At 35.8% G+C, this 72,089-nt stretch overlaps 4 protein-coding genes across 4 annotated transcripts in view; 2 read left to right on the plus strand and 2 right to left on the minus strand.

The window, feature by feature from the left end:
* Positions 1 to 3,512: 3,512 nt before the first annotated feature.
* Positions 3,513 to 7,496, plus strand: LOC132278070 (cysteine-rich receptor-like protein kinase 19). Its single transcript, XM_059779898.1, has 7 exons — positions 3,513 to 4,596; positions 5,388 to 5,519; positions 5,606 to 5,763; positions 6,084 to 6,294; positions 6,456 to 6,693; positions 6,782 to 6,932; positions 7,030 to 7,496. Exons 1-7 carry the CDS (start codon positions 3,513 to 3,515, stop codon positions 7,336 to 7,338), a joined length of 2,283 nt encoding a protein of 760 aa, XP_059635881.1. The 3' UTR covers positions 7,339 to 7,496.
* A 6,920-nt stretch (positions 7,497 to 14,416) lies between these two features.
* LOC132278071 (uncharacterized) lies at positions 14,417 to 15,220 on the minus strand. Its single transcript, XM_059779899.1, has 2 exons — positions 14,857 to 15,220; positions 14,417 to 14,553 (listed from the first exon to the last, which is right to left on the minus strand). Exons 1-2 carry the CDS (start codon positions 15,218 to 15,220, stop codon positions 14,417 to 14,419), a joined length of 501 nt encoding a protein of 166 aa, XP_059635882.1.
* Positions 15,221 to 36,109: 20,889 nt separating this feature from the next.
* Positions 36,110 to 36,553, minus strand: LOC132278072 (uncharacterized). The gene has a single exon (XM_059779900.1). The coding sequence runs from the start codon at positions 36,551 to 36,553 to the stop codon at positions 36,110 to 36,112; it is 444 nt and encodes a 147-aa protein (XP_059635883.1).
* A 33,484-nt stretch (positions 36,554 to 70,037) lies between these two features.
* The window catches only part of LOC132279979 (cysteine-rich receptor-like protein kinase 25), an 8,895-nt gene continuing 6,843 nt past the window's right edge, over positions 70,038 to 72,089 (plus strand). Inside the window, exons 1-2 of the mRNA XM_059782066.1 lie at positions 70,038 to 71,121; positions 71,944 to 72,075. Coding sequence (XP_059638049.1) covers positions 70,038 to 71,121; positions 71,944 to 72,075 — 1,216 coding nt within the window. The remainder of the gene's footprint in view (positions 71,122 to 71,943; positions 72,076 to 72,089) is intronic.

Here is a 72,089-nt window from a genome sequence, read left to right on the forward strand (position 1 = left end):
TAAAAAATATATATATTTAAAAATATTCAGCTATAAATTCTAAATCAATGATTTCATTTATGATAATCATGTTAATAAAATGTTTAATTTATAATATATTATTTTATATAATACACTAATTTTTTATTTACAAATCCTTGCCTTATTTATTTTGTAATTTATTGCGAATTGTCATAACCCCAAATTATGTGTCAGTATCCTTACTCTTTTAGGTCACGAGGAAGTTGTCTAGACGCACGCCAATTGGATGTATCAATTCTTTTTTATTTTTTATTTTTTCCTTTTTACCAAAATTAAACTTTAGGTGTAAGTCCTCATTGAATTCTCTAAAGCATGAAATTAAAATCTTGAAATTAAAATTTGTAGAATTCAAAAAAAAACTAATTAAATTTTCTGAATTGCTTATCTTCAATTCCATCAAAGTTCCAATTTCATGTATGTTAAACGCAGCTTAAAAGAACTTTAAAAATATAAGCAATTATATTTTCAAAGAACAACAAAAGTTCTATAAAAATTGAAATGAATTTTCAAACATTTACTACTATTCAAAGTCATTTGAAACGAAAATTTAAAATTATATATGTATATTTATATACACTTTTCAAAGTTATTACAAAATTCTTAAAAAACTGAATCAAACATAAATTTCAAAGGTTTTAAATTGGAGTATAAAAAGTGGTTCAATGTTAGGTTTGGTCTTATGTTCATCCATGTACCTGTCACTCGAAAAGTCAGAAAGAGCCATTGCGTGGACTTTTTCACGCATATGAGCATATCCTTGGCTGATCAAATGTTTCAGGTGCAATCTCTACAAAGATTCAATGTTAGGTTTGGTATACATTGATTGTTTTTTAATGATAGAGATGCAATTAATGTATTCCAACTATGTATGTAACCCTGCCGGATTGCTCACCTGGTTAAGTCTTGAATTTATTCTCAATTATTATCGATTCGAGAATTTACAGCGTCACTGAAAATTTATCCGATCGTTAATTTCAAGATCTTGTGAAATTAGTTGAGATGCGTGCAAATTAGCCTCAACACTTACTATTGTAATATATATATATATATATATATATATATATATATATATATTATGTATGTCATGTAACGTAAAAATAATTATCAATTGACAGTAAATGTGAATGTCCATTTCTAACATAATTTTTTCTCTTTAAAAATACATGGCGAAGAGGAAAAGAACGCAGTTGCCTTTGCTCGGTCAATGCCAAACTTCGGTCCAAGGGGACAATCAATTAATATGAGACATTTTTTTTTCCATCAAAATTATCAGACTATGGTAATTTTATTAAAATATATTTTTATTCTTTTTTTTCCTGATACAGAAAAATATATTTTTATTCAATCTTCACAACTAACACTCACAATATTCATGCAGAAACTTGAACCTCGTAATTTTATAATTATTTTAACAATGGCTTGACTCATTAATTTGTGTTTTAAAGTCCATAGTTTGGTAATTTTGAGGTAAGAAAGTTTCAAATTTTATTTATTTATTTTACCATGGCAAGAAATATACATTTATACATTCACTTTTTTTTTACACGGAGTTGAACTTTTGACTTAATAATTTGAGAGGTGAGGATGGTACAACCTTTGGTGATAAAAAAAGTTCCAATTTGAATTTTTCTTTTTTTATTATAAATATATCTAGTATATTATGAGCACTCCTTTATAAGGCCACACACACACACACACACACACACACAGATTTAGATTATCAATGTTGAAATATTGGGGGCTTTCAGTTATTTTAAAAATGATTTATGAAAAATTTAAAAATAAAAGCAATGATAATATAAAATAAAAATTAATAATCATTTGGAGTCAAAAATAATATTTTATTTTTATTTTAAGATTTTATTTTATTTTTTTTTCAATAGCAGTATTGGACATCTTATAACATTCCATAATTCATCGTTAAAATATTAATTAAATTAATTTTATTAAAAAGTAATGTAAGCCAATGAAAATGATATTTTTGAAAAAAATCATATCATTACATATGTAATGATGGTCAACCAAACTATAGAATGATAATAATTATTCCATTCTATAACTATTCTCATTATAGATTAATTTTCGTTCTATAACTATTCTCATTATAGATTATATAACTTCGCATTATAGATTAATTTTCGTTTTTTTTTTAATGTATAAAAAATTACTCGGATAGCCCAGCTAAAAAAAAAAAAGGAGGTGGAAAAGGAAGGTACGTAGCATTAAGGGCAACCCAGCTGCCAAATGTACCCTAATTTAAGGGGACTCTTCCATAAAGTCAAAAATGTTGACTCCTAGACTCAATGGCCCACATAATAATGATATGATATTTTATCATATATAGAAAAGTAATCAATTTTATTTATTTTATCTGCATCATCATGAATTAAAACACTAATTTAGAGTTTATAATTAAATGTTTGTAATTTTAAATTGTACTATATTATTTTTAGTGTCTATAATATATTCTAAATTGTCTTAGAAGTCTTCAAAATGTGTCCTGACCGTGTTCATGCTGTGTTCAATCAGAAAATAAAATATTTATATTTCAAAACACTTTTAATCACACGTGTCCAAAACGTGTCCCGTATCTAAACTATGTCCAAATTTTCTATACCGTCCTAGATGAAATGTTCGTACTTCCTAGCTGATTATGGAGAGGGCCCAAATATAAATTTTAGTTTACCATAAGATAAGTATATTTATGAAATTAAGAATTCATCACAATGTCACGAGTCTCACGACCGTGTCCAAACTAAAAAATAAAATATTTAAATTTTAAGACACTTCTAGTCACACATGTCCAAAACGTGTCCCGTATCTAGACCATGTCCAAATTTTCTATACTGCCCTAGACGAAATGTTCGTACTTCCTAGCTGATAACGAAGAGGGCCCAAATATAAATTTTAGTTTACCAATTACCATAAGACAAGTGTCTTCCTGAAATTGAGAATTCATCCTCAGTCAACTGAATCCAGCTAACTTTCAAAGGTTTCGACTATCTTTGTCTTATATAGTAAGGAGAACAATCAATAAGTGCAGATGGATATATGTTTGAAAGAAACATCGTTTTATTACTCTAACATAAATATACTTCAAGACCAAACAGTACCTTCATTACATTCAAGATCAGCTGCTAATTAAAATATAGTTTCTCACCACATCAAATATATATTAAATATAAAAACAAGTTTACATGCTTATAATATTGAATAAATTTGTCATGTTAAGTACAGAGGGAGTATTATTTTTACTTTGAACACCATCACTTGTCACTTTTCAAACTCGAAGTCATAGAGTTGATGCTACAAATAATATGGTTGAAACACGATTTTTTACTCTCTTGAAAAGTTTTTACGGGTTACGTACTAGGTCAATTTCACAACAACGTACCCTAGTGGGCCCAAACCAACGTTCCTCTCTGTTTCCCTATTTTTTCATTTCACAGAGGTCATAAATTAACAGACATGCATCAGCTAAGCACTCTTAAATGGCATTGACTTTTCACATCCTCTTCTCCCTCCTATTTCTTCTTCCCCAACTTCCATACTCAGCTTCTGGAGCTCAAACATGGATCAAAGCCGGGTACTGGTTCTCCGGCAGCGAATTCCCGGCCGCTGATATAAATTCAGTTCTCTTCACTCACCTTATATGTGCCTTTGCAGGCCTCAACTCTTCCACATACCAACTCTCCATCACCTCTTCAGACAACAAGTTCTTCTCCACATTCACCGACGTTGTCAAGCAAAAGAATCCATCAGTTGCAACCCTTTTATCCATTGGTGGTGGACAAGCCAATGCTTCACACTATTCTTCAATGATCAGCCAATCTTCTTCTAGGAAGTCCTTCATTCAGTCCTCAATAAACACAGCTAGACTTTATGGCTTTCATGGCCTAGACTTCTGTTGGGTTTCACCGAGTACTGACTCTGACATGGCTAACATAGCGACACTTCTTGATGAGTGGCGAATCGCCATAGAATCCGAGTCAAGAAACTCCAGCAACTCGAAACTTGTTCTAACCATGGCTGTTCAGTTCTCACCATATCTTGATTCAACTAGTTTTCCAATTCAGGCTATAGGGAAAAACTTGGATTGGGTACATGTCATGGCATATGATTACTATATGCCTGAATGGGCTAACAATACAGGAGCACATGCAGCTTTGTATGATCCAGCAAGTGATCAAGATACTGATTATGGCATAAACGCGTGGATTAATAATGGATTAGCAGCCAACAAGCTGGTTTTGGGGTTGCCTTTCTATGGCTATGCATGGACACTGGTGAACGCGAATGACAGCGCAATTGGTGCACCTGCAAAAGGTCCAGCCATAACCGATGATGGGTCGATGACATACAAGGAGATCAAGAGTTACATTCAGAGAAATGGAGCTGTTTCAGTGTACAATGCAACTTATGTGGTAAATTACTGCGTTATAGGATCATCTTGGATCGGTTTTGATGACGTTGAGGTTGTCAAAATTAAGGTTGCTTATGCGAAAGAGAAGAATTTACTAGGCTACTTTGTGTGGCAAGTCCCTGATGATGACAATTGGGTGCTCTCTCAAGCTGGTAAGTTTTATATTATTTAATAATATATATATTGCGATTCTCAAACATACATGATGTGGGAATTGCCCAAGTCAATTTAGTGGCCTTCATACTGATTTTTCTGGCTAAATGTTCATAAAATGTAATTACCCAAGTCAATTAATTAATTAGCAGGACTGTTCTTCATAATTTGAACTTTCTTTCAAACAAAGAAAATGGCTTCTTTAATTGTTTAAATAAGAATTGGTGGTTAATAACAAAAACTCCAGTCTAAATCTCATGGAGAGTCCATGGTTCTCAGTGTGAACGACTTATTTTCAATTTTCTGGTAAGCAATAGAAACTTTTGCTAACTCTGCTTATTTCCATGGAAATTGTTTATGCATTGAATTTTTCTCGAGAAACAATGTTAATGTGTAGGCATAAAGGGAATCTTGAAGCAAATTCAAAAGCCACTATAAACTTTTCCTGCTTTGGCTATCTGTGAAACATTCATAGGAACTATTTCCATGAAAAAGGTTGGGCTTAACTTGCTTCTATGTAAGCATAAAACAAAGGGAATTGTACTGTTAAAGTTGTGAACACAAGAAAGTTTTTTATATTTTCTATGATATGAAGGAATTTTTTTTTACCTGGTAAGTGAAATTTTGAAATAAGAATAGCACCAGCCGGGAAACAAGGAATTTCATTAGGATAAAGATTTCCATTACTTTTCTGTATTTGTATAATTGCTCTGACCTATTTCTTTGGCTTGCTGAATTTTATAGATTAAACAAAAACTAAATGATCTTTATATAACACATTTCTTCACAGCTAAAGGGGACAATAAGGATCATGGAAACAAGCGGCGCTTATTAATAATCTTGCTTACAACTGGAGCATCAGTTATTCTCCTACTAGGTGCCATGATTTGGTACCTGCGGAAGAGAATGCTTAAATCAAGAGGTAACCTCTGCCAACCATGAAATTTAGACTAACAGTCAATTCTTTCGACCTTCTATGTTTTATTTTTCTTTTTGTTTCGCTTCCAGGAACGGGGGACAAATATAACGGAAGTAGTATGGCATCTGTTGGAAGTAATAATTCTCCTAATTTGCAAGTATTTAATTTTGCTGACATTGAAGCAGCAACAAACAAGTTTTCATTTGGAAACAAGCTGGGAGAGGGTGGATATGGCCCTGTTTACAAGGTAATATTTGATCTTCATTTTTAGGTAGATTGCCTGAAAGATACTCTACATTTTGTAGATCAATAGCATCCAACGTTTACAATGGTACAAGTTCACAATGTGTAGTTTGAGGAATAGGCAGAATTGAATTAAAAGGTGTAGTTTATATATTGTGTTGGAAAAGAATAGTGATCTCATAATGGAACAAATGATCAGTGTATAGTTTGAGGTATGCTCTGTTAAGTTTAGAGTTGTCATATGAACATTAGACCTACTAACAGAGCTAAATCTGGCTTATACTAGTGAAAATTACAAAAATGTGTGCATGTTTGTTTTGGCAGGGTACATTACAGAAGGGACAAGAAATAGCGGTGAAAAGGCTTTCAAAGACTTCTACACAAGGATTTGAAGAATTCAAAAATGAGGTTATGCTAACGGCAAAACTACAACATGTAAATCTGGTAAGAGTTTTGGGATTCTGCACTGAGAAAGAAGAACAGATGCTGGTCTATGAATACATGCCCAATAAAAGCTTGGATTACTACATCTATGGTTAGCAATATTTGATGCTTCAAATCAAAATTTTTGAACAAATAGAGCAATTCCACATGGGGGTTGCAATTTAAGTTGGTGTGTGTGTTTCTCTATTTATTGCGTCGTTAAACTTCAATTTTTTTTAATTAATCATAGCCCATAAATTTAATTTGATGCAGATCCAATTAGAAGATTATTCTTAGATTGGGAAAAACGAGTTCACATCATTGAAGGAATTACTCAGGGGCTGCTATATCTCCAAGAATACTCAAGACTCACAGTAATTCATAGAGACCTGAAAGGTAGCAACATTTTATTGGACAGTGAGATGAAGCCTAAGATATCAGATTTCGGTATGGCTAGAATTTTCAAAAAAGAAGAATTTGAAGCAAACACAGGCCGAATCGTTGGAACATAGTGAGTAAAATGTCACTTTGAAATTAACCTTCTCAAACACATGTTCTACTGTTAAATTCTTATTATTTTTGTTGGTTATGAAATGCAGTGGTTATATTCCTCCTGAATATGTAAAACACGGAATATACTCCACAAAATCCGATGTTTTTAGCTTTGGAGTTGTACTTTTACAAATCATAAGTGGCAAGAAGAATAATTGTTGGCATGGTCCAAATGAAAATCTTAACCTTTTAGAATATGTAAGTTGCTCTGAAACCTTTTCGCTTTGGTTATTAGACTATAATTTTTATCCCTCTTAAACCATAAAAATTCATAACATTGTATTAATTGTTTCAGGCCTATGAGCTGTGGAAAGAAGACAATGGCATGGAGTTTATGGATCCCTCACTGGATGATACAGCATCATCATGTAAATTGATGAGATGCATGGAAATAGCTCTGTTATGTGTCCAGGAACAACCGGCAGATAGACCATCCATGTTGGAAGTTTCATCCATGCTAAAAAATGAGGTGATGGTTATGAACACTCCAAAAAGGCCCGCTTTTTCTATAGGAAGAGATCAAGATAGGGAAAATGAATCTACATTGCGGAAAGAATCTTATTCGGTTGATGATGCAACAATTACCCAAACCGTAGCACGATAAGGTTTCATTTTTTGTAGTCTTTAGTTCATTAGAGAAATTAAACTTCAGATTTAGTTTTTTTATGTTTTCTTAGACTGAACAGTGTCATCATTCTTGTTTCTTAGTGTATATACTTAAAAATATAAATTTCCTCATTGGAAATATAGCAGATATGTATATAATTGCCCTTGAAATTCAGTAATATAGCATTATTGGTTCTGTCATCTCATCCAATCTAAAGGCCATTGACTGAAAATTCCTACTTGATAAGACCACTTCCCGAATCAGACATTGATCCTTATCCTATGCTGGCAGACTGCAACTGATTAAATCAGTGCTGGTCTCAATTCAAATTTACTGGTCTAGTATCTTTGTCTTGCCTAATGGAGTCATCACCGAGCTAAACAAGTAGTTGAGATCCTTTCTTTGGACTGGGGATGACCTAAAGAATGACTGAATGAGGGGTGTTTTAGGCTTGCCTAACCTTGAAGTCTCTAATAGAGCTTCCATCGTTAGACACATTTTGGGACATTCAGAGTGCAAGTTCAAACAGAATATGGGTTAAGTGGTGTCTGAGATTACCTGGACCAAGGGAGGTGCCTCTGGTTTCTGAAGATTCCACCAGCATCCAGCTAGAACTTTCATCAAGCATTGAGTTGGCAATGACTGTAGGGAAATGTGTAAGTTATAAAAGACTTTTCGAGTGATTTTGATTCATAGATCTTGATTCATCACATAGAGACAAGTTTTATGCAAAAATAAAAATATGATGTATCATTCAATTAATGGATTGAATACTTACATCAAAGGTTTGAGTAAACCTTTAAATCTTTCCTCTAAAGTGAATGTTTTCACTTATTGTAGATCCCTTAGCAATATGCCTTCTCCTTGGATTTCCATCTTCTTGATAATTGTTTTGCCATTAGGAATCACTCATAAGTCTCCATGAAAAACCTTGGAAAATTAGGTTTGTGGGAGCCTCCATTAGATGAGAAGATAAACCCTAATTTTCTAGAGAGAGAAAATAAATTCCTTTTTCATTCTTCTAAAAATCACCCCTAAAATATGCATAGGCCATGTATATTTATAGGCAACATAAAGGTAAAGAAAAGGAAACAACTAATCCTTCTCAATCTCTAATTCACATGTCTCAAATCTAATATGATTCCAATATCAAGTTGGGCTATGAGTGAGAATCCTTTAGGCTTATTATTTTATTGGCTGCAAAGAATTAATAATTGACCCGGTCCATGGACCCAATTCAATTAATTCATAAATTAATTTCTACTCCACTAAAAGAAATAAATTGAACTCCAATTAAATAATAAATAACCACTAAGTCAATATTACACTTTGACCCTTCTATGCATAATTAATTATCGGATAAATAAAGCCATCAATCCGACTACTTAATTAACACATTTTTTTTGGTACCATTGATTATTTCTGGCTTGATCACAATAAAACATTTGTTTGACAAAAAATAATAATTTAAATAAATAAATATATAATAAATCATTTTGTCTAAAAACATACGAAGGCCTTCGAATTTACTTTGTGATCAACCATAATCAATACAAAATAAATACGAGTAGTAATGATGCAAATATTGAAAATATAACCCTCTAACTATTAATTACATAACTACCCAAAGTGTCGGTCTAAGGATCCCGAAGAATCCGCCGAACAAATCAAAGTAATTATTAATTAACAAAAGAGTCTATACTTTTCTCATGCTTAAGAGTCAAATACTATGACGGTAATAGGGAGTAATTGCATACGACGGCTCTCGCAATATATCTCAACCTAAAGCGGATTCAGTTCAAGTCTTAATTAATTATGAGTCCATCCATAATAACCGACTATGAACAATTTATGATTACTATTTATATACCATGCATTGATCGCCATCACATACATATATATAAATATTTCTTGTAATCAAATGGACACTATCAATTCTATAATGAATCGAAACATAATACATTGAATTCACCAATTGTATAAAACATAAATATTTCAGAAACGTCAGGAATATATGTCACTATAATCCAGATAGGAATTTGCTATGCCAGGGCATATAAATCCCAACAATGACAACTTCATATTCTTCTGGCATGATAGCTAGCTAAGCAATTGCCCTCTGTCCCTATAGTCTTCAGGGATCCCAAATGACATTAAAGTTTGTGAATTTGTGAACTCGTGGAACTTTATTCTCTCAACCCTCCAATCCCTAACTCAAAAGACAAAGCTCATTTGGTCCGTCTCTCCCTCAGCCTCATACTCATACTCTTCTTTGAATGCTCCTTCGTTTCCCCAATTTAGAGGTTTATTCAAGGTCGATGCAAATTCTTCACACAAAGCGTTGATTGGCCTCTGTCTATCTGTACTGGAGCTCGAGAAGCACAAGGCATAAAGGTTTGCAAATTAGGTCTAGCAACTATGGTTTACCACATTTGGCTGGAATGGAATGCAACATGTTTCAAGAAAGTGAAGTCTTGGGCATAAGTCTCTTGAAATTCAACATAAAATATGAGAATTAAAAACTGTATTCAATCAATTCATTGATGGTGTTACACTCAATTTATATAATCGAATTTAGCTAAAATAGGTAACTAATTACCTACCAATTAGCCCTAAATCAAGGGGTAAATAATTCAATCCTACAGCTGTACTATAAAATAAAATCTCAACACTCTCCCTCAAGTTGGTGCATAGATGTCACACATGCCCAACTTGTCTAAAATTTTTGAAAACACTTGATTTGAGACTGCTTTGGTGAGAATGTCGGCTAGTTGATCCTCAGATCGAATCTTGGGCAATTCCACAATTTTTCCATCCAACTTTTCCTTAATGAAGAATCTGTCTATTTCGACATGCTTCGTACGATCATGTTGAACTGGATTATAGACAATATCACATGCTGCTTTATTGTCACAATATAGTCGAATCGGTTGCCTAGGTAGATAACCCAAATCCAGCAAGAGAAGTCTTAACCACAAAGTTTCACAAAGTCCAAGCGCCATACCTCTGAATTCAGCTTCTGCACTCGAGCGAGCAACAACATTTTGTTTCTTGCTTCTCCATGTAACAAGATTACCTCTTACAAAAGTGAAGTAACCAGAAGTAGATCGTCTATCATCTATAGCTCTAGCCCAGTCAGCATCAGTATATGCATCTATGTTTTGATAACTAGTATTTTTAGTGAACAAAATTCCTTTTCCAGGAGCAGATTTCAGATACCTCAAAATGCTCATAACTGCATTCATATGTTGTTCTCCAGGATCATGCATAAACTGGCTAACAATGCTCAATGCATAAGCTAGATCCGGTCTCGTGTGTGCTAAGTTCATCAATCTTCCTACAAGTCTTTGGTATCTTCCTTTATTAGCAAGTACTTGGTTGGACTCAACACATAACTTCAGTCCTTCTTCCACTGGTGTCTCAGCTGGTTGACATGCTGTCATGCCAGTCTCTTGTAATAGATCTAAGGCATATTTTCTTTGAGATAGAAAAATTCCTTTATTAGATCGAGATATTTCAATCCCAAGAAAATATCTCAAAGTACCTAGATCTTTTGTTTCGAATTCTCTGGACAAGTACTTCTCGAGAGCCTTCATTTCTTCAGGATCGTACATAGACAATGAGTGCAGTGATCTTATCTTGTTGTTTCTTCAGGAATAATGTGTGGTCTGAATTGCTCTGACGGTAGCCAAAGGCTAGCATCGACTTCGTGAATCTTCCAAACCATGCTCTCGGAGATTGTTTCAACCCATATAATGATTTCTTTAACCTGCAGACCTTCCGACTATACTTCTCAGATATCATGCATCCTGGTGGGAGATCCATGTTGTAATACCCCTAATTTTAAAAGGATAGTCTCGGTATTTATTTATTTGTTTTAATTGTATTTTTTAATTATTTAATTAATTGACTAATTGCTTATGTGTTTAATTGAATTAGGTATTACTTAATTATTTAATTATGTGTCTATGTATTATTTGTATTTGTTTATGTGTTAATTGTTTAATTAGATTATGTGCTTAAATGGTGTTTTGATAAATTGTAAATTAAATGTTTTCTTTCCTTTTATTATTTTAATTTATTTTTCTTTTATGGTTATGGTTAGTAGTAATGGGCCAACCAATTGGGTCCCATGGACTACTTGGATAGGAAGTTGGATGTGTATGGATTATTACCCATAGATAATGTATGTATATATATAGATATATATTATATACATATAAAAAGGAAAGTAATTTATTAATTATTTTTATGGTAACTTGGGTAGTAATATTTAATCTGATGTATATGTTTTATATTTAAATAATAAAAATATACATAGATTTGATACGTGTTATGTTTTAAGTTACTTTATAATATTATGGTAACTTAAGTATTATTGGATAATCCATTAATAAATAATGGAATGTGTATAATTTATTTATTTAATAAACATATACATAAATTATATACGTAACATATTTTACTTACCTTTTTAATATATATATAAAAGAGAAAGTAATTTATTAATTACTTTTATGGTAATTTGTGTAGTAATATTTAATTTGATGTATATGTTTATTTAAATAATAAAAATATACATAGATTTGATACGTGTTATTTTTTAGTTACTTTATAATATTATGGTAACTTAAAAATTATTGAATAATCCATTAATAAATAATGGAATGTGTATAATTTATTTATTTAATAAACATATACATAAATTATATACGTAACATATTTTGCTTACCTTTTTAATATTTTTATTTTCATTTTTTTTTTAGTTGACTTGGATTGGGAAAAAGGGTTAGGATTATTTTATTTAGCCTATAAATATATAGCTATAGGTTGTAAAAGGGGGTTAGAAATATTCACGTGATATATTCTAGAGGGAGAGAGTTAGAGAGGGAAAGAGGAAAAAAAAACCCTGTAGAGAGAAGATCAAGGAAGAAGAAGTTTAACTTTCGATCCGAAAGTTTAAGGCAAGTTCTTCTTTTATCTCTTTCCCTTTGGTTCGTGTTTCTATACATGACTAGGAAATTTCAGGATTTATTAAACACATAAAATTAAACAATTATGCATATTTAATAGGATTAGAACATAGGTTTTATGAATTTGGTTCATATCTGTTCTTGTGTTATGAATTGATAAATGCATGATTTTTATTTGATTTTCGGTGTGAATTTTTATTTGTTTAAATTATGTATTTTTCATATCTGTGGAATGATGGAACGTAGAAACATGCCTAGGATTCCTGAACATTAAATAGGAACTAGGTTTGGGTTTAAATAAATTTAAATAGACTCAATCGTAATGATGTTTGCTATTTGAATGTTTTAAACAAACGAATGGATTTAATCTTTTAATATGTTTTAGCAATTGAGATTAAATGTATAGGATGAAATGAATATGGAGAATCCTTATTTAACGGTATAATAAAATATCATCATGTATAAGATTCAGTTTGTGTAGGACATATGATATAGGAAGTTTAAAGAAATAATAAGTCATTCCTATTATGTGAAAACTTGATATCATATTTATCATAGTTATTTATGGAATGTTTGATGCATTTCCTTAATTGTTACATCAATTGTTGGATTGTGTGGTTTAATGCACCGGTATGGGACGGTGGCATTATAGGGATGGATTAACTTATCAGTTAAGTCCTACCTATTTTATATAAGGGAATGGATTAACAAATGCTTATTTGATGGTATAACAAAATATCATCATATGTATAACATTCAGTTTATGTAGGATATATGATATAGGAAGCTTAACTAAATAATAAGTCATTCCTATTTTGTGATAACTTGATATCATATTATCATAGTTATTTTTGGATTGTTTGATGTATTTCCTTAATCGTGACATCAATTGTTGGATTGTGTGATTTAATGCACCGGTATGGGACGGTGACATTCTAGGGACTGATTAATTTATCAGTTAAGTCCTACCTATTTTATATAAGGGAATGGATTAACTAAAATGTTAAATCCTACTTATATTCAAGTCAGGTCAGCTGAACAAGTTGAATGACTTATGGAGGATTAATTTATTATATAAGGGAATGAATTAACTAAAATGTTAAGTCATACTTATATTCAAGTCAGGTCAACTGAACAAGTTGAATGACTTATCGAGGATTAATTTATTATATAAGGGAATGGATTAACTAAAATGTTAAGTCCTACTTATATTCAAGTCAGGTCAGCTGAACAAGTTGAATGACTTATGGAGGATTAATTTATACTGGATAGGATGGTTAATAGATTTTTTATATATACGTATGGTGCCATGATATGAGCTTGAGTCTCAGGATCAGTGGTTAGGGTGCGTATATTGCCAGGGATGTGTAGCTAGATATAGTGTAGTTGTATACCCTGGTAGGTCTAGGTACTCATGCCCACTATATGTGCGTTTTGCATGTTGCCTTCTATTCAGGTTGAGACAACCCTATAGTCTAGTGAGGTTCCTTTAGTGTGTGTATATATATATATATAAGGACTACTAGTTACTGTTGGATTGACTAGGATGTATACGTGTATCGGATCTATGCTTGGACTGTAGTAGAGTAGAACTTGTTTGTGGGCCTGACCCACCATTATTTTTCAGTTGTTCGTCAGAAGTAGAGGTTGTTCGTGCTGAACAGGGATCTTCATTCTTCCGATGCTACATAGGAGTTCCTTTATGATTCAGTTTCCTGATTTAGACAGTTATTGTTGCCATTTGTTTAGTTTGGATTTTCTAGGGGTCCACACAGTATGAATTCCCGAGTTGTATTTTGGAGGATCAGTTGTATCAGAAGAGTTTATTAATTAATGGAAATTTATTATGAGGTTTATTATTAGATATATTATGAGGTTTATTATTAGATTATCATTTTAGTTTCTTGTCAGCATTTTATTTATTCTTCTTTATTCTTTTGTACTCTATGTTCGTTTATTATCAATTTGTTTTGATATCCTCGGGTATTTGGGCGTGGGCCTGGCCAACCCGCATTCGGGAATCCGGGGGTATCACACATGTTGACTTCTTCAGATAATTCACCATGCAGAAAGACATTCTTCACATCGAATTGTTGCAATGGCTAATCCAAATTCGCAGCTAAAGACAACAAGACTCGAACTGTGTTGATTTTGGCTACAGGTGCGAATGTCTCCGTGTAATCGATTCCATAGGTTTGGGTGTAACCTCTTGTTACCAATCTTGCTTTAAAGCGTTCAACTGTGCCATCAGCTTTATACTTCACAGTGTAAATCCATCGACATCCAATTGGTTTCTTTCCCGGTGGAGGATTAATGAGTTCCCAAGTTTCATTTTTCTACAATGATTTTATCTCTTCATTCATAGCTACTTTCCACCTAGGGTCAGCTAAGGCTTCCTACACACTGTTAGGAATAGATACAGTAGATAATTGATTTACAAATGACAAATTTGATTATGACAAACAATGGTTCGACACATAATGACTCATGGGATACTTAACTTTACTAGAAAGTTTGGGTTCATATGTGGGTTTAGGAATACCTCTAGTGTGACGCTGTGGTAATTGTTTTTTCAATGGCTCAGGCACTAAAGCAGGAACATCCTCAGCATGCGATTGGTTTGATATATCAGTTGTGAGGGACTCAAACTCGGATGATGATGGGGTTGGCGCCATACTTTCCATTTCTGGGCGTGCATCACCACTTTGATCCAAACTTATACCACTCGAATCCAATTCGCCCGATTCCTGATTAGCTGGTCCATCTTGTGAGTCATCAACACTAGAATCACCGTCCTCAACAGTGTGATAATCATAATCTAGAGTCTGAATTTCGTTCTGGTACTCCCCCTGATGTTCAGACGCAGAGGAAAAATACATTGAGTCTTCATAGAAGACAACATCCATTGTGATAAACATTCGTTTAGTTGGAGGGTGATAACAGCGATATCCCTTCTGATGAGTAGCATATTCGAGAAAAACACATCGTAATGCTCGAGGAGTTAGCTTGTTAAGTTGATGTTTATGGAGGTGTACAAATGCTACACAACCAAAGACATGAGGAGGTAGATTTGGGACGGTTGGGGCAATTACTGCATCAGTGGGAGCCTCTAATGGTGTCCGGAAGGCAATAGAGCTAAAAGGTACTCAATTGATTAGATATACTGCAGAGGTAAGTGCTTCTCCCCAATACGATAATGGCATATGCGCTTCTATCAATGAAGCACGAATAACCTCCAACAAGTGTCAATTTTTTCACTCTGCAACCCCGTTCTGCTGGGCTGTATTGGAACAAGTGGTTTGATGAATAATTCCATGTGCTTCTAAATATTGCTGAAGGTCAAAACTCTGATATTCTCCACCATTGTCACTACGGAGAACCTGAACATGTCCATTGTATTGAGTTTCAATCATTTTATGAAACTTCTGAAATAGTAAGTTCACTTCACCTTTGAACTTCATCAAGCACAACCAGGTCATCTTGGTACAGTCATCAATAAAAGTAACAAACCAACGAGATCCACCTACAATAGGGACTTTGGACGGACCCCAAACATCAGAATGTATAATCATAAAAGGAAGTGGAATTTTACGTAAACATAATGGATACGAAACACGGTGGCTCTTTACTAGTTCACAAACATCATAGCGGAAACTAGAAACATCAAATTTTGCAAACAAACTAGGAAATAATTTTTTCAGATAACCAAAGGAAGCATGCCCCAGACGTCGATGCCATAGCCAGATTTCAGATTTCTTTTTCTCCCCCTCAGAACTATCCATTGTTAATGCTTGTCGTAGCTTGTTAAAACTTTTGGACATCAAGTCCAAGTAATACAGTTTCTCTCGCCTAATACCACAACCAATCATCTGCTTTGTTTGGATATCCTTAAACACACAAAAATCAGGCCAAAAAATGACAATATAAAATAAAGCTGTGATTATTTGGGAAACTGACAAAAGATTAGAATCTAAAGATGGAATAACTAAAACAGAATCTAAATGTAGATTATCAGTGAGATCCTTCCCCAATAACTGGGGTTGAAGTCCCATTGGTAGTAGAAACAAATTTGTGTAAGGATGAATTAAGAGGTGAGACCTGTCTAGAATCAAATGTCAGATGATCTGTGGCACCAAAATCAATTATCCATGCACTATTAGCAACAGGTGTAGAAATATTGAAAAACTTACCACCATTATCTGTTGTCTTAACAACTGCTGCAGTAGAGATCTTAGTTGAATTTTTCTTCTAATGGCGATGATCCCATCATTCCGGATATCCCACAAGTTTGAAATAACGACTTTTGGTATGACCAGTCTGGTTGTAATGAGTGCATTTGTAAGTAGACTATGAATGCATTTGTAAGTAGACTTGTCGGCTCCGGATGATTCAAAATATTTTTCACTCATTTTTTTTTTAATAAATATATATATATATATATATATATATATATATTATTTTATATATTGTTATAAAAAATAAAAAAAAAAATCAAAGAACCACGTCTCTGTTAAGCAAGGAAAATGGGTGAGAGCAGCGGCTTGCGGTGATGATGAATCAGGAATTATCAAACAATCCACTAGCGACGATGGAGAAGAACCCACAGGCGACGATGAATCTGGTGCAGCGGTGCAGACGCGGCAGCGGAGAGGACGCTCGGTTCGGTTTGGTAGCGGAGAGGTGGCTGGTTCGGCTGTGATTACAGCGGCAGATGGCGGGCGATGGCTGAACCGGGGCTTCAGCCGTGATGGGCTGCTATAGACAGCTGATTGATGAACGACGACAGTGATATCAACTGCAGATCCGGCGACAGCAGCAACGAAGTTAGCGAACGTGATGGGTCATCCGCAGATTGGTGCCGCGAGTCCAAATCCAGTTCAGATCGGTGACTGGCGATGGACGGTGCAGCGGTTAGGCAGCGTCGTCGTCAATGGAAGATCACCGGAAGATTGCCTCAGCAGCGGTTCGACAGATCTGGGATAGCCGTAAGAGTCAATGGTTCGCGGGCACCGGTTCGACAGCGGGTATGGGTCTGTGAATCTGGTTTATGGTGATTGTATGTGTTTGGGTATGGGTTTGAATGTATGTGTATGTGTATGGGTACGTGAATGTATGGGTGTATGGGCGTGTGAATTTCACCGAAAAATTCAAAAAGATTCAAATAATACGGTTCAATGATAGCTCTGATACCATCTTAAAATTTAACCATAAAATATGAGAATTAAAAACTGTATTCAATCAATTTATGGATGGTGTTACACTCAATTTATAAAATCAATTTAGTTAAAATAGGTAATTAATTACTTAGTCTAAATAATTCAATCCTACTTTGAGATAAAATCTCAACAGAGTCGTCTCTTTTTCCTTCCATTTTTGGAGGTGAAATGTTCAAAGGCACAAACATGGATCAAAGCCGGCTACTGGCATTCCAGCAGCCAGTTCCCAGTTCCCAACATAGATTCGGCTATGTTTACACACATCATGTATGCTTTTGCACCCATCAACTATTCCAGACACGAGCTCTCTATCTTCTCATCCGAATTTCGCAGCAACATTCGACGTTACATTGCCCATTAACACCAACCCACCGTAGAAAATCTATCAATCTACACGATCGATTGAGGTTTTAGGCCATGAAAGAGCTTGGGGTATGAGATTTTCTGGGGATTTTCTCGGACTGTTTCTTCTGTTCTCTGAAACAAAACAAAATTTGAAGGAAAATGTGGGATTTTTTTAAAATTTTTATTTTTGAAAAAAAAAAAATTGCTTATGAATTTTGTTTTGTTTGATGATGAGAATGAGATACAAATGGCGTAAGAGGAGAGTAAGGAGGGTTTGTGGCAGATAATAGATCCGATCTTAGCGGGCGAGCTCGAAACAGAGCCCTCAGAACGAGAGTTAAAAGAAGAAAGTACTATGTGATATGACGACGAGGATGATGATGATGGTGATATACACACACCTCTTTATATTTGCAGCCGGGCACCATATATTCAATAACAAATTGATGAAAAGTCAAGTTTGGCCTTGATTTTGTCAATATCTATGGGTTTTTTTTTGTTTTTTTTTTTTTTTTTTTCTCACTATCTATGGGTTGGTTATGTACACTCTGATGATGATGGGTTCAGCTGGATTTTGGTCATATGTTTGTAAGTTTAAGATTCTGCTTAGTATTTTGTTAAGAATTTGAAATTCATTTATTTTTTAAGTCAAGTTTTGATAATCTACTTATTATCTTTTTTCCTAGTTAATTTACTTATTATTATTATGTTGCAAAACAAATAGGAATATATTACTAAAACACAAAATAAGCATAAATAAAAAAATAAAAATAAATAAAGAGCTTTTCAAACTCTTAGATAGATGGACTTTCATAATAGAATTGAAGAATAAACTTATTCATTTCATGAACTGTCTTGTCGCACGAATAAGAAAAATATGATATAAAAATAGAATAACAATAACATTAAAAAAAAATTGAGAATCCTCCATAACTTTTTAAAATTTTCAAAACTTCAAAATGAATTAACAATTTGCCTCGTTTAAAACATGGGACAGATTGCAATCGATACAAAATCGAATAGATGAACGAATGAGCAGGCCCCCTCTACTATGGTAGAGATTATGCATCTAGAGAAGGACTAGTATCCTCTGAGTTAAAATCTCTCTACATTATCTTAAATTGAATTATTATGGTTATAATATGTGTCAATTCACATAAATTTAGGGCTGACAACACTCCACATAATTTAGTGATAAAAAAAATGCTTAAAACGACAATGTTTTGAGGAAGGAAAACGCATTTAAAAAGAAACCTATTTCTTCCCAAAAATTGTATAGCAAAAAAAAAAAAAAAAAAAAAAAGAACAAAAACAAAAACGTACCACTTATTATTATTATTATTTTAAAAAAAAACCTCATTAAGATTTCTCATTTGTTCTTTATAACAGTCTCATAATATCTTATTAAATTACCTTATTTGATTCCTAAAAATTATAGATCCCTAATCTAAAAAAAAATCAGGAAACCTATTTCTTACCAAAAATTCTAAAGCCAAAAAAATAATAATAATAAAAACGTAAAAGACTTTGTAACATAAGGGTATTATAGACTTTTAGTGTATAACTTGGTGGTGTTAGTGAGGTGCTCTTTCTCCAAAACAGGAGGAAGTTTTATATAAAGGGGTATTAAAACACGATGGTGAAGTTAAAGCGTGGCAAATGTAAACAACAGCTAATTACCAAAAAATACCAAAAAAAAATAATAATAATAATAAAATGTAAACAAAGGCTAAAAAGGAGATGGCGATGGACGGGTAAGATTCAGTCAAAGGGATGACGTTGGTCAAAACGAAGAGTTATAAAGAAGTTGCCGCAGATTTACAGTGTCAGAGAGTGTCAGAGTCAAACATTCCTAATTTGCTTTGTTCAGCTAATGGTTACGGAAAGTTGATGGTTTATTGACTCGATCGGATCTGGATCTTCTACGGTGCAAGTAACCTTGTATCCGACCGGAGGCATAACTCATTAGATTCATATTTAGATGGAAAAAAAAGCTCAACATATTTTGCACCGAATATACATAAAAAAAAAAAAAAAAAAAATGTAACACATGTAAGATTCTTGATCTAATCATATTAAATTTTCACTTAAGATAGTCACATTGGCAAAGATTCGAGAGGTAATTATTTGAAATCTCGTTTTTAAATCACGTGACTTGAATGATATGTGTGTTATGAGGCTGATATATGTACTTTTTTTTTTTTTAGAAAAAGAAAAACTCACTTACCATTTTAACATAATAAATGTTCCATCAAGATGTACATTCAATTAACTTCTTGTTGTTATTATATTGCACTTGAAAGTAATTTGAATTATTTTTACTTTTTTTAAAGAATGAGTTTTTGACAAAAGTATCCCAACTTTGTCACATTTAGTCAAGTGTCCTGACAATTATTACCTAAATTAATTATCGAGTGAAGAGTACTTATACATCACCCGAATTCAGAGGATGCCGTATAATTCATTCGACCCACTCTTATAATCATTTGACATCCTTTAAATTTTTGCCTGTCATAATTTTTGAAAAATTAAATTTGAGACATTTTTTAGAATCAAATATGAGGCTTCTTTTTATTTTTTAAATTTGAGACCTTGACCAAACCGAGTAGCTATACAAGTTAAGAGTGAGCTATTAATACTTGTGTCCCTAAACTTTAACATAATTATTGAAGTAACATATCATGATTCTTTTTATTTTTTAAATTTCTATTTTTTTCCAACACAGTAACAATTAAACTCCACTGTTACCATTTGAGTGCCTCTTCATACGTACACCTATAATACCATCTCTCTTAGTGACATAAATTGGATATGTTAGCAATCTTGGAAACTAAGGTATCCCCTGATAACATGCGGGATGTTCACAGATTTATTGCTCCTAGGTGGGCCATGATTCACAATTATGAGCATTCAATTCTGGGCAGAATATGGGTTTTATGGGATCCAAACAAGCTTAATGTATCTCTTATTAAAGCTACCAAACAAATTATGCATTGCTCAGTGACACTACCTGATACTACTAAATGTTTTATTTATTTTGTTTATGGGGCTAACGCTTACTTGGACAAAAGAGAATTATGGGAAAGCATTAATGAGCAATCCACAGTTTTCTCTGACACTCCTTGGGTGGTACTTGGGGATTTTAATGTCATTTTTAATCCTACTGAGAATTTCAGAGGCTCTCAAAGATGGACAGTTGCTATGGTAGACTTTAGAGACTGTATGCAGTACTCATAATTGGAAGACTTGCGATCATCAAGAATCCAGTACTCCTGGAACAACATGAGCTTAGGCTACGCCAACATTGCAAAGAAATTAGACACAGCCATCATCAATGAGAAGTGGACACTATCTTTTCCTATGTCAGACTGTACCTTCCTTGCTCTTGGGGACTTTCCGATCACAACCCCATTTTGATCAAGATGGGTGCTTCAAATGTTCATAGAAAGCTGCCATTCAGGTACTTTAATTCTTAGGCCACTAATCCCAATTTCATTCCTATTGTTGAACAGGTTTGGTTTGGCCCTACAAATGGAATATCCATGTTCCAAGTTGTGCAAAAACTTAAGACTCTTAAGGGTGCCCTAAAAGCTTCTTGTAGAGTGGAAATTGCACAGGCAACAACCATAGTCAGCCACGCTAAGGAGAGTTTTTCTTCATGTCAGCAACTGCTGGACTCTAATCCTAAGGATGCATATATGAGGATGCGAGAAAAAGGAGCTCATGCTTCATTACTCTAAGCTGGCACTTGAGGAGGAGCACTTTATCAAACAGAAGGCAAGAGTGAAATGGTTAAAAGAGGGAGACTGCAACACTGCATTTTTCTTCAAAATTTTCAACACCAAGATCAATAGGAAGAAGCTCACTTGCCTTACTTCAACTAATGAAGAGTCAATTACTGATGAAAATCTTCTCAAAGATGAAGTCGTTGGCCATTTCTAAAGTCTATTGGGAGGCACTCCTCCACACTACCCTGGTGTTGCTGCACTACAGCCTTTCATTACCAAAGCAGTACCCAATGACATCCTACCATTACTATGTGCCCTCCAACCGACTCTGAGATACAATCATGTTTCCTCTCTCTTAGCAAAGAGAAATCTCCTGGACCGGATGGATTTAATGCTCACTTCTTCGATAAAACATGGCCTATAATTGGAAGGGATGTTATAAATGCTATCAAAACCTTCTTCCTCAATGGGAAACTGCTTAAGGAGGTCAACAACTTATATATTGCCTTGGTCCCAAAAACACCTACCCCTACATCCATAAATGATTTCAAGCCCGTATCCTGTTGCAACACTATCTATAAATGTATTGCAAAGTTACTTGCAAATAAGCTAAAACTTGCCTTCCCTTCCTTAATTGACCCATGCCAGAATGACTTTGTAAAAGGGAGGTAGATTGGGGATAACGTGCTTTTGCCCCAGGAGCTACTACATGGTTATCACAAACATCTAACTCCTCCTAGATGTGCATTGAAGGTGGATCTAAAAAAGGCATTTGATTCGGTAGGATGGGAGTTTCTATTGGACACTTTTGCTCTTTTTGGTTTCCCCAAGCCCTTTATTGACTGGATTTGTGCCTGTATCACATCTTCCTCATTTACAGTATCTATTAATGGGGAGTTTCATGGCCACTTCAAAGGAGTTAAAGGATTAAGGCAGGGCGATCCTATTTCTCCTCTATTATTTGTGATTGCCATGGAAGTTTTCTCATCCATTACTAGGAGGTTCATTTCCGACAACCCTTCTTTCAGGTATCACTCATCTCATTTTTGCGGATGATCTGCTGTTTTTTTCTTATGGGGACCCGGCCTCCATCTCAACCCTTTAAAATGCTCTTGACTACTTCTCTAATCTCTCGGGTCTATGCATTAACAATTCAAAAAGTTCATTCTTTATTACTGGAGTGGACAACTCTACCATTAATGACATCAAGGCTTTGCTTGGGTTTGAGTGTGGATCACTGCCTATCAAATACCTTGGGGTGCCCTTAGTCTCTACTAGACTTAGAGCGAATGATTGTATAGGTCTGGTGGATATGATCACTCGCAGAATCTCTCATTGGTTGTCTTCTTTCCTATTTTTCGCAGGAAGAATCCAACTAATCCAATCTGTGTTTTTTAGTATGTTGAACTATTGGATTAGTCTCTTTATGTTGCCTAAAGCTGTAATCTCAAAGGTCAATTGTCTATTGCGCAATTTTTTTTGGTCGGGTACTGAATTTAAACACAGTGGAGCTAAAGTTGCTTGGGCCAGGGCATGTCAACTAAAGGAAAGTGGGGATCTTAGGTTCAGGGACATTGATGTTGCAAATAAGGCAGCAGCACTGAAGCATATCTGGACCCTAACTTCTAATCAAAGGGACAATTTATGGGTACAATAGGTGAAAACACAACTTATTAGGGACCGATGTTTTTGGACAATTGGCATTCCTCAAGCATGTTCTACTAACTGGAGGATGATTCAACAGATGAGGGGATTGGCCAGATCCATGATTAGAAGAAAGGTGGGAGATGGGATGCACACTTTTTTTTTGGGAAGATAACTGGCTTGAAGGAGGCCCTCTTTCCTTAAGGGTCACAAATGGAACCATTTTGAACTCACCCATTCTCCCGGGGCAAAAACTCTCTTCCCTTATTGTTGATGGTAATTGGCACTTCCCAGAAGCAGTGGTTGACCTTTTCCCTGAACTATCCATTGTTGTTCCCCTAACTACTTCAGCAGACACCTCCATATGGCTTCCTTCACCTTCAGGGTCTTTTACACTTCACCACACAGTGAAATCACCAATCCCTCCCAAGCCATGGCACCATCTGGTTTGGATCTCCCTCTCGGTTCCTAGATGCAAATTCTCCATTTGGCTCGCAGTGCAAAACAGGCTATCCACGTTTGGCCGGAGTAGCATGAGAGATGTACCTGGACCGAGGACATATCACCTATGCAATTTAGGTGACGAAACGCATGACCACCTGTTTTTCGCTTGCCAATTTATAAGACCGATATAGATCTCTTTACAGGAAAAATGCAAATTCCATGCTTCGCCCTCATCATGGAATTCGTTGGTAGGTTGGGCATCGCATAACTGGGCAGGCAAGAGCTTGAGGTGTGCAGTCAGAAAATTCATGTTGTCCACAGCTATTAACAAAATTTGGTAAGAGCGAAACAATATGATTTTCAAGAATAAAAAATGCACCCAATTGGCGATTTTCAGACAAATTACAGACCTTGTGAGACAAAAATTGCTATCTAGAAGTGTGAAGGACTCACTTATGGCACGCCGATTGATGATCGAATGGGAGTTGCCAACGTCGTTCATTTGTCCTCCATCGGAGCCACCCGACTTTCCAAATTAGGGCTCTGCCCTTTCATCGACTTGCACCGAAATGTTTTTGTCCCAGACACGCATAGTCTAAAACCCTTGACTAGAAGTGTCTTGGTCTTGATTTGGGCTTGGACCTGTTGTATTTTGTTTGGTTGGGCTTTGTCCACATTTTGTGGACCAAGGTCCATGGCCTTGTGTAATCACTTTTATATCAATTCCACATTTGCTTTCCGAAAAAAAAAAAATCTCTCTTAGTGACATATAAATTAATAGTACATTTCTATTTACAAAGTTAATAATATATTGTCTTTTTCTTACAAGAAAGATTTTTGAATTAAAAATAAAATATCTGACCTACCATGGGCATTTAACATGTTACACGTTATGTTTACACTAATAAAGGTCAAACACCTTTAATTAATTTTTATCAGACAAGGCAGCTAGCCAAGGGACCACAAACCTTAATTATCAAGTTACGGTGATTATGGTTATTTTTAATAAAAAAATGATTCTTGTATCGATTTGTTGCAGTGAATTGTCATTTTTTTTTTTTTTAATTGGTTCATTTATGCGGCAAATAAAGAAATGAGACCCTCTACTTACTTGTATTGTATATAAATAAACAATTAAAAAAATTTAATTAAGTAAATTCTTATAACAAATCTGTGCAAATATCAGTCCGGTTTTCAATATCAAGAGGAATGAACAGACAATGAGCTTGAGCATGTGGTTAATGTGCATGCATTGGAAAATGAGAAGATAAGGCTTTGTTTGGTTGGTAGCAAAACATAAAAGTTGATGGAAAATGTGATTAATTACTACAAGAGATAATACTATATGTGTCATCTTGAGGTCCCAATGTATTGGTCCAAATGTTCCTTTCCAATCTCAAAAACAGCACAAGCCCAACATCATCTATGGACCATTTAGTTGTAGTTTTCAGCCTCCACTTTAGAGGCTTTTGAAGTACCATAAAGCAAAAGTATACAATATGCTTATAAGAAGAATATTCCATATCCGAAAAAGAAGATTAGTAGACAACCACCACTCAATATTAAAGTACTTCTATCTGTTGCAGATTCATTTGATAGTACATACATACATATTATACATACATACATATATATATATACACACACACTTCAATTTGAGTCTTCCAAGAAGGTTGAAGAACTAATTGCATTTCTCACCCACACTTTATATGTGTTGAAGAACTAATTGCATTTCTCACCCACACTTTATATGTATACATATAAAGTGTGGGTGAGAAATGCAATTAGTGTGGGTGAGAAATGCAATTAGTTCTTCAACCTTCTTGGAAGACTCAAATTGAAGTACGTAGTTCCATCACTAACATTGCTTGCTGCATGAAAAACTTGATCTTCTCATTAAGCTAAGAGTGTTGAAATGGACAAATTAGGTGCAAAACTTTACATTTGGTATTATTTTATAAAAAAAGAGGTTACTGTCACCTCATTCACTTCAAATTTATGTTGTGGTTATGAAGTCTAAATTATAAGCTCCATTTGTGTTGTCATTTTACAAATTCTAGTAGGAAGTTAAGTTGTCTGGTTAGTTAGGGGTCCAAGGGACACCATCCCCACAAAATTTTTTTTGAAAGATTTTATATCTTAGAATGCCTTTGGATTTAGGGTAAAATACACTAACATCTCATGAGATTTGGATAAATTACATACGGATAAAATATTTGGTCCTTATTACCCTAACTTTTTTTCTTCCTCATTTTTTTTTTTTTTTTTTTTTTTTTTTTTTTTTTTTAGTGAAAAAAAAATCTAATCAGATAATAAAAAGAAACCTAATCAAATGTCATTAACAAGGAAAAAAAAAAAATTGTTTTTGTCAAATATAAATATGAAATTGGTATGAAAATTGAGTGACATTTCAGTGGCATTTTTGTCATTTTATATCAAAATATAAGGTTATTGAGACATTTAAACACAATAAAAGGACAACTTAGTCATTCTTTTAATTTTCGTTAACAACAAAGGATGTCATTGACCAAAGGCACCAAATTTTGAAATAATAAAGGTCTAACTTTTTATACTTTGACCAAATCTTTAGCTAGGTCAATGTAACCCTTAACCCTTGTACTTAAACCCTTTTTTCTTTGGTGTTAGGATTTTATGTTGGTTTTGAGAGAGTCAAATTTGTGAGAACTCTTTATTATAAAGACTCATTATTGATATTGGATGATTAATCATAAAATAATTAATTTTTTTTCAATTGAATAAACAAAATTGATTGTAATACACATGAATTACGTAGTACATGACCTGAAGTTAGAAACGTGCACTCTAAATAATCTGTCTTAAATAGCTTTGTAGAACAGAGACAAATATAGTAGTGATAACAGTTTTAATTAGGCTCTAAGTTGCTATAATAATTACAGCAACTTTAATGGGTTAAGGTGGGTGGGCTACCCAATAACGCATCATAACATTCACAGGTCTCTGTCATGAAAACAACGTTGAACACCCAACAAAGTGTGGGCTAATATCTATCATTTTTTTTTTGGTTTTCTAAATGGAGAAAGCTTTAGTTCAAAGGAATAGATCCGGTCAAAACAGTCACTCAATTCTTGGAAGTTGTTCTCGGAAGTCGATGCATCATGCACCAACAAAAGGTCGCACTTAAAAAGAAAATTAAAAATTGTGGTCTGATTTAAATCATATAGTGAGTGAATCATTTCATACAAGAAAAATATATATTTTTAATTAGAATTAAATTTGTTTTAATAAAATAGAATTTTGAAGCTGGTGATTGAAATTGTTGTTTGATCATCAATTATTTGAATATTCATTCCATCTTCAATTCTTCAACGATTTAATGAAGAATTTATATTTGGTGTTGTTACAAATCACTCACTGTGAATTAAACTTTAATTACAAATAAATATATGTATAAAATTTTATTTTATTTTGGTTTTCTCCAATAATTCAAAGTATGCTAGAATATTAGAAAGAAACCCATTAAATACTGATAATATTTGTTGTAATAAATTAAATAAATTATTATTATTTTTGTAACGTATTACATTTTGTTATGTAGGGTATAATCATTATTTGTGAACCAAAAAAAGATCGTTCACAAGACTCACACAAGTTCAATAGGAGGCTTTTCTGTCACAAACTATAAATGAGGGGTACTTGTTCAACACTAAAATAAAAAATACCAAAAAGTTGTAAATTACTAGTATTTAACAGTTTAATGTATTAGATCAAAAATATGACAAATAAAAAAATATAATAATTATAATATACAACTATATACCATCATTTAAAACTTGTTCCAACAGTGTCATGATGTCCTTGGGGTTGTATCCCAAGGTTTTCGTTGCATCATAATCACTATAATGTGAGAATGAGTAGATAAAATAATCATTTTCTATGTTTAGGATACGTTAAGGGCATTGGAGAAATTATTAGATGGTTATGAACCATTAATACTTGGTGGATCAGTTAAATACAGACTCTCAAATTAAAAAAATGACCCCACGAGAGTGTATTAATAAATTACAAAGTTTTATGATCGGATAGCTTTCATTAAATTAGTCTATCAAGTATCAAATAGACGAGGACCATATAATAATTTCTCAGGACATAGAGATTGTTGATGATATGAGTTGCAAAATTGGAATACATTTGAATTGAATTTACTAGCAATCTAATATTGTTTTTGTGTGATGAACAAAATCATAGATGGTACGTAAGACCACAAGAGACAGGTTAAAAAAATAAGTTTGGATAATTTCACTCACCACCCCTCAGGTTTGGCCATTTTTCACCTTCAAATATTTTTCGAAAATAACTATCAGTTAGGTCCATTTTTAATTTTCCGTTAAAGCCTCCGTTAAAAGTATTGGAAAAGACAACTTTGCCACTAATTTTTTAATTCTATTTATTCCAAAATATCAGGTTACTTAAATGACAATTATATCCTTACACCCACCTTACGTCAGCGCTCCGTCTATCGTCTCGTTCTGTTCACAATTCTTCCATTCTCCAAACTCTTTTCTCACTCTCTTCGATTCTATCTCAACTCCGTTTATGGGTTTATTTCACTCATCTGAACAAGCAAACAAAATAATAGATCTGGGTGTCTTTAATCCATCAAAACTAACAACATAAATAAATCAACCAAATCTAAGTATCGCCATTCCCATGGATTACAGAACCAAATGAATATTAACACCACACCAGCCATGGATTACAGGACTCATAAACAAAATTGAAGGAGAAAATGGAGCATTAAAATTCCTTTAACGATCCATTCATATATCTTTTGGTTCATGAATTTTTCTTCTATTCGATTATGATTTTTTATCTTTAATTTCACATATAAGCCCTAATTTTCTATCTCAAAGATAATCGTCTACAATGGACTATTTGGTTAGGCACAGTCGGACTGTTCCCAGCAAGTTCATTATTCAAAGAAAGATGCTGATGCAATGGATTGCCTTTTCATATGTCTCCCAGTAACTTAGATGTTTGACATGCTTTCTTTTCCCTCTTTGGTATTTGTTGGGTATAACATGAAGGAAATAACCGGTAAATCAATATATGTAGAAAAAATGGCAAGCTTCTCTGCATGTTAGCCCCTTGCAATTGGTGTTGTGTTTAGAGGAGGAAACTGAAGGTACATGAAATTCTCCCTCTCAAATTAGAAAGAGCAATTCCACACTTCCAATTTTTCCAATCCCTTTTCCCTCTGTTTTTAGCCTATTTATAGACTGTTACAGACCTTCTAGATATTTTCCAGCGGACTTCTTGAACTGAGCTGTTCTTCTGGGGCTTCCTTCATTATGGGCTCAGCTCCTTCCGTTCAGAACTGGGCTTCTTTATTAATTTTATCACCCTAGGCTCAATTAACAAAGACTCGGTTCATAACAATGGTCTTTATCCGGCCCGCTCATAACCTCCTGGATCACACCCAGCCCAAGTCATTTTCGGCATCCTCAATTGCCCCCATGATCATTTCCTCATTAATGAGGGAGTGATTATTTATGGAAACCAATCATGATGAGGCGGCTCAAGACGATTCTGTGGGGGAGCGAGCGGTCGGTTCAGGATTCGATATTTTGAAATTTAAAAACTCTTCAGTTTCCTGGCATCTCGGCTTTCGGGTCCACTTTATCTTTATAAGCCCTTATAAGGTACCATCAGCCTCCTTTACCGTCTCAATCACATCTCGCTGTCAACCAAGCCCTTGTTCATCTTTTTCAAGCAAGTCAAACTTTTCCCGGCGAATTCCTGCAAGAGAATCTCCATTTTCAGCGATCTCGAAACGTTCTTTGTAGCCTTTAATTCCTCGAGGTTAGTCTTGCTGCCTTTTTCCTTCTTAAAATCTCTGTTTACTTCCCTAGGGATTGCACTCGTTCTCATCATGCCCATCAATTTGGATGTTCTTTGCATGAAACTTCGACTTCCTAACAACATTCATCTTTAGGAATACCCAACAGACGTAAACATTACAACTGGTGCTGGCCTTCTTCCCGGGGAAACCTTATTTACCCTTCATCACCTAAACATCATTAGATTCCCTCTACACCCTTTCTTCTGTTACGTGTTCAGTAAGTTAAATCTTTCCCCTCTCCAAGTTAACCCAAATTTTCTTAGGGTTATATCCGTTCTGCTGCTTCTGAGTCGTGACAGAGGTCTAGATCTTGATATAATTGATCTTCTCCTTTGCTACAAGGTCAGCAAGATCAGGTTGGAAGAGTCATATTAACACCTCTACCCTATCGATAAAAGATCCATCTGTACGGACAAACTTGAATCCGAGAAATGGTGGAAGAAGGGCATAGTTGAGGTTCGGGGGGACTTGGTTTGCTCCAGCTGCCAAGGATTATCCCGTCCCGAACGCCTTTGGTGAATGCTCTGTTTCTTCCTATAAAAAGTTCAAGAACCATTCGACCGACTGCCCTTGTGAAATTTGCACTCCTCGCTTTTGTTCTTTTCTTTGCAATTCTCTGGGTATCTCACTAAATAATGAACTCAGTTACGGCATTTGCAGGGATAGGGTTACATATCTGAAGGAACACGTACTGAACAACATCCCCTCTTGTTCGGAGCTTTTTACGTCTGAGAATCTTAGTGACATTTCACTCCTCGGCACTATAATGAGCCAACTCTGGATACCTTCCTTCAATAGGAAGAAGGACCTTCCTAGGGCCGTTGCTGCTTCTGCAGCCACTTTTTCTCCAGCCTCGGCATCCTCCTCTGCTATTACCTCCAGCACCACTCCGAACGTGGTGGCTGTCAGTCTGATCATCACCGCTCCACCTGCCAACCCGAACGCTGTTCCTCAAGTTTGGAATACCTCTGCCCCCACTGCATCCGTTCAGGATAAGGAGTGAGGAAAAAGGCCTCAGCCTGATAGTAAAGGCAGCCTTGATGATGTTCCTCTATCAAGGAGGATTTGAACTTCTGGGTCGGGCGTGCCTATTCCTCCTCAGATCAGACCAACTACTCCTTCTAGGTCCGGCACAACCTCCGCTTCTCCTTCTGTAGAGGCTCTATGGACCCCCCGATTTGTCTGAGCAGATGGCTCGGTAGTGATGCCGAGCGAGACCATGTTCAGAGAAGGCCCAACCGCCATGGCCTATTACAAGAACATGTGGTCTCCCAAAGACATTGAGGTTGCCAAATCTCTGTCACAAAAGGAAGTCTTCAGTCGCTTTCCTCTGGCTACTATGGAGGTAATTCCCTTACTTTTCTGATTGCATTAAAAATGTCTTCATATTACAATTCCTCTGCATATACGTTTGGCTTAATTAGTACTCATGTATTGTTTTGCAAACTCTGTTTGGCATGATGGCCATGCAAAAACATGTTGAGGCTGCCAATGCTAAGGCACGCAAGTTCGTCAACAGCCTTGATGCAGCTACCAAGGACAATAATATCATTGGCACTAAGAATGCTGAATTGATGGTGCAGCTGAATAGCTGAAAATGAAAGGGACAGTCTGAAGGAGGAAGCAAACTCCCTTCAAGATGGGAGGGACTCCTTTCAGATTGAGAAGAGCGTCTGGCAGACCGAACGCGAATCGCTTAAGGCTGAAAGAGACAATCTTCAGCGCTTGCTTCATGACGAATAGGCAGAGCGCATAGCCTTTGAGAAGAGGGCTCTGGATGAGCGCAATGCCTTACTTGGAGTCATTGGCAAGGTTAACGGCGGAGTGACGGCTCTGCATGGTCGCTTCTCCAGGATCGGAGCCCTCAGGTATACTGAAGGGTACAAGGAGGGCTACAATGACCGTCTTCCTGCCGAGGGTCAAACTAGTTCAGGCGCCAATCCAGATGATATCGACAAGGAACTGGAGATCGATCCCCTCGGAGTTTATATTAATTTGGATTCCACTCATGCCGAGCGTATTTTTGATGAGTGCCAGGAGATTGCTTCCTCAGGAGTTATTCCTGTTCCTTCAGCCGTTTAACCCCTGGATATTCCTCCTTTTTCCACCATGGTTCCTCCTGCGCCTGTTGCTCAGGGCGGAACCCAGCTAGATGAAATAATCATCCAACTTGACTCTCCTCCCCGAGAGGAGAGTACAGTCGATGAAGGTGAGGGGAACGCTGAGCGTGAGCAAGAGACCGAGGGTGTGAACCGGACTAAATAGTCATCTACAAATGTATTATCTTCTTTTGTATACTCTACTCATTCCACCAGAACTATCTTTGTAAATGTTTAATGGATATGAATTTAATGGAATGGAAGATTTTTGACTAATTCATATCTCATAATACTTTCTTCGTCGTTGTTTTTGAGTTATCATTTATCATTTATCACAAGTGTTTGGCATTCGGTTAAAGTGCCTGGTGCTCGGCTGAATGCCACTTGCCCCTATTTTTAGCAAATGTTTGGCGTTCAGCTCATAGTGTCAGCTGCCACTTAGTTCACTAAGTGTTTGGCGCTCGGCTGAATGCCACTTACCATTTGGCTTTTTATTTTTAGCAAGTGTTTGGCATTCGGCTCATAGTGCTAGCTGCTACTTACTTCACTAAGTGCCTGGCGCTCTGCTGAATGCCACTTACCATTTGGCTTTTTATTTTTAGCAAATGTTTGGCGTTCGGCTCATAGTGCTAGCTGCCCCTTACTTCACTAAGTGTCTGGCGCTCGGCTGAATGCCACTTGCCACTTGGCTTTTTATTTTTAGCAAGTGTTTGGCGTTTGGCTCATAGTGCCAGCTGCCACTTACTTCACTAAGTGCCTGGCGCTCAGCTGAATGCCACTTGCCACTTGGCTTTTTATTTTTTGCAAGTGTTTGGCTTTCGGCTCATAGTGCCAGCTGCCACTTACTTCACTAAGTGCCTGGCACTCGGCTGAATGCCATTTGCTACTTGGCTTTTTATTTTTAGCAAGTGTTTGGTGTTTGGCTCATAGTGCCAGCTGCCACTTACTTCACTAAGTGCCTAGCGCTCGGCTGAATGCCACTTGCCACTTGGATTTTTATTTTTAGCAAGTGTTTGACGTTCGGCTCATAGTGCCAGCTGTCATTTACTTTGCTTAATTGCTTAACGCTTGATCACCTTTTTGGAAGAAAATAACTTTTTTTATAGATCTTTTGAAGTTTTATTCATTTGTAAGCACACAATTGGAAATAAACACTGACCAGGTTAGAACTTACTCCTCAATTTCCTACTGGTAATACCTTTCAAAGATGTGGCGTTCCATGGCTTATTTAGCAGCCTTCCAGCCATGGTTTCCAGGACATTTGCCCCCTTCCCTATGATTTCTGCAACTCTATACGGTCCTTCCCAAGGTGGCACCATTTTTTTTGACAATTCCAACCTTTCTTTTTAGAACTAAATCACCAGGTGCAAAGTCTCTATGCCTCACCTTTCTGTTGTGGCTGTTCATAAGTATTTGCTGATATGATGCTAGCCTTACTGCCGCTGCATCCCTCTTCTCTTTAAGTAAATCGAGGTTGAATTTCAACATGTGATCATTCCGCTCCCGATTCCATACTAGACTTCGAATGGTGGGAACTAGGTGCTCGACCAGTATTATTGCCTCAGTCCAATATGCCATGGCGAATGGGATCTCTCCGGTCGGTTGTCTCGGAGTCGTTCTAGAGGGCCATAGGACATTCGGGAGCTCATCCAACCATTTTCCTTTTTCTTCTTCAAGCTTCTTCTTTATACAAGCAAAGACCATTCTGTTTGTGATCTCAGCCTGACCATTTGCCTGTGGACGGCTGACCACTGCTAACTTTTGGTTGATATTCTTCTAACAACTCCCTCACTTGCTTACTGTCTAGATTAGTCCCATTGTCCATGACGATCGACCTTGGCATGCCAAAGCGACAGATGATATTGCTCCAAATGAAACGTCTTACATGAGTCCGAGTCACGCTGGGATATGGTTCTGCCTCCACCCATTTGGTAAAGTAGTCTGTTGCAAGTAGAACGAACCTATTCTGTTAATTAGTGGTCGGTAAGGGGCCAACCACATCCATCCCCCATTGCACAAAAGGCCATGGTTTGGCCATTACGTGCAAGTCTTCTGGTGGTTGGTGGATCAGTGGTCCTAACCTTTGGCACTTATCGCACCTTCTTGAGTATTCCTCCGCATCTCGTGACATGTTCGACCAAAAATACCCCTGTATCATCGCTTTGTGTGCTAAAGACCTCCCCCCAGAATGGTTACCACACACACCTTCGTGGATAGTTCGCAGCATTTGCTGAGTTTCTGTGGGGGTTACACATTTCAAGTAAGGCCCTAAGTAAGATTTTCTGTACAACTGGTTGTGCACTATGGCATACTTCACAGCATTTGATCTGATCTTTCTTGCCTCATCCCTCTGCTCTGGTAAAACCCCATCCCGTATGTATGTCATAATTGAATCTATCCAACTCGGCTCATATGGTATGACATTCACTTGCCAAGGGTCCGAGTTTGATGGCTCGCCAAGGATAGATGGCTGGTACAACACACTGACTAGAATCACCCTTGTCAGTGTTTCCCCAGAACTCGACGCACTGCATGCCAACTGATCGGCATCCTCGTTATACTCTCTTGGCAATTGGATAAACTTGATCTGATCAAAACTCTCAACTTCCTGTATAACGGCTGAACGATACGCCTCCATTGTTTCATCTTTGGTTCCATACTCTCCAGTTACTTGCCAAACTACTGACTGCGAATCACTAAAAGCGACTAGGCTTTTGACCTTTAACTCCTTGGCCAACTTCAATCCAGCCAGTATTGCTTTATATTCTGTTTCATTATTGGTTGCTTTGATCGCCTGGCTTAACGTGGTGCCTTTTGGTGTCTTCAACTTGACCCCAATTCGTGCCCCCATCTGATTCGAAGAACCATCAACAAAGAGCTTCCACGAATAGTCTTCAATATTTTCCTCTGGCTCTTCCACATCACACTCCAATAGGAAATCAGCCACAGCTTGCCCATTGATGGCCGTTCGGGGTTCATATGTTATGTCAAAAGAACTTAGCTCTATTGCCCATTTCATTATTCGTCTGGACAAGTCGGGCTTATGCAGGATCACCCTTATGGGAAGCGTGGTTAGAATAGCTATTGGGTGGGACTCGAAGTAATGCCTGAGTTTCCTCTTTGCATTTACCAAATATAATATTACTCGTTCAGCCTTCGAATACCTTTTCTCTGGTTCGGTTAGCGTTTTGATGACATAGAAGACTGGGAACTGCTTACCTTCTTTACACCGTATCAAAACATTACTAGTTGCAAAGTTGGAAACTCTAAGATACAGGAAAAGTTTCTCACCTGCTTTTGGGGCATTCAGGACTGGTGGATTTCACATATACTCCTTCAACTTTGTCAGTGCTTGCCTCTGCTCATCCCTCCAGGATTGCTTTCCGTGACTTCTTATTGTATCAAAGAATGGCTTGCATTGGTCTGACAACTTAGAGATGAATCGACTTAGTGCCGCTATGCGTCCAGTGAGGGCTTAGACTTCCTTGACAGTGCTTGGTTCTGCATTTCTCAGTAAAGCTTCCGCTTGAGCTGGGCTGACTTCAATCCCTCTATTATTGACCACGTAGCCAAAGAATTATCCAGATCCTACGCCGAACAAGCACTTGGTTGGGTTTAGCTTCATTCCATACCTCCTCAGTACATCGAACACCTCCTGTAAATGTCACAAATGATGGTCCTTCTATTTGCTCTTCACTACCATGTCACCGATGTAAGCTTCAACAGTTTTGCCCATTTGATTTTTGAAAATCTTGCTGACCAACCTTTGGTACGTCGCTCCAGCATTCTTTAGTCCAAACGGCATGACCTTATAGTAGTAGGTCCCTCGTTCGGTGACAAAAGAGGTCTTTTCCTCATCGTTAAGATCCATTGGAATTTGATTGTAACCTGAATAAGTATCTAGGAAGGTTAATCGTTCATATCCCGTTGTAGCATCCACCATTTGATCAATCTTTGGAAGAGGAAAGCTATCCTTCGGGAAAGCTCTATTCAGATTGGTGAAGTCAATGCAAACTCTCCACTTTTCGTTCTTCTTCTGCACTACAACCACGTTCGACAGCCAGATCGGGTACTGAACCTCTTTGATGAACCCAGCCTCTAACAATCTATCAACTTCATCCGCAATGATCTGGTTGCGCTCCGGGGCGAACCTTCTTTGCTTCTGCCGTACATGCTTAACGTTCGGATTTACACGAAGGGAATGACATGAGACAGAGGGATCGACTCCCAGCATGTCCGAATGGCTCCAAGTGAACACGTCCGCATTCCGGGAAAGGAAATCAATCAACTAGTGTTTCTCTTCCTCGGCAAGCCTTGAACTTATTTTTGTGGTTCGGTCTGGCCTTAAATAATCAATTTGAACATCAGCTAGAGGTTCCTCGGTCAACACCGAAGGATCCTCCTCCCTTTCCATGCTGGGGGGAGGCTTCTGTAATTGCTATTGTGGGCTATCAGATTGGATCGGAGCTTTTCCCTTCCCTGCGGCCTTCAGAGTCACCGAGTAACATTCCTTTGCTGCAACTTGGTCCCCATTGATATTAATCACCTTATTTCCATCCGGACTCAGACATCTCATCACTTGGTGCAGGGTCGATGGGACTCCTTGAACTCTATGAATCCATCCTCTCCCTATCAGCAGATTGTAGGATGGATGGATCTCCACCACCACAAAGCTTTCGACAAGCTCCTTCTCAGCAGCTCGAACGAGCAATTCTATTGTGCCGATCGGTTTGACTCGCTTTCCATCGAATCCCAACAATGGATTCTCAGTACATTTAAGCACTTTTGGCTTGATTTCTAGCCGATCGAAGGCGACCTTTGGCATGACATTTGCACTGCTCCCTGGATCAATTAGCACCCTTCGTACTAAGCATTCCGCCATTGTAAAACTAACAACCAAAGGGTCCTCATGAGGAATTTGAACTCACAGTAGGTCTGTCTTGTTAAACCTTATCTGCGTTGATGCGTTCTGATGGTGCAGATTGTTAACACTGCCTATTCGCCTCTTCATCTGTGCTTGGCGAAGGCGCGTTCGGAACAATTCTTCAGATTCTGTTATCTGTTCAGGACGACTATGAATTGCATTTATAATCCGAACGGGCTGAGTGTTATAGTGATTCGGCTTTTGATTTCTCTTAACTTGCTCAGTAGGCCGATTCTGCTCCTGCGCTGGCCCTTGAACATATCCTGTAAACTTTCCCCTGGTGATCAGCATCTCCACTTGCCTCCGTAAGTTCCTGCATTCATTAGTCTGGTGACCAAAATCACTATGAAAAGCACAATATTTAGATTAATTTATCTGTTCGAGAGGTTTTCCGATTGGTAAGGGGGGACAAAACTTATCTTTGTTTTCTTGGAATAACCTTGCCAGAGTGACTTTAAGTGGAGTAAACGACTCTTCTTCTCGGGGCCTCTTCTCTACCTTCTAGGAGGTTTGATGTTGCGGAGCTTGCTTTTGCCGAATCTTAGCTTTGGACTTCTCCTCTGTGGAGATAATAGATGTCTTCCTTGCATTAGCTGCTTTCTCTTCTTCTAGTCGCACGAAACCATCAGCTCTCTCGTTCAGCTCATCCATGGTCTTCGGCTTATTCACCACCAAACTTGTGTGGAGCGGTGTCCCTCGGTTCATTGCCAACTTGAACGCTTAAACTGCTGTTGATGGATGACACTCCATAACCATACTTTTGACAAAGTTAAACCTGGTGAGAAAAGCCTGGAGTCGCTCATCTTCGTGCTGTTTCATTGTAAACAGGCTTGACACATCTTTGGCCGGGCGTTTATTTCCATAGCATTGGCTAATAAACTTATCACACAAGTCCTGGAAGCTAGCAATTGAACCTTGAGCTAGATTCTTGAACCAGTTGAGGGCTAGCCCTGACAAGTTTGTAGGGAAGCATTTGCACATCAGAGGGTTATTGTTCGTATTCAAGGCTATTTTGAACTGAATGTGGTAAATGTGATCGATCGGATCGGTCGTTCCATCGAATAGAATGAACACCGGCATGGAGAACTTTCTCGGATTCGGAGTGTTCAGGATTTCTTTAGTGAACGGTGATACAACCATTCTTGCAGAGGAACGGAGTGCGTCATTCTCCATTAAAAACTGCAGTGGAATCCTCGGATCTGCAGATCTTCATTCTGAACTCCTGTAATCATACGTCGCCATTGAAGGCCGGTAGGGTGGATCAAACGATCTATCATCTGTGAACTCCCTATGCTATAGCGATGGAGCTCCATGATTGCTAGACTCCATTGCTTCATCATGTCGTAACCTTCCCTGAGTTGGATCAAAAACAATGGTTTCTTCTCGCATGATCCGTTCATGATGCGGATCCAAATGGATGATTCTTCCAACTCCTCCACTTGACGGACATGTGGACGTAAATTGTTTGGCACAATCTCCTCGCGATGAAGATCCATTTGATTGTTTCCCTCCGGATCATCATGATGAGCAGTGCTGGATGACACAACTCCCTCTCCTACTGGAGGTGGCCTTGGAAGAGCAGGAGCCTTACGACGCTCCATTCCAGCTCTCAACTCTGCGTTATCTCTCCTTAGCTCTTCGATTACACTCATTAATTCATCGAGCTTTGACTGCTGGCCATTATCTAATGGATTTGAGCTCTCACTTCCGATCATCATTCCTGATCGGAGCAAAGTCATCAACCGCAATTTTCTGGACAGATCTGAGTTCTGTTAACGCAATCACACTAGATCTAGACTTGAATTGGCCGAATTCTGATCTTACAAGTCCAGATTCGACCTTCTTCCACCGTGGACCTGTCAAATCTAGCTCTAGCAAAGAAAACATAATCGCATAGATTGATTGAACAGAAACAAACCGGAACTACGTAGATTGAATGCGAATCTCTTCAAAATCAATCAAAATCGGAACTCAGCAAGACGAACAACGAACAACGAATCACTCACGATCCTCATTCACTTTTTAGAGATCAAGCTTCTTCCTCGTGCATCACTTACGATTGAATCAATTTCGACTTATCGTAAATCAATCTTCGTCGTTCCCACAGACGGCGCTAAGTGAAGGTACATGAAATTCTCCCTCTCAAATTAGAAAGAGCAATTCCACACTTCCAATTTTTCCAATCCCTTTTCCCTCTGTTTTTAGCCTATATATAGACTGTTACAGACCTTCTAGATATTTTTCAACTGACTTCTTGAACTGGGCTGTTCTTCTGGGCCTTCCTTCATTATGGGCTCAGCTCCTTCCGTTCAGAACCGGGCTTTTTTTATTAATTTTATCACCCTGGGCTCAATTAACAAAGACTCGGTTCATAACAATGGTCTTTATCCGGCCCACTTATAACCTCCTGGATCATACCCGGCCCAAGTCATTTTCGGCATCCTCAGAAACAAAAAAGACTTCTGAGAATAAGGAACTTCTGTTTTTTTAGTTATCAGGGATTGTTTGAGAAATCATTATTCTATAATGGACTGTTTTAGAGCCATTATCTTCAGTGAATTTTTTCCGATTGTTGTTCTTATTTGGCCTCCATCGTTGTCATGTACTTCGATTTTTTTATCTTTATTTTAAATAAACCCGATTTCATTATATATATATATATATATATAAAATTATATATTCACCCGTTTTCAGCTTTTTGTCATGACTAAGATTGTTGATGATTTGAAGCAAATAGTGGATTTATGTTGTTTAGAGTGTGCAAGAGTTCATATAGAGAATTATATGTTGTTTAGACTTGTTTGTGATGCAAATCAAAGAGAGAAAAAGAAAAGAAGATTCAAAGATTGAAGAACAAGAGGAGGAATTGATGAGAGAACGAGAAGAAAGTTGGAGAATCCTATTATCTTGCCGGATTCAATAGATTTAGAGAGATGATTAGAACTAAAACCAAAGAATGAGATATAGAATCAAAGATAGAGAAAGAGAAATTTAGTGACAGCCAGATCAGATGCCATATAGATATGACTCTGTGTAATGTGTGTGTGTGTGTGTATGTATATATATATATATATATAATTTGTCAATTTATAACTTTCTAGGGGTATTTTAGTATTTTAATCTAATTTTTTTAAGTTAAAGGGTTGACTTGACAAATTCAAAGGGTGATTAAGTCATTTTACATCATGTCAAAACTGTTCAACTAACGGTTGGGGTGTTAATGAAAAATGGAACAAAAGTAGTTTATGATGTGAGTGATAGTTATTTTCGAACGATATTTGAAGATGATATTCGGCCAAACTTGAGGGGGTTTTAGTAAAATTAACCTAATTAAAAATACTAAAAAGTTGTAAATTATTTAACAATTTAATGTATTAGATTAAAAATATATTTGACAAATAAAAATATATAACAATTACAATATACTATCATCAAAAACTTGTTCCAACAGTGTCATGACATCCTTGGGGTTGTATCACAAGGTTTTCGTTACATCATAATCACTTTCTATGTTTAGGATCCATCTTACAAAGGACATAGAGATTTTTTTTTTAATTTTTTTTTTCAGAGTTAAGGATATAGAGATTGTTAATGATATAAGTTGCAGAATTGGAATACTTCTAAATAAAATTTACTAGCAATCTAATATTGTTTTTGTATGATGAACAAAATCATAGATGGTACGTAAGAGGCAGGTTAAAAAAGATAAGTTTTTATAAAAGGTATAAGATGACTTGATTGAGCGTTTCAACCAGTTTTTACTTATAAATGGTAAAAGACAAAAAGTTCGTCTGAACTAATATAAAATAAAGTAATAAAAAACAAAATTAAATTTTTTTTTTTAAAATATAGGTCTTACGATAATTTTTTTTAAGGTAAAGTACAAGAACACCTCCTGAAATTTGTTAAAATGAACACTCAGATAAAAATTATCTGTTTTTGGGACAATGACACCCCCCTTGAAGAAATTTCATCCATATAGAGCCTTAAATCATATGAAAAGACAAAATTGCCCCTTAATATTAAATTCAGATTTATGGCAAAATATCAGATCTATCAAAATGACGCAATTGCCCCTGAAAGTTTAGCATCACAAATAACGCCACTTGGTGCCAGATTAACAACCCGTGAATTGTCCTAGTTTGAATTTATTATTGGTATTATTGATTCAATTTTGGGATAGTTCAGCCCTAGTTTGAATCTTCGAATTTTGGTTGTTAAAGAAGACTGGGAGGGGTTTTTTTGGTTCTTTTTTTTTCTTTACTAAAATGGGGTTTTCTTTACAAAAAAAAATATTGTAAAAAAAAATATGGAATTTTCTTTATGTGGTTTTCTAAATATGAGGTTTTCTTTATTTTCATTATAAGAAAATTTTGCTCATGTTTTCTTTACTAATATGTAGTTTTTTTTTTGAGAAATTGTGGCAGAATGAAATTAAATTGTTTTTTTTTTTAACAAATGGGGGTTATCAATTTTGTTATTACCATAAAAACAGAATGGAAAATAACTAATTAACTAAAATAGCGAATCCAATGTAGCATCAATTAGCTCTTGAAAGACATCATTCAGAGGTTAGATAACCCATCCATAATAATAAAGAATGAAAGTAGAGGATCATGTGATTGATCCTGTTCATGATCAATAATATATAATTAATATAAGGACAACATAGAAGGGTTTTTTTTTTTTTTTTTTACCCTGGCAAACAAAAGAGCCAAACGACACTTACAGATAAAAAATCACCAAAACACACGAACATCCCACCATCAAAGACACAACAAACTAGGCTGTAGACTTAGAATGCTAAAAAGAGACGTATTCCCCACGCTGATGGAACATGACCATCATAAATATTGACTTTTTAGAAACCATCTGAGCACCCTTGATCCACTTCAGATGTAATAAACCCCAACTTTCTATAGCAGACGTGGCTGACAATTTCTTCAACCATCAACCAAATAGGGAATATAATAGGTGTGACATATAAGTCACAATTGGACCTCACAGAGTATAATGCAATGTTGATGATGATATTGGGCATACGAACGCTTGACGGAAGGTAAGGAGAATATACCGGCGAAACACCATCCCTGAAATTTTTACAAGAAATCCTGATCTATCTCCGAGAAGTCCTCCACACCAGATATTGCTCAGCCTGACAACAATTTTCGGTAACACCTAACCATGACCCATAGTCAATGGCGGCCAGAGTAAACTGAGCACTGGTCGGAGCAACAGGAAGGATAATCAAATCGGCGGCAGAAAATCGACTAACTCGCATAAGCCCGAAACGCGTTGCAAAAGGATGATATAAAGACCTCTTACCTGTTGGTTTGAAATGAATGCAAGGGTTGCACAATCTGACCTTGACTTCATTTAAGGATATATCGGAGAGACATACTTTCCTTTGTAATGGATTACGCCTGTTTTGGAGGCGACAGTAGGATTTTGTACATAGTTAAACTTATACATTGGAGTTTTCTATCAGGAAACAGTTGTTTGGGATGTCTTCCATATAAGAAGCAATGTTTTTGGAGGAAGGTCAGTTTTTCGTATTAAATTGACTTTTCACGGATTGTATTTATTAATTGCGGTAGTAGCCTATAGATTAGCGTAACCGACTAGTTAGCGCTAGATGCATAGGAATTTTGTGCGTATATCTTATGAAACTTGGAGGAATATGGATAATTACCCCTGTAAAAATATTGGGAAAGGATGAGTAGTTGTTAAATACAACCTACGCGTAGACTAATTTTTGTGTTTCCTAAATATTGAACCTATAAATTTTTCTATAATGATTTGGAATTCAGCGGAGCCCATACATAGAGGCAGAATCCACAACGGAACGGAAATGAATTTTAAGAACAATAATTCAGAGATTCTGAATTTCGAGGACGGAATTCCTTTTGTTAAGGGGGAAGAATGTAATACCCTTAGTTTTCAAAAGGATATAATTGGAATTTAATTTTTATTTCTTGTGCATTTTAATGGATTAAGTAGCTATATTGTTATGTGACTGGATGGTATGTGTTTAATTGTTTAGTTGAATTATTTGTTTTAAGTTAGTTATGTTTATGTGGAATTGTATTATATGTTTAAAATATTTTATTTGTTATTTGAACTTGTTTGCATTAGACGTTTATTTTATTAGGGAGTTGGGCTTGGATAGTGTGGATTAATTGGTTAGGATCAACGGACCATGGATGGATATACATGTATATATGGGTATATATGTATCTTGGATTAGGTTAATTATTAATAATTGTTAATAATTTAATTAGTCTAATTTTTTATTATTTTTTTATTTTTATATAATATAAAGTTTTAGGGTTTTATTTATATTCATTAAAATTTGCTGACTTAGTTAGTTTTATTTTATTTTCTTTTTCCTTCTCTAAGTATAATTGAAATTAGGTAAATTAGCGTTGCCTATATATATAACTTTATGCGTCTGCCAAGGGTTTAGAATTCTATTCACGTAGCAGTGGAGACAGAGAGAAAGAACAGAGAGGTCTGAGAGAAAACAGAGAGAGGGAAACTTAGGGATTGGTTAATGTAATACCCCTAATTTTACAAGGGTATTTCGATATTTCTGGTATTTAATTTTTGATTTAATTGCATTTTTATTTGCTTAATTGCTTAATTGTTTTATTATGGTGATTAAATTGAATTAATTGAGTTATTTTTAATTATTTACTTGGAATTAATTGTTTAAGTGTATTTAGTTATTTAATTGGTTTTATTATGTTATTTTACTTAATTGGTTTGTATTTGATTTAATTAATAACTTGGATTAGTTGACTGTTTTAATTACTTTAATTACTTAATTGTTTCATTTAGTTAATTCACTGTTTATTGATCTTGTGTATCGTGACTTAGGGTTTTAGGTTTCAAGGTGTAGCCGACTTATTAATTTAATTATTGAATACGTTCCATTGTTGGATTACAATTAGAATTAGGGTTTAGGGTTTACAAATCTATAAATATACATGTATACGTTCTGCCTAGGGTTGAGAACAAAACCTTATTCCCGGAGTGAAAGGCAGAGAGAAACAGAGAGAAGGATTGGAGAGAAACACAGAGTAACCTTGGGTGATTAATAAAGCAGTTCAAAGAGGAAGGCACGGGGTTGTTTCTGGGTTGAACCAAAGCACTGGAGGAGCAAGTTTGCAGTTTAGGACACAAACATATCATACATAAATTATGGAATTAGAGTTTCAAATCTGAAACTCAAAGGCAAGTTTCTGCTTTTCTGTGATACCCCTTGGCTCCGAGACACGGGTTGATCAGGCCCAGGCCCGAATCCGAGGGAATATCAAACAATTAATATTTTAAAACGAACATAGATGACAAAATAAAATAAGAATAAATATTAAAAACTGAAAGAATACTAATATAAATTCCTCAACTGATAAAACTTAACAAAATCCAACTTCCAAAACCTCCATGATTACAACTCGGGAATTCATCTGGTGGACCCCTAAATAAATTCCCAACTAACTGAAAAAACTGAAAGTAAATAAAACTGAAACATCGAGAGAAGTCCTACGTAATTTGACGAATAGAAAACTGTCCTCAAACAGCACGATCAAGCTTTAAGGCTGAAACCGTCCTATAACTGAAAAGAATAAAAGAGTGGGTCAGACCCACGAGCAAGTTCTAATCTAACTGCAATCTATACAGTGACCCGATACACAGATACACCTTAGATACCTCACAATATCTATGTAGTCCATATATTTATAAATATCCATACTAAGGGACATTCATTGGACTATAATAGGGGTCTCAACCTGAATAGAAGGCAACATGCGAAAACGCACCCAAAAGTGGGCATGAGTACCTAGACCTAATAGGGTACACCTACCTACTATATCCAGCTACGCATCCACTGCATATACGCACCCTAACCAACGAGCCTGAGACTCAAGCTCATCTCGTGGTACCATAATCATATATCTAAAGTCCGTCCAAATCCAGAGTATGTCATTCAATTATTCATTGAGGTGACATACAAAACACAGTCCAGTTAGTCACTCAACTTATTCAGTTGATATGACTTAACACAATTTAGGATTCAATATTTTACAATCCATTCCTTTAATCTGATAGGTTAGGTCTTAGTGTTTTGAGCTAAACCATCCCTAGTATGCCACCGTCCCATACCGGTGCATACAGTCCTCCATATCCATATAAATTACAGAACTAAGATAACAGTTCAACAACTTAAATCCAAATTCATAATCCAATTACCAACCATAACTCAAGTAATTGCATAATATGGTATAATATTTCAACAAGTTCAGTTAAAAATATACTCCAGTTAATTGCAAAATAAGATTTAATATTTCAACAACTAAATTTCAAAACCATTATCCAGTCCAAATCCAAAGTTCCGTTAATTGCAAAGTAGTGTGTGACATTACAACAATTAAATCCAAAGTATAATCCAGTTTAACGAAAACCAAGTAAACTATAGGATTATGAACAGTAGCTTAGCAACCAAAATCCAAAACATGCATAGGTCAAAACTAATAAATACCTTACCCTATCATGCATTTAAAATAAGTTTTATAAACATCCTAAATCCCATTAAATTGCTAAAATTTAGTTAAGCAATTAATCTGTCTTTTAACCGTTAACAGTACAGTAAGTTTACTAATTTAATACTGTTTGTCCCACTGACTCAGAGACCAACTTTTACCAATCTTAGGTCTTAATAACACCCAAAATAAACCATTTAATCCCTCTGTAAAGTCCCAAAAGTTTCAGAATAGTTCCCATGCTCCAACAGTAACCACAACTCGTAAAAAAAAAAAAATTAGAATGTTACTATTGAAGAGAGCCTGCTGCAAGACTTTAGGAGCAGGCTCCAATCAGCCTAGAGCCGGCTCCAAGGACATTGGAGCCAGCTCTACATGTGTAGGAGCCGGCTCCCACTTCTATGAAGCCGGCTTTCACCTCATTGAGAGCCGTCTTCAACTGCTGCAACTTCTGCGACCTTCTGCTTCATCTCAGGTCGCTCCCAACCTGTCTATTTCGTTTTAAACTGTTCCTAAGGGTCCTAAATATGCCCAGTATAATCCCCATGGAGTGTTTATAGCAGTTGAAAACAAATACAAAAACTACAAGTTCCATAGACTAAGCATGCTTTAAGAATACAACTGAATTCAAACATGCACGAACCATAGTTTAACAGAATTCAACACATATATATATCATCAATATGGCATGTAATATATATGTAAAACTCAGTCAATCATTAATTAAACCCTAGAGACTATTTAGGTGCATAGAACACAAGCCAGAGGGAAGGAGGAAGAAAAGAACTTACCTGTGATTTCAATTATGAAATCTTGGCGTTGTGTTCACTGTTCTGGCAACACTGAACTACTGTGTAGCCTCCTCTTACTTCTACTCTTCCCTTCTCCTAGGTCCGACCTTGAAGCCTCGGTCGAATCCCACATCGAACGTGCTTTGTTCTCTCAAAACCTCACTCTGTATCTCTCTGTTTTTACAGAACTCAGTTTACGTCTATGAGCTAAGTGTTATGATCGTAAACCCTAGACTTAAAGTATAATGGTGTATTTATAAGCTTAACCCTAAAACCCTAATCCTTGTAATATTAGAGACAGAGCTCTAACTCGTCCCACGAACAACCCTCGTTATAAACTTTGTCGGCGTCCACCTACGGGACTTCTAACAGAAACCCTAAAGAATTTACTAACGTAATAAAAATACTCATTTAACCTAATTTCATAATTAAACCTTTATACTAATTAATTAAGGACATATAAATAATAAAATAATTCAGATAATCCAATTAAACTAAGTAATACAAATAAAACAAATAATGCAATCAAGTAAAACAAATAATGCAATTAAATCAAATAATCCAACCAAGTTAATTAACCAAGCAACAAAACAATTAAATACTTAAAAATGCAAACAAAATAATTAATTAAAATAACAGGACTATCCTTTTAAAGTTAGGGGTATTACATCTTCTCTTTCCCATGAATCTGTGTTCTGTGCATGCTTAGTTAGACTCCAGGAATTAAACTAAGTTTTAATTACATCGTTTATGCATATTAAATCAGTTTCTAGCATCATTGAATTAAAATATGTTTCCCAGTTGTTACAAGTTCAGTTTTTAAACATTGATCTGGAATTCAATTCATAGATGTATAACTCTGTCTTGTGATCAATCTGGGATGAGGATGGGACCTTAAAACATGTAATAGAACTGAATTTAAAGACTGGAAACTATCAGAGTCAGAAAAGACAACAGAAGAATAGCTTATGGCTCTCAACCATCTAGAGCCAGCTCCTAAGGAAGGGGAGCCGGCTCTCCTTGAATAGAGAAGGCTCTCTTTCTCTCAGAGCTTTCTCTTTCTCTTGTTATTGCGTATAATGAGTTTTTAATGGACTGTTTGGCTGAGACTGAGTTTTTGAAACTGTTTCAAGGCTACTGAATGATGTAATACATTGCTTAAGACTTATATAAGAATTGAGAAGCAAGCTTATATCCAGAAATTTAGGATGGAATTAGCCTAAGGTTCAAAGTAAAGCTGTAGGAGAAAGGGTTGACATAAACTGGTAATGGCTTACTGTTTTAGGGATTTAAGTTTCTCTGCATGACTTAGAATTATGAATCATGTTTTGCAATTGAGTTATAAACATTCTGTTATTTAATTATATGTATGCTTAGTTGGGATTAACTGACAATTAAATCTGTTATATATCTCATCTGTTACGACACTGTTTGGAGGAGTTAATTGCATTGTTTGATTTTTTCAATTTAAAGGACTGGGATTTGGTTCCTAAATCTATTATTGGATGCATGATTCAGTTTTACATATGTTAAATTGTATTTGTGCTTATTTTGGAATGTAGTTGATAACTATTTATACTGATTTGTCAACTATGGTAAATAGAGTGTAGTATGCACTGGTATGTGATGGTGGCATACTAGGTATGGATTAGTTTAGACACTAAGCCTACCTAATCTGGATTGAGGTTCGGATTAACAATAAAAGTTAAGTCCTACTTCTGTTAATGTCAAGTCAGTAAATAACTGAATGACATAATTGGATTTCTGGGATGAATTATTATACAGATATCACGCCACTATATCAGATGGATGATATTTTGTATTAGGAGGACACGAACTTTATATATATATGTTATGATGCCATGGTATGAGCTTGAGTCTCATAACCATGGTTAGGGTGCGTATATTGCCTAGGATGAATAGCTGGACAGAGGTGTTGTTCCCTGGTAGGTCTAGGTACACATGACTACGTAATGTGCAATTTGCATGGTATCTCTACTTAGGCTGAGACAGACCTATTGGACTAGTGAGCGTCCTATAGTGTGTAATATATACATATATGGACTACTCTAGATATTGTTGAGTCTATCTAAGATGTATCTGCGTATCGGATTCTTGTTTGGATTGTAGTAGATCAGGACTTGCATGTGGGCCTGACCCACTCTTTTATTATTTTCAGGTGCTCGTCAATTCCAGGGTTAGAGCTTGGTCGTGCAGAGCAGATACAGACTTCTATTTCACCTACTACGTAGGACTGCTTACTTATTAACTTTGGATCTTATTTCAGTTATTTTATTTTACAGATGGGTTTTTTTTTATTAGGGGTCCACTAGATGGATTCCCGAATTATTAATTAATTGGAGGTTTTGGAGTTGGATTTTATATTATTATTTTGAGGATTTTCGGTTAGAGTTCTTTTCAGCCATTTTTATTTACTTTTTATCATTTCATCTTGTATTTTGTGTTCATTAAAATATTAATTGTTTGATAATTCCCTTGGGTTTGGGCCTGCGCCCGATCAACCTGTGTCTCGGATCCGAGGGGTATCACAGTTAAGGCTAAGGCTAAGCCAAGGAGAGAACAAAGTGGTATTGCTGGGTTGAACCAAGGGGCAACAGAGGAGTTAGAACAGTGAAGGATTGCCGAAAAAGTTAGAGAAGACAGTTTAAGGTTTCAAAACTGAAACCAAAGGCAAGTTCTATTTCTTGCTCTTTTCATTTGACCTGTGTTCTGTGCATACCTAGGTAGTGTGTTCTGTGCATACCTAGGTAGCCTCCAGGAACTAAACGGATATTAAAAGCAATTAAGTATGCATGTTAATTCAGCTTTTAAACTGTAATATATGCATTGATTAATTGAATTTTGATTTAATGGATAACTTGTTTCAATTTTTGTTTTAAATCTTGTAACAATGCGTACTAAGATATATGATTTTTCTGGATGATTGGGACTTAGTTGGACCTCTAGGAACTTGAACTATTGTTTTCAGTGGGTTTTTAACGTCATCGGAGACGAAGATGATGCCAGGAAGCAGGGACAGAGCCAGCTCAAAAAAGGAAAGAGCCGGCTCCCTTTTATTTTTAGCCCGTGGCTCTCTTTGAGAGAGAGAGCCGGCTCCATGGAATTAGGGAGCCAGCTCTCAAGGTCACAGAGTCGGCTCCCAAGGTGGGGGAGCCGGCTCCCTTGTGTGGGAGCTTGCTCTCTTGCATAGTAACTTACGGGAATTTTTTTTAAAGCACAGTTTCTATTTTTGTTTTTTAAATTTCAGGACTGTTTTGGGTTGGTAAATGGGATTCTAAATTATTTTTCATGACATGTTAGGATCCCGTGATGCATAATCTTAATCTGTATGCTATTGATTTTAACAGTATGAAAGTTCAAATAAGTTAGCATACTGTCAACGGATAGAAGGGATTTAATTGCTTAATTTTATTTTAGCAATTTAACGGACTGTAACATGCTTTTTAAATTTTGTTTTAGATGCATTATATGGTTATATACATATCAGATTTTGATTATGTTTACTCTGGATTGTAATTGAGGAACCATTAAATTTTGTTTTGTCAATTACGTGGGAGTTGTGTTGGATTTTAATTGATGAACTGTTAAATTCTATTCTGTCAATTACGTGGATATTATTCTGGGTTTTAATTGATGAACTATTATATTATGTTTTGTCAATTGCATGGATGTTATGGATTGCATGCACCGGTATGGGACGGTATTATACTAGGGACAGGTTAGATCAAAACGCTAACTCCTCCCTACTCTGGAAAAAGCGAATGGATTATAAAATTAAATCCTACTTATATTTAAGTCAGACCAGCTAAACAAAGTTGAATGACTAACTGGATTACTTGCTACTTATATTTAAGTCAGACCAGCTGAACAAAGTTGAATGACTAACTGGATTACTTGCTACTTATATTTAAGTCAGACTAGCTGAATAAAGTTGAATGACTAATTGGATTACTTGCTACTTATATTTAAGTCAGATCAGCTGAATAAAGTTGAATGACTAACTGGACTACTTGCCACTTATATTTAAGTAAGATCAGCTAAACAAAGTTGAATGACTAACTAGTTTTCTTATGGATGGATATGATAGGATTTTTATATTTATGATTATGGTACCACGATATGAGCTTGAGTCTCAGGATCGATGGTTAGGGAGCGTATATGCATTGGGATGCATAACTGGCTATGATAGGTAGCGGTGTACCCTGTTAGGTCTAGGTACACATGCCCACCTCAGGTGCGTTTTGCATGTTGCCTTCTATTAAGGTTGAGACCCCTTTTGTAGTCCAGTGAGAGTCCTTTAGTATATATATATATATATATAATATGGACTATTTAGCTATTGCTTAGTTATCTAGGACGTATTTGCGTATCGGGTCTCTATTTGGACTGTAGTTAGAATAGAACTTTTTCGTGGGCCTGACCCACTATTATTTTTCAGGTATCGGACGGTTCCAGTTTTTGAGCTTGTCTGTGTTGAACAGAGACGGTCACTTATTCTTCCGACTGCGTAGGACTGCTATTTATATTTAGTTTGGTTTTCTTTTTAGTTCAGTTTATCTTTAGTTGGGTTTTGAATAGGGGTCCACTAGATGGATTCCTGAGTTGTATTTGTTTTGTATGTTGGGATGTACCAGAATAGTTCTTATTTATAAAATTTATTCTGAGGATTTCATTATTGGATTATCGTTTTAGTTTTCTTTCAGCCACTTATTTATTCCTATTTATCATATTTGTATTCTGTGTTCGATTATTGCCATTTGTTTTTGATATCCTCGGGTATTCGGGCGTGGCTTGGCCAACCGGCATCCAGAGATCCGGGGGTATCACAGTTGGTATCAGAGCACTCCAGGTTCAAGTGTCCTTAGGAGTGTCTTTCGTTACAGGACTTCCGCATTGCGTCTCTTAAAACTTAAAGCCCATATTAGGATTCGTTGTACTCTATTTTACGGTTTGTTAGAGGAGCTGATGTCAATTAAATTCTGTAGTTATAGAATGGTTGACACAAGAAAGAGGATTGGGTCTAAGGCAAAAGTGATCAAGACCCAAATGAGTAAAGGAGTACGTTATCGAGTTCTTTGCCAGAAGCAGAACTTGGGATCGAAGGTTTAGTTCCGGGGTTGGCATTACTTAGAAAGTATAAGCCAAGGAAGGAGTAAGGTGTACATGATAGTTCACCACATATCGGGGTCAACACGACTTCAGTTTTTCTAAAAAAGGAGATAAGAAGAGAGTAGGGGGTCCGAAGGGGATTCTAATAGAGGAGATTTCAGAGTATCCAAGGAAGAGGGTACTAAATTTGGAAGATGAATGACCGATCGAGGATGATCTTGTTTGCTAGTATAGCGAATAATATTAGTAGAACTTGGGGTTAATCAATCTACTAAGTTAAACTTTCGTATCATCTCTAAAAGAGGTAGATAAAAAGTATTATTTAGGAGTTTGGGGATTTGATGGAGTTCTTATTAGATCGAAATGCATGATTTTTTATCACGTTTAGGAGGGTATGGGGATTATGTTTTGACGTTCTAAGTTGCTTTATAAAGCCAAGTTAGACGATTTGCATTCCGTGTATAAGGAGGATGAGGGTTAAGCCTTTGGTATTTGCTTAGGTAAGCATATGTTGTTTTTTTTAGCAATGTTTAAAGGATATGTTTCGGGGTTGGATGATTACTTACGCAACTATAAAATGAACTTTTGTGAAATAATTTTGCAAGTTGTTTTCTAAGGAGACTGTCTTTTCTAGAAAGCATGATGTCTTGAGTAGGATTGTATTTTGTTTTATTGTATATTATACGTGTTTATTTTCGTTAATTATTTGGGTTTTGGTATGTGGGTTAGTTGGGGACACTAGTGTGTGATCAGCCAACTACTGTTTTGGAGTAATAGCGCTAAATTATGTTAGAAATGTGAGCATTTGGTAATAGGATTTGGTAGATATACATAAATCTAGCTAATCTATTGGACCTGAACATGTGTCATTATAGTATGTTTTCAGGATGGGATAGTTAAACCATCATTACAAGTCAAAATAATCTAGTACGATTAGTTTGATATACTTTAACGCCACGATGATTTATCGGAGGTGCTGACTTTGCTGAACATCTTCTTAGGAATTCCAGAAGTTGTCACCAAGTCTGAAGGAGGATTTTTGTGATACCCCTTGGATTTGAGACACAAGTTGATCAGGCCCAGGCCCAAACCTGAGGGAATATCAAATAATTAATATTTAAAACGAACACAGATTATAAAATGAATTAAGAAGAAATAAATAATAACGTTGAACGAATACTAAATAATAAAATCCTCAATCGTTAATCATTAAAACCAAACTTTCCAGAACCTCCAATCCATACAACTCGGGAATCCATTAAGTGGACCCCTTATTAAAATCCCAAACTAAAACTAAAACAACTGAAGTAGAATTTAAAACTAAATATAGAAAGCAATCTTACGTAATTGGAGGAATGAGTGTTTGTATCTGCTCTACACGTCCAAGCTCTAACCCTGGAACTAACGAACACCTGAAAAAAATTAAGAGAGTGGGTCTGTCCCATATGCAAGTCCTATCCTACTACGATCTATACAAAAATTCGATCCGCAGATACATCCTAGATAGCTCAACAATATCTAGAGTAGTCCATATATGTATTTATTATACACTATAGGACGCTCGCTAGTCTAATAGGTCTGTCTCAACCTGAATAGAAGGCAACATGCGAAAACGCATCCAAAGGTGGGCATGACTACCTAGACCTACTAGGGAACAACACCTATGTCCAGTTATCCATCCTAGGCGATATACGCACCCTAACCATGGTTCTGAGACACAAGCTCATACCATGGCATCATATCATAAATATATAAAGTCCGTATACTCCTAATACAAAATATTATCCATCTAGTATAGTAGTCTGATCTATGTATAACAATCCATCCAGAAACCAAAGTAGGTCATTCAATTATTTTATTGACATGACACAAGTAGGAGATGGAATTAACCTTTATGGTTAATCCATACCTCAATCCAGATTAGGTAGGATTTAACTTCTTTGGTTAATCCGTCCCTGGAATACCACCGTCCCATACCGGTGCATTAATCCATCTAGTCCAACAAATGATGCAACAAAATAATAACACATCAATTAAACCAGAAATATTATAATACAAAATTAAACCATCCAGTCCAATAAATGATGCAATATAAAATAATACATCAATTTAATCCATAGATAATATGATACACATCATATAGATAAGTATTGCATTTATTTAAGCAATACCACAGTTTAAATAGCATACAGCTAACTTACTCTCTAAGTCACTAACATGCATCTCAGATAAACAAATATAACATTTCATGAACATTGTTTAATCCGTTTAATCATTAATTTCAATTGTTAGAGTAATTAAATTTACCCTTCCATCAGATCTAAACAACATATAAGTTATTTAATTTCCAAACCATCCACCTTCTTAGCATATATAGATATAAGATGCATTCTGGGATCTTCCTAAGTCCATTATACCCATTTAGATTAATTAAAATAGGTTTAGAAATAATTCGGGGCAATTAAAATCAAAATCCAGGTCGCCGTCCAACTGATCAGGTTGAGTTGCCAACTTAGCAGGCTGAGTTCCCAACTTAGTCGGCTGAGTTGGTGCTGAAGTCGTCTTTTTCATCTGTTTAGCCTCTGTAAACCCTAAAACTCCATAGTTAAGGCCTTTAAGCCTCAACCTAAGACCCATACATCCATACTAAACTATTTTAGATGTTTTAACATGCAAAGATTAAACTTAAACATCAATTATGCATCAAGAATTTTCAGAATCATTCAAAACAGGAATATGAAAACAAAATCATACACCCTCTGTTTTAGTCCAACTAAGCATGTATAATCACTCAATTTTAGCATTCATTAAACCCCTGGAGTCTAGCTAGGCATGGACAGAACACAGATTTAAGGGAAAGAGTAGAACAGAGACTTGCCTTTAGTTTCAGATTTTGAAACTCTAAACCACCGTTTCTGAGTTTTCCGTCAACGTCCTAGACTGCCGTTCCACCCCTCCGGTGCTCTTGGTTCAACCCAGAAGAAAACACGTTCCTTTCTCCTTGAACCTCTCTATAAATCTCTCAAGGTTCACTCTTTATTTCTCTCTAATTTACTCCCTGTTTCTCTCTGCCTCAATACATGAATAGGGTTTGTTTGTAACCCTTATACAGACGTATAATAACGTATTTATAGGCTTTACTTGAAAACCTAAATTAAAACCTACACCAACTATAAGTCGGCTAAATTCCACAACGTGATAAAATATAAAAACCTAATAATTATTTTATACAGTTACAACCATTAATAAAACTAATTTAACCAAATAATGCATATAAACAAAATAAATAATACAATTACACCATTAAGTAAATTAAAACAATTAATTTAATTAAAGAAAATAAAAACACAATTAAAGAAAATAAATCAACAAGTAATTCAAATAAAAAGACAAACAAACACATAATCAATTAAGTCCAATAATACAAGCAATTAAACAACTAATTTATTAGAAATGCACATAAATAATTAAATTAAATTACAGGACTGTCCTTTTAAAATTAGGGGTATTACAATTTTGTACTGGTTTAGGTACTTATTGGAATGACATCGACTGAGGATAGTGGACTGACTAAATCTTCATCAATCTATTCTTAACCAAGACACTATTCACAAGTGTGTTATTTGAAGGAGTTGCCAGTGTTGCACTTGGTGGAGGAACCAAAGTTTCTACACTGTATAAAATATGGGACAAAATTTTTAGGTCACAATTCGCACCAATTAGTTGTTGCTGGAAAATTGATGACTATTTGGAGGATGGAAAGGTTCCATATTCTTTTGAAGTGAGACAAGAAGTCTGATTGACACTTACATCTATTAAAGAAGTAGGGTGTGTCAAGACATGATAGTGAGATCGATTACCTATATAAAGAAGAGGTGCACGGTGTGTGTGGAAAAGTTATAGTTAGTTGACTTTAGATAAATGGAATTTTCGATTTACTTTTCCATATCGGTAAGTTTATCATAGATTAGTGGTGCATGTATTCAGATGCAGAGTTTACTTTTGAAGCTGTTCCAATTTAAATATCAGTTCATACATATGGAACGGATCACGAGACGACTTAAGTGGATTGAAGTGGTGATTCACACTTTGCATTAAGTTTTGTCTGGTGGAAGGGAATATGGAAGTGGACGCTCTCAACAACCGATAGGATATTCAAATCTTTCGGTTTGTTGTTGAGTTAACAGTTGAAGTTTTAGCTTGTGTAATAGTGTGTGATACCCTTCGGATCCGAGACACGGGTTGATCAGGTGCAGGCCCAAACCCGAGGGATATCAAACAATTAATATGTTAAAACGAACACGGAATACAAAGTGATTAAAGAAATAATATAATGAGCTGAAAGAAACTAAAATAAAATTCTTTAAAATAAATATTTAAATTCCAATAATCCAAAAACCTCCAATAGTTTAAACAACTCGGGAATCCATCTCTAGTGGACCTCTAATAATAATCCAAAATGAAATAACGATAACTGAAAGAAACATCCAAAAATAAACTACGGAGAGAGTCCTACGTTGTCGGAAGAGTGAGTAGTAGTCTCTGCTCAGCACGATCAGGTCTAAGTCTGGAACTGTCGCGTATCTGAAAAATAGAAATGGATCAGGCCCGCGAACAAGTTCTAACCTACTACAATCTAAGCAGAAACTCGATATGCATATACATCCTAAGCAGTTCAACAATAGCTAATAGTCCTTATATAAGTATATTCACATTACAGAACTCTCACTGGACTACGGAGGGGGTTTCAACCTGAATAGAAGGCAACATGCGAAAACGCACCCAAAGGTGGGCATGAGTACCTAGACCTAACAGTGTATACCTCAACCTCTCATATCCAGCTACGCATCTTTTTGCATATACGCTCCTTAACCGACGACTCTGAGACTCAAGCTCAGATCGCAGTACCATAATATATATATTTAAAGTTCGTCCCATCTATACAAAGTCCAGTTAGTCATTCAGCTTGTGCAACTTCTTTGACTTAACATAACTTACGAGTAATCCGAGTAGTCATTCAGCTTATACAGCTTCTTTGACTCAATTATAAGTAGGATTTATGTTAATATCCATTCCCTTATTCCGTGTAGGTAGGATTTAGTATTTTGAAACTAATCCAAACCTAGGCATGCCACCGTCCCATACCGGTGCATGGAATCCAACATCCACAGTTGACAACACAGGTAATAATTGTAATTACCAACTGTTCCAAACTATTCCACAGTTGATAACATTAACAATGAAAATATTTATCAACCAGTCCATAACACAGGCAACCAGAATTCATTACAGGTATACAAAAATATATATAACATGCTGGTCTGCCCTATTGATACATGGTTCTTCAATAATTTTAAATTACAGAGAATGGATATAATCCATCCTATGTTCCACTATGAGCATAAAATTTACAATATCAAATTTAATATGTTCATTCAAAACCATTCCACAACCTCCAGAAACTTTACATGATCCGTTACTGTGAAATTAGCAACAAAGGTCTCATTAAGCATAACAAAAAGTTATCATACTTGTCATGCTTATTTTTCCATAATACTGTGACACAATTTAAATCATAAATTTCCTAAAGCACTTGCTCAGTAAACCATGAGCAGCTCGAATCATTCACCTCCACACCAAAACATCAACTTTCTGAAAGGTCTCCCACTATGTCCTATACTTGCTCCCAATGATATGTTCTGTACTACCATAGTTTCTGAGACATTAATATGAGTTTAGACTAGATTGAACCACCCTAGAACAACCCATAAACCAATCCAAAACTTTACAAATCCATCTGCAGTAGCCCAGAACCCGCAGAATACTCAAAAACTAGAAAACACACGAGGAGAGTAGACTCCCACATGGTGGAGCTGCCTCCACCTATGCTTGAGCCAGCTCCAAACCATGGTAGAGCTGGCTCCTAACCATGTAGAGCCGGCTCCATGGTCTTTTGGAGCCGCCTCCACTTCCCCCTCTCCTCTGACTGCTTGTTTCGTCTCCATTTGCCTGCACTACTTTCGTCCCTCTCTGTTACAGCTTCTAACACCTTTGTTTGTGCTCAAACCTACCCAGAGAAAACCCATCTACCCCCTTCATACATTGATTAACAGTACTTTAAAGGAGCAGTTGCACAGTTGAACACAAAATAAGCTGATATAATGAGTTCTAAACATGCATAGTTAATTAATTCAATCAATTAATTCCGTTTAATGTTTTCTTGGAACTACTTAGGCATGCAAAGAACACGAGTAAGAGGGAAAGAGATGAGGTTAGAACTTGCCTGTAGCCTTTCCCGTCTAAATTCTCCGGTGAAACCTTAGTTTATCTCTCTGTTTCCTCCCAGCCGTCTCCAAAACTTCTCACAACCTTACTGTGCCGTAATGGTTTTCTAAAACCCTAGACAGACCCCTTAGATAAGTATTTATAAACCACTCTAACTCGAGGCTCAATTAAACCCTAATACAATTCACTCGGCCCATTGAACAACCTAGGTTTAAAACAATGTTGGCTACATGAACTTACGTAAGTTTATAAGTACAAGAAATATAATAACAATGAATTAAATAAATAAATAAATAAAACAACCTTTAACAAGTAATTAATAATTAACAATTAATCAAATAATTAAAACAAATAAATAATTAACAATTAAGCAAAGAATTAACAAATAAATAATTAACAATTAAACAAAATATATGCCATTTAATCAACACTATAAACAAGTAAACAATTAATCAAATAAAATGACAAATAAATCAAAAATTAAATACCAGAATACCAGAAATATCCTTTTCAAATTAGGGGTATTACATAATGACACTTGCTATTACCGGGGAAATTAAAGAGGTCAACTTAGACTACCAGAGCTGACCTGGAAGAGGTGTTACCTTACTCAGATAGAGCTTAAAGTACTGGAGGAGGATTAGTGGTTGATCCAGACTAATCAGGACTGGATGATCGGTAGGAATTATCAACATTGTTTTGGAATTTTGATTCCCTATAGGTTAAAGAATAGTGGATTAAACAGGTTCTCTTATAGACATTTTTCGAGTAGTGTTCACTTTAAAGCTTCATATCAGTTCTACATAGCACTGATAGTAGTGTTATAGCATGAGGATGTTCATTATAATGGATGAAAAATTCCTTATTAGTGGGAGCTTTATGAGGATTTTGGACCAACAGTTTTGCTTCATATCTCTAGACGAAGGATGTGATCGAGAAGGTAAATTTGATCATAGAGGATATACCTGGGATATATAACCTAGGTTTCCATGGATAATTGGAAGTGTTTAATTCACTTTTCAGAATTTTTGTATGTCATATTGTTAGCACAAGGAGGTTAATAGGATAACGTTTGAGGTTTTATATATTATATAGTGCAGACCTCTTACTTGTTGGTTTGAAATGAAAGCAAGGGTTGCATAATCTGACCTTGACTTCATTTAAGGATACATCGGAGAGACAAACTTTCCTTTGTAATGGATTGCGCGCGGTTTGGAGGCGACAATAGGATTTTGTACATAGTTGAACTCATACACTGGAGTTTTCTATCAAGAAATGGTTGTTTGGGATGTCTTCCATATGGAAACAATGTTTTTGGAGGAAGGTCAGTTTTCCGTATTAAATTGACTTTTCACGGATTTTGTTTATTAATTGCGGCAGTAGCCTATAGATTAGCGTTACCGACTAGTTAGCGTTGGATGCATAGGAATTTTGTGCTTATATCCTATGAAACTTGGAGGAATGTGGATAATTACGCCTGTAAAAAAATTAGAAAAAGATGAGTAGTTGTTAAATACAATCTACGTGTAGACTAATTTTTGTGTTTCCTAAATATTGAACCTATAAATTTTTCTATAAGGATTTGGAATTCAGTAGAGCCCATGCACAGAGGCATAATCCACAACGGAACAGAAATGACTTTTAAGAACAATAATTCAGAGATTCTGAATTCCAAGGACGGAATTCCTTTTGTTAGGGGGGAAAAATGTAATACCCTTAGTTTTCAAAAGGATATAATTAGAATTTAATTTTTATTTCTTGTGCATTTTAATGGATTAAGTAGCTATGTTGTTATGTGATTGGATGGTATGTGTTTAATTGTTTAGTTGAATTATTTGTTTTAAGTTAATTATGCTTATGTGGAATTGTATTATATGTTTAAAATGTTTTATTTGTTATTTGAACTTATATGCTTATGTGGATTGTTTTTAATTTAATTGTTTCCATTAGATGTTTATTTTATTAGGGAGTTGGGCTTAGATAGTGTGGATTAATTGGTGAGGATAAATGGGCCATGGATGGATATACATGTATATATGGGTATATATGTATCTTGGATTAGGTTAATTATTAATAATTGTTAATAATTCAATTAGGTTCATTTTATTTTTATTTTTTTATGTAATATAAAGTTTTAGGGTTTTATTTATATTCATTAAAATTTGTCGACTTAGTTAGTTTTATTTTATTTTCCTTTTCTTTATCTAAGTATAATTGAAATTAGGTTAATTAGCGTTGCTTATATATATAACTTTATGCGTCTGCCAAAGGTTTAGAACTCTATTCACGTAACAGTGGAGGCAGAGAGAAAGAATAGAGAGGTTTGAGAGAAAACAAAGAGAGGGAAACTTAGGATTTGTCTAAGGCTAAGGCTAAGGCTAAGCCAAGGAGAGAACGAAGTGGTGTTGCTCGTGGGTTGAACCAAGGGGCAACAGAGGAGTTAGAACAGTGAATGATTGCCAAAAAAAGTTAGAGAAGACGGTTTAAGGTTTCAAAATTGAACCAAAGGCAAATTTTATTTCTTACTCTTTTCCTTTGACTTGTGTTCTGTGCATACCTAGGTAGTCTCCAAGAACTAAACGGATATTAAAAGTAATTAAGTATGCATGTTAATTCAGCTTTTAAACTGTAATATATGCGTTGATTAATTGAATTTTGATTTACTGGATAACTTGTTTCAGTTTCTGTTTTAAATCTTGTAACGATGCGTACTAAGATATATGATTTTTCTGGATGATTTGGGACTTAGTCGGACCTCTAGGAACTTGAACTAATATTCTCACGACTCTCTATGAGAGAGAGAGCCGGCTCCATGGAATTAGGGAGCCAGCTATCAAGGTCATAGAGCCCGCTCCCAAGGTGGGGGAGCCGGCTCCCTTGTGTGGGAGCTTGCTTTCTCATTTTGAATTTTTTGAAATTTTTGGACTGTTTTGGTTTAGTAAATGGGATTCTAAATTATTTTTCATGACATGTTAGGATCATGTGATGCATAATCTTAATCTGTATGCTATTGATTTTAACAGTATGAAAGATTAAATAAGTTAGCATGCTGTTAACAGATAGAAGGAATTTAATTGCTTAATTTTATTTTAGCAATTTAACGGATTGTAACATGATTTTTAAATCTTGTTTTGGGAGCATTATATGGTTATATACATATCAGATTTTGATTATGTTTATTCTGGATTATAATTGATGAACCATTAAATTCTGTTCTGTCAATTACATGGGGGTTGTTCTGGATTTTATTTGATGAACTATTAAATTCTGTTCTGTCAATTACATGGATGTTATTCTAGGTTTTAATTGATGAACCATTATATTCTGTTCTGTCAATTACATGGATATTATGGATTATATGCACCGGTATATGACGGTGGCATACTAGGGACGAATTAGATTAAAACGTTAACTCCTACATACTTTGGAATAAGGGAATGGATTATAAAATTAAATCCTACTTATATTTAAGTCAGACCAGCTGAACAAAGTTGAATGACTAACTGGATTACTTGCTACTTATACTTAAGTCAGACCAACTGAACAAAGTTGAATGACTAACTGGATTACTTGTTATTTATACTTAAGTCAGAGCAGCTGAACAAAGTTAAATGACTAATTGGATTACTTGCTACTTATATTTAAGTCAGATCAGCTGAACAAAGTTGAATGACTAACTGGACTACTTGCCACTTATATTTAAGTCAGATTAGCTGAACAAAGTTGAATAACTAACTAGTTTTCTTATGGATGGATATGATATGATTTATATATATATGATTATGGTACTGTGATATGAGCTTGAGTCTCAGGATCGATGGTTAGGGAGTGTGTATGCATTGGGATGTATAACTAGCTATGATAGGTAGCGGTGTACCCTGTTAGGTTTAGGTACACATGTTCACCTCAGGTGCGTTTTGCATGGTGCCTTCTATTCAAGTTGAGACCCCCTTTGTAGTCCAGTGAGAGTTCTTTAGTGTGGATATATATGTATAGTATGGACTATTTAGCTATTGCTGAGTTATCTAGGATGTATCTGCGTATCGAATCTCTGCTTGGACTGTAGTTAGAATAGAACTTGTTCGTGAGTCTGACCCACTATTATTTTTTAGGTATCGGATGGTTCCAGTTTTAGAGCTTGCTCGTGCTGAGCAGATACGGTCACTTATTTTTCCGACTGCGTAGGACTGCTATTTATATTTAGTTTGGTTTTCTTTTTAGTTTAGTTTATCTTCAGTTGGGTTTTGAATAGGGGTCCACTAAATGGATTCCCAAGTTGTATTTGTATTGGAGGTTTGGATATGGCAGAATAGTTCTTATTTATAAAATTTATTCTGAGGATTTCATTATTGGATTATAGTTTTAGTTTTCTTTCAGCCATTTTATTTATTCCTATTTATCATTTTTGTATTCTGTATTCGATTATTACCATTTGTTTTTGATATCCTCGGGTATTCGGGGGTGGGCCTGGCCAACCTGCATCCGGAGATCCATGGGTATACACTACAGGACTCAGATCACCACAAACCACCCAAAGCAGCAACATATGAATAAAACTTGAAGATCCCACACACCAAACGATCCTCTAAATCAAGTTTGAAATAGAGATTCGGCCAACCATGCACAGCTGGCCACGGAAACGACCAAGATTAGAAGATCTGATCACACAAACTCTCAATATAAATGAGAAAAACTTTACACCTAAAGTACCTCAATGGTGGTGAGGAAGAAAAAAATATAACTTTTGGTGATTTTCTCCTCCTTATTCTAGTGACAGCATATAAGCTTTAAATTTATTAGTATAACGTTAAGTTTCAAAGTTTGTAAATTGGCACATTTCTTGAAACCGAGCAATCTTTCTGGACATAGTTTGCTCTGAACCCATTCTTGACTTTTCCACCACAACTGGCTAGCAGTGAGCCTAAACCTGGCTTTATACCAAATTTTGTAATTATTTTAAATATATATTTTGTATTCTAGTTAATTAATATATATATATTTAAAAATATTCAGCTCTAAAATATAAATCAATGATTTCATTTATGATAATCATGTTAATAAAATGATTAATTTATATATAATAATAATAATATATTATTTTATAGAATACACTAATTTTTATTTCTACAAATCCTTGCCTTATTTATTTTGAATTTTATTGCGAATTGTCACAACGCCATATTATGTGTCAGTATCCATACTTTTTAGGTCACCAGGAAGTTGCCTAGACGCACGCCAATTGGATGTATCAATTCTTGAATTTTTTTTTTTTGGTACCAAAATTAAACTTAAGGTGTCCTTATTCAATTCTCTAAGGCTGTATTTGACGATATAAAATTGAAGTCTTGAAATTGAAATTGAAATTGTTAGAATTAGAAAAAAATTTAGTTAAATTTTCTTAGTTGCTTTTCTTCAATTCCACCAATTTCAATTCTAAAACTTCATTTCCATGTATGTTAAACATAACCTAAAGAACTTTCAAAATATAAGCAATTATATTTTCAAGGAACAACAAAAGTTCTATAAAAAATTAAATGAATTTTCATACATTTACTACTTTTCAAAAAAGGTTATCAGAAATCGTAAAAACATTCTTAAAAAATTGAATCAAACATAAACTTCAAGTTTTTAAATTGACATATAAAAAAGGATTCAATGTTAGGTTAGGTTTTTTTTTTTTAATTTTTTTTTTAAGTCAATTACTCACACGCCCTACATCTGTCAAGGTTTGAACTTTCGATCCCCATTTGAAAAGAAGGAAATGATACCATTAGGTGATTTCGTCCTCTTTTTTTTTTTTAGGATATGTGTGCCCTAGCATAGCAAATTCTAATTTTGGATTGTAAAAGTCATGGTTTCTTATTTGGATATTATTATTAAAGCATTATACAATTGGTGAATGGAATGTATTATTTGTTCGATTCATTATGGAATTGATTGTGTCCACTTGATTACATAATATATTTATATGTATGTAATGGCAATTAATACTATGTTATAAGTTAGTAATCGTAAATGGTTTAAAGTCGGTAATTATGGATGGACATTTAATTAGTTAAGACTTAAACCGAGTCCACGATAGATTGAGATATATTGCGAGAGCTGTCGTATGCAATTGCTCTCTATCACAGTCATGACTTTTGACTCTCAAGTATGAGAGAAGTATAGACTCTTTTATTAATTAATAATTACTTTGATTTGTTCGGCGGATACCTCGGGATCCTTAGATCGACACTTTGGGTAGTTATGTAATTAATAATTAGAGGTCTATATTCTCAATATTTGCATCAGTGCTATTTGTATTTATTTTGTTTTGATTATGGTTGATCACAAATTAAATTCGAAGGCCTTCGTATGTTTTAGACAAATGTTTTCTATATATATTTATTTAATAAATTATTATTATTTTTTGTCAAATAAATATTTTATTGTGATCGAGCCGGAAATAATCAAAGGTAACAAAATAATTATATTAATTATGTTGTCGGATTGATGGTTTTAATTATCCGATAAATAATTAAGCATAGAGGGGTCAAAGTGCAACATTGACTTAGAGGTTATTTACTATTTAATTGGAGTGTAATTAATTTCTTTTAGTGGAGTAGAAATTAATTTATGAATTAATTGAATTGGGTCCATGGTTTAATGGACCGGACCAATTATTAATTTATAGGAGCAAAGAAAATAGTAAGCCCAAAAGGATTCTCACCAATAGCCCAAGTTGATATTGGAGTCATGTTAGAATTGAGAAAGTTGAATTAGAGATGGAGAATGATTTATTGTTTCCTTATTCTTATTTTTATTTTGCCTATATATACATGAGTTCATGTATATTTTAGGTGTGACTTTGAGAACAAGAAAAAGGAATACACTTTCTCTCTCTAGATTTAAGGGTTTTGTTTTCTCTTCTAAAGGAGGCTACCACCAGCCTAGATTCCAAGGTCATTCATCAAGGCATATTGGTGATTCCTATAGGGAAGATAATAATCAAAAAGAAGGAGAAATGATCTTACTAAAGGGATTTACAATAAGTGAGAATATTCACTTTAGAGAAAAGTTCAAAAAATTTACTCAGACCTTTGATATAAGTATTCAATCTGTTTATTGAATTATGCATCATCTTTTATTTATCTTTGTATAAAACTTGTCTTTATGTGATGAATCAAGATCTATGATTGCAAATCCCTCAAAAAATTTTAAAAACTTACACATTTTCAACAATATCAAGGTTTGAACTTTCGATCCCCATTTGAAAAGAAGGAAATGATACCATTAGGTGATTTCGTCCTTTGGTAATTTGGTCTTATGTTCCTCCACCTACTTGTCACTAAAAGTCAGAAAGAGCATAGAAGATGCAAGTCATTGCGTAGACTTCGTCCTTTGGTAATTTGGTCTTATGTTCCTCCACCTACTTGTCACTAAATGTCAGAAAGAGCATAGACGATGCAAGTCATTGCGTAGACTTTTTCATATCCTTGGCAGATCAAATGTTTCAGCTGCTATCTCTACATTGTCAACTATTACATTGATTTTTTTTTAATGACCGACATGAAATTAATGTACACCAACATATTATGTCTGTTATGTAACCTAAAAATAATTATTGACACGTAAATGGTAAATGGTAAATGTGAAGGTCCATTTCTAACATCATTTTTTCTCTTAGAAAAAGCACCTTAATTTATTTTTTTATCCTGACAAAACAAAAAGATTTTGTAAACATTATTATAGTAACAACTACATAAGAGCACACTTAAAGTCGAGAGACAAATATATGGATCTTTGCGTGTTTCCTTCTTAATCAATTCTACCTTGGGAAGGCTTGGAACCTTTAGATTAAGATGACAAACTATATGAAATGGCATAACGTTACTAACAACATTCAGAAGGTAGGCTAGTGTCCCATCCCTACAGCATTTTTAGATCCAAAACCATGACAGTCCGTAGCACCAAAATATCTCCAACTTGCACAACAACATCGCCTAATGATAGATTATGTGCAACAGGGAGAACAAAGTCCTCCAGAAGAAACTGAATCCACCAATCTATAGGAACATGACTCTGGAAAAGTTGGACAACAGCATTAACCACCTTGTACCTCTATCTATAAATAGAGTTAACCCAAGCCGATGGGAGAACTTGGAGTACCATACGGATATCAAAATGACAAGAATGAAACACCATCAATACACAACATAAGGCAACCTCATAAAGACATAGCACCGCTACCAAGATACCGGCAACAACACCGTTCAAGACAAAGTCCGTAGAACCCTTAAAAACTTTTCCATTATCACCAAAATACATGGGAACTGAAGAAGAAGCATTCATGATAGGCTTTAACTCGAATAAACCGGGAGGAACCCAACATAAATCCGCCGATCGGCAAGGAGAGAGAACAAAAGAACCCACTACAAAATGTAGATAACCAGAAAGTTCATTTGGAAGGTAAGCCATCAAACCATTCAAAGTCATATCATCATAGTACACACAACAAACGGACCAACAATGAAAATTAACTTAGTATGGGCCTCATCAGTCCCAAGAAGAGACCCTAAAGGTGGCAATAAAATGGGCCTGGAATGCGGAATACAAAACGGGCCACTTACAGGCATTAGGTGAAGCAGGTCCATAATAGCTCCCAAGTAGTTATACAAAATATCTCTTTCTTTGCGTTCCCCTCACGCAAGGAAAATAATAAAAGTAAATGATATGACTGTGGGTCTCGATGCAGACCATGTGTTGATGAAAGCGATACACGTAATTGGTTGAGCAGAGTTGTAGATTGAGGAGGGGATATTGACAACAACACGGTTGATTCAGTCTACGATCACGCAAAAGACCCAGAAACATAAAGAGACCCCACAACAAAGAGTGACTTGTAGAGGACGCATTGTTTTTGCTATGGTCAATTCCAAACTTCGGTCCACGGAGACAATCGGGACATTGTTTTTTCCATTGCGTTTGCTACTGTCAATTCCAAACATCGGTCTACAGAGACCATCAATTAATATGGAACATTGTTTTTTCCATTGCTTTTGCTACAGTACATTCCAAACATCGGTCTACAGAGACAATCAATTAATATGGGACATTTTTCTCCCATTGCTTTTGCAACGGTCAATTCCAAACATGGATTCAGGGAGACAATCAACTCATATGGCACCTTTTTTTCCATTGCTTTTGCTACGGTCAATTCCAAACTTCGGTCCACGGACACAATCAATTAATATGAGACATTTTTTTACCATCAAAATGATCAAACTATAGTAATTTTATTAAAATATATTTTTATTCAATCTTCACAAATAACACTCACAATATTCAGCAGAAACTTGAAACTTTTAACTTTAATCATAATTTTATAATTATTTTAACAATCGCGTGACTCATGTAATTTGTGTTTTAAAGTTCAGAGTTTGGTAATTTAGAGGTAAGAAAGTCACTTTATTTATTTATTTTATCGTGTCAAAAAATATCCACACTTACACATCTACTTTCCCTATACAGAGTTGAATTTTTGACCTATTAATTTGAAAGGTGTTGAGGGTACAACTTTTGATGATAAGAAAGTTCCTATTTGAATTTTTAAAAAAATATATATATATATATATATATGTAGTATATTATGAGCTTTCATTCCTTTATAAGGCAACATATATATATACATAAAGAGATTATCAATGTTGAAATATTGGGTTCTTTCAGTTATTTGAAAATGATATATAAAAATGTAGATATAAAAATATTTTTTAGAGAATTAGAAAAAACTACTATATTTGAAATTAAACGGACTTTTATAATTAAATGACATTTTGGTATAACTTCCCCACATTCATGGACACCGTCAAGCAAAAGAATCCATGTGAATGTGGTATAATAGAATTAAAACTATCCAACTAAAAAAGGTAGAAAAGGACGGTACCTAACATTAAGGGCAACCTAGGTGCCAACAAAATGATTCTTGCACTGAATTATGTGAATATGGTAAAATCGAATTAAAACTATTCAATCGAGAGTTATAAGGGCGATGAAAAATAATTCTTGTATACAATAATTACAGTGAATTGCTAAATTTATTATTTTAATTGGTTAATTATATAACAAATAAGGAAGTGAAGTCTATAAATAGTCAATTAAAAATTATTCAGTTAGGCAATTCATTACAAGTATTCTGTGAAAGTATCACTACTCTTATAGAAAAGTAATCATTTTTATTTATTTTATCTACTAGAATTATTTTAAATTGTATATTATTTTTAGTATTAGGCTATAATATATTTTAAATTGCATCGAATTTTATTACAAAATCATCCGTCGTGTCATGTAAGTCTCCAAAATGTGTCATGATCGCGTTCATGCCGTGTCCAACTAAAAAATAAAATATTTAAATTTCGAGACAATTCTGTATTCGAAACATATCTCGTATCCAAACTATGTTCAAGTGTCCAACACTCATATCCAATCAAAAAATAAAATATTTAAATTTATGACGCTTCTAGTTACTTGTGTCCAAAACGGAGCATGTTGACACTATTAGGTAAAGCGTCCGTGTTGTCACGGGCCTAGAGATTTGGCGCAGCGGCACGGCCCGTGCGGCACCAAGGCGTTGCTTCATCTCGCGCAAGCGCCCTGGTCAGCCACCACGACCTGCCCTCCCAAGGATACATGCTGACTGGTTTCGGCCTGCCATGGCCTCGTCAGGGGAACGGCTCCAGCTCCCGACCAGTTTGTGCAGGGATGGCCAACTCCCTTCTTCATAGTCAAGTCCACGACCAGCGACAAGCACCTCGAACTGAACCGAGTCGACCTGCCTGAACTCTGAAGAGGTACCATCCTGTGCTCCTGCACGCCCCTTCCCTGGAACCATTCCCAGTCAAACTCTGCTCTTTGCCAACCAGCATGCGTGTCTTCCATCCTCCAAGCGTCTTAGGAATCACTTCGTGACATTCTCCCCCACCCAAATCCTGCGACGTCCTCGTCGCAGTGCGGCGCTTCACTACTGCGTCCACTCCCTTCCAAAGTCTGCCTCCATGCGGTATGCTCGCCTTCCCACCATCGCTTCCTTGTGCAGCTCCCTGCACTGCACTCGCCCAATGATAGGCCTCGGACCAAGGGGACGTCCACTCCTCAAGGACGTGACTCTTCTCCGTCATGCCGCCTCCGCGACATCCCGAGCAAGCAATGGCCTTCTGCCGACTTGATGCTCGCCCTTCACCATGGTTTGCATCACCCAAGGACTAAGCACGAACTTTGGTGCGCGCGGCCCTCCGGCCCTTCAATGCGCAACTTCAACGGACGCTTCTTCCTGGGGAGATGGAGGCTCTCCCCCCCAACTGCATTGATTCCTCCTCATCGACGCAACTTCAATGCACCGTCTTCATTCTCTGACCCCTCCCGGACCGACAAGGGGGCACCCCACCGTGCTTTACCCCAAGTCCTGCTCTGATACCATTTGTCACGGGCCTAGAGATTTGGCGCAGTGGCACGGCCCGTGCGGCACCAAGGCGTTGCTTCAGCTCGCGCAAGCGCCCTGGTCAGCCACCACGACCTGCCCTCCCAAGGATACATGCTGACTGGTTTCGGCCTGCCATGGCCTCGTCAGGGGAACGGCTCCAGCTCCCGACCAGTTTGTGCAGGGATGGCCAACTCCCTTCTTCATAGTCAAGTCCACGACCAGCGACAAGCACCTCGAACTGAACCGAGTCGACCTGCCTGAACTCTGAAGAGGTACCATCCTGTGCTCCTGCACGCCCCTTCCCTGGAACCATTCCCAGTCAAACTCTGCTCTTTGCCAACCAGCATGCGTGTCTTCCATCCTCCAAGCGTCTTAGGAATCACTTCGTGACAGTGTGCTTCCTAACTGATTATAGAGTGGACCCGAATATGAATTTTAGTTTAACGTTTGACAAGTATCTTCCTGAAATTGAGAATTCATACTCAAGTCAACTGAATCCAGCTAACTTTCAAACGTTTCCACTAACTCTGTCATATACTGAGAAGAACAATCAATAAGTGCAGATGGATGTATGTTTGAAAGAAACGTCGTTTTATTATTCTAACATAAGTATACTTCAAGACCAAATTTAGTATCTCACCACATCAAATATATATTATATATAAAAACAAGTATATATGCTTATAATATTGAATAAATTAGTCATGTTAAGACTCAGGAAATAATTAAACAATTACAAAAATAATATTCAATTAAGTAAACTTTTTTGTGAATAGGATTATGATATTGCAAAAAAGTATAGATTTAGTTATATTTGACTGAAGTCAAGATATATATTCTGCTGACAATACGAATAGCCAAGATTAAAGTCATATATGTCTTGTAACGAATCCCTACTATAGTTGTATATATTTTTAATACGGTAACACGATTTCAGTATGTTAAAAATCTATTATTTTTACTTTCAAGACCATCACTTGTCACTTTTCAAACTCGAAGTAATAGCTTTGATGCTACAAATAATTTGGTTGAAACACGATTTTTAACTCTCTTGAAAAGTTTTTACGGGTTACGTTGTATGTCAATTTTACACAACACATGCTTCTCTGGCCGAGAAGGGACAAGCCCCATCAACCCTAGTGGCCCCACACCAATGTTCCTCTCTGTTTCCCTATTTTTCATTTCACAAAGGTCATAAATTAAGAGACATAAATCAGCTAGCTAAGCACTCTTAAATGGCGTTGACTTTTCACATCCTCTTCTTCCTCCTCTTTCTTCTTCCCCAACTTCCATACTCAGCTTCTGGAGCTCAAACATGGATCAAAGCCGGGTACTGGTTCTCCGGCAGCAAATTCCCGGCCGCCGATATAAATTCAGTTCTCTTCACTCACCTTATATGTGCCTATGCAGGCCTCAACTCTTCCACATACCAACTCTCCATCACCTTTTCAGACAACAAGTTCTTCTCCACATTCACCGACATCGTCAAGCAAAAGAATCCATCAGTTGCAACCCTTTTATCCATTGGTGGTGGGCAAGCCAATGATTCACACTATTCTTCAATGATCAGCCAATCTTCTTCTAGGAAGTCCTTCATTCAGTCCTCAATAAACACAGCTAGACTTTATGGCTTTCATGGCCTAGACTTCTGTTGGGTTTCACCGAGTACTGACTCTGACATGGCTAACATAGCGACACTTCTTGATGAGTGGCGAATCGCCATAGAATCCGAGTCAAGAAACTCCAGCAACTCGAAACTTGTTCTAACCATGGCTGTTCAGTTCTCACCATATCTTGATTCAACTAGTTTTCCAATTCAGGCTATAGGGAAAAACTTGGATTGGGTACATGTCATAGCATATGATTACTATGGGCCTGGATGGGCTAACAATACAGGGGCACATGCAGCTTTGTATGATCCAGCAAGTGATCAAGATACTGATTATGGCATAAACGCGTGGATTAATAATGGATTAGCAGCCAACAAGCTGGTTTTGGGGTTGCCTTTCTATGGCTATGCATGGACACTGGTGAACCCGAATGACAGTGCAATTGGTGCACCTGCAAAAGGTCCAGCCATAACCAATGATGGGTCGATGACATACAAGGCTATCAAGAGTTACATTCAGATAAATGGCGCTGTTTCAGTGTACAATGCAACTTATGTTGTAAATTATTGCATTATAGGATCATCTTGGATCGGTTTTGATGATGTTGAGGTTGTCAAAATTAAGGTTGCTTATGCGAAAGAGAAAAATTTACTAGGCTACCATGTGTGGCAAGTCCCTAATGATGACAATTGGGTGCTCTCTCAAGCTGGTAAGTTTTATATTATTTAATAATATATATATTGCGATTCTCAAACATATATGATGTGGGAATTGCCCAAGTCAATTTAGTGTCCTTCATACTGATTTTTCTGGCTAAATGTTCATAAAATGAATTACCCAAGTCAATTAATTAATTAGCAGGACTGTTCTTCATAATTTGAACTTTCTTTCAAACAAAGAAAATGGCCTCTTTAATTGTTTAAATAAGAATTGGTGGTTAATAACAAAAACTCCTGTCTAAATCTCATGGAGAGTCCATGGGTCTCAGTGTCAACAACTTATTTTCAATTTTCTGGTAAGCAATAGAAACTTTTGATAACTCTGCTTATTTCCATGAAATTAAACTGTTTATGCATTGAATGTTTCTCAAGAAACAATGTTAATGCGTAGGCATAAAGGGAATCTTGAAGCAAATTCAAAAGCCACTATAAACTTTTCCTGCTTTGGCTATCTGTGAAACATTCATTGGAACTATTTCCATGAAAAGGGGGGGCTTAACTTGCTTCTATGTAAGCATAAAACAAAGGGAATTGTACTGTTGAAGTTGTGAACACAAGAAAGTTTTTTATATTTTCTATGATATGAAGGAATTTTTATTTTTTTTTTTACCTGGTAAGTGAAATTTTGAAATAAGAATAGCACCAGCCGGGAAACAAGGAATTTCATTAGGATAAAGATTTCCATTACTTTTCTGTATTTCTATAATTGCTCTGACCAATTTCTTTGGCTTGCTTAATTTTAGAGATTAAACAAAAAGATATAGAGGTTAAACAAAAACTAAATGATCGTTATATAACACATTTCTTCACAGCTCAAGGGGACGATAAGGACCATGGAAACAAGTGGCGCTTATTAATAATCTTGCTTACAACTGGAGCATCAGTTATTCTCCTACTAGGTGCCATGATTTGGTACCTGCGGAAGAGAATGCTTAAATCAAGAGGTAACCTCTGCCAA

The sequence above is a fragment of the Cornus florida genome, unplaced genomic scaffold (assembly GCF_030987335.1).
Source record: "Cornus florida cultivar Cherokee Brave unplaced genomic scaffold, ASM3098733v1 CherokeeBrave_3.0.0_Hap2_Chr10, whole genome shotgun sequence".
NCBI lineage: Eukaryota > Viridiplantae > Streptophyta > Magnoliopsida > Cornales > Cornaceae > Cornus > Cornus florida.

Coding starts and splice junctions, on each gene's coding strand:
- LOC132278070 (XM_059779898.1), top strand. CDS start 3,513: ATGGCATTGACTTTTCACATCCTCTTCTCCCTCCTATTTCTTCTTCCC. Junction 5,520..5,605: donor GAGAATGCTTAAATCAAGAG/GTAACCTCTGCC, acceptor TTTCGCTTCCAG/GAACGGGGGACAAATATAAC. Junction 5,764..6,083: donor GATATGGCCCTGTTTACAAG/GTAATATTTGAT, acceptor TTGTTTTGGCAG/GGTACATTACAGAAGGGACA.
- LOC132278071 (XM_059779899.1), bottom strand. CDS start 15,220: ATGGATGTTGTCTTCTATGAAGACTCAATGTATTTTTCCTCTGCGTCT. Junction 14,554..14,856: donor ACCACAGCGTCACACTAGAG/GTATTCCTAAAC, acceptor CTGATGGCACAG/TTGAACGCTTTAAAGCAAGA.
- LOC132278072 (XM_059779900.1), bottom strand. CDS start 36,553: ATGGCGGAATGCTTAGTACGAAGGGTGCTAATTGATCCAGGGAGCAGT.